General features: G+C 43.5%; 1 long non-coding RNA gene across 2 annotated transcripts; it reads right to left on the reverse strand.

Moving 5' to 3' along the window:
• Positions 1 to 19,055: 19,055 nt before the first annotated feature.
• LOC147914674 (uncharacterized) lies at positions 19,056 to 44,156 on the reverse strand. 2 transcript variants are annotated; one of them, XR_015554868.1, is made up of 4 exons: positions 43,937 to 44,156; positions 34,159 to 34,263; positions 31,874 to 32,072; positions 19,056 to 19,918 (listed from the first exon to the last, which is right to left on the reverse strand). It is a non-coding gene; the product is annotated as an uncharacterized LOC147914674 (long non-coding RNA). The 2 variants fall into 2 exon arrangements; XR_015554867.1 differs by lacking the exon at positions 19,056 to 19,918 and adding an exon at positions 29,713 to 30,423.
• Positions 44,157 to 72,089: the final 27,933 nt, after the last annotated feature.

A 72,089-nucleotide genomic window follows, 5' to 3' on the forward strand; every position in this document is an offset into this window, starting at 1 on the left:
GAAGCTTTTTATAAAATAGACTGCTAAGAGGGAAAACGGGGTGCAGAACAGTGTGCTCGATATAGGAAGGTGGTACAAGAGTGAGAGGGAGACTTTCCATCTATATTCTTTGTCCTTTAAAATTTTGATTTGCGTGACTATATTGCATATTGAAAAATAAATGAACATCTTTTCAAACACCACATCTGACCGGGCAAGAGAAACAATAGAAAAAATAAACAAATGGGACTACATCAAACTAAAAAGCTTCTGCACAGCAAAGGAAACCATCAACAAAACGAAAAGACAACCTAACAATTGGGAGAAGATATTTGCAAACCATACATCTGATAAGGGCTTAATCTCAAAAATATATAAAGAACTCATGCATCTCAACAACAAAAAAACTACCAACCCAATTAAAAAATGGGCAAAAGACCTGAACAGACATTTCTCCAAAGAAGATATACAGATGGCCAACAGACACATGAAAAGATGTTCAAAATCACTATCAGGGAAATGCAAATCAAAACTACAATGAGATATCACCTCACACCCGTCAGAATGGCTATAATTAACAAGACAGGAAACAACATGTGTTGGAGAGGATGTGGAGAGAAGGGAACTCTCATACACTGCTGGTAGGAGTGCAAACTGGTGCAGCCACTATGGAAAACAGTATGGAGATTCCTCAAAAAATCAACGATAGAACTACCATATGATCCAGCTATTCCACTGTTGGGTATTTATCCAAAGAACTTGAAAACACCAATTTGCAAAGGTACATGCACCCCTGTGTTCATTGCAGCGTTATTCACAATAGCCAAGACTTGGAAGCAACCTAAGTGCCCATCAAGGGACGAATGGATAAAGAAGCTGTGGTATATATACACAATGGAATACTACTCAGCCATAAGAAACGACGAAATCCAGCCATTTGTGACAACATGGATGGACATTGAGGGTATAATGCAAAGTGAAATAAGTCAGAGGGAGAAGGCCAAAGACCGTATGATTTACTTCATTAAGTAGTAGATAATAACAACAATAAACAAACACATAGGGACAGAGATTGGATTGGTGGTTACCAGAGGGGAAGGGGGGAGGGAGGAGGGTGAAAGGGATAATTCGGTACATGTGTGTGGTGATGGGTTGTAATTAGTATTTTGGTGGTGAACATGATGTAGTCCATGCAGAAATAGAAGTACAATGATGTACACCTGAAATTTTTGCAATGTTATAAACCAATGTTACTGCAATAAACAAAAAATTAAAAAATAAAAAAAATTTAAAAAAAAGAAAAATAAATGAGTTTTTAGACAATAACAATGGCTAATATTTAATGAGCATTTACTATTTGCCAAGCATTGTGCCAACCACACTGTGTATGTTACTGCAGTAACTTCCCTGCTTCCCCCATCCTGACTTCCAGCATCCACGCTCTAAGCCCTAACTCCTATTCGTCAACTCACCCCAGTACCCAAATCCTGCAATTCTTCAGGATCCTCCAAGCCTCCGGTCTCTTAGCCCCTAACATCAGTCCCCTGATGTCCTCCTGCTCCTCCACGCATATCATCGTAATGACTTCGTTACCAACATCCCAATTCCCTTCTCTCTATGTCACAATGCCTGGCAAAATCCCAGCCCAGTCAAACCCCACTCTTTCCCACACTCTCTAGTACTGTTTCTACAACCCACCCGCACTTAAACACAAACCCCCTGCCTGGCCTCCAGTCACTAACGATGAAGTGCTCCTAGCTGGGGCCAGCACGTCTCCGTCACTTCTGATCCTCTCCTGCATTTGTGCCCTCTTGTCTCTGCCTCCACCGCATCCCTCTGGTAGGAGAGGTGGGCTCTAACCTCTCCCTTTCCTCTCCCCTCATTGCTCTCCGGCCAATTTCCTGCTTCCCTTCCCAGCAGACCAGAAGAGCTCCCTGTAGTACTTGAGCTAATCCTCCTTCCCGTGAGCGCAAGGACTCACTCCAGTCTAGCTTACAGCCCCACCATTCCGCGACGCAGGGTTTCCCAAGGTCCGACTCCACGCTGCTAAATCCAGGGGTCACTGCTCTGTCCCCATTCTCCTCCATCTTCCGGCAGAATTGGGCAGCCTACTCCTTCCTGAAACACTCAGCTCTTTGGCTTTCAAGATCGCACACACTTCTGATGTGTCTCTTGTTCACTGCCCACACCCTCAGCCTCATCTCTACATGTGGTAGCTCCCGGGGCTCAGTCCCAGGCCGTCTTCCCTGTCCATCTACGGTCTCTCCCTAGGGGCTTTTATATGCCATCTAATTGCTGATGCCTCACAAATTTATATCTCTGGATGTGACATTTCTCCTCATCTTCATCTTGTCTACCTAACAGCTGGCCACGTCGGCATCTCTGCTGGGACATCTAACGGGCATCTCAAAGGGTAGGGACCAAAGGGGAACTCTGGACTCCTCTCCCTCACTCTCCCAACTCTTCCTCCCAAGACTTCCCAACCTCAGTAAACGGAAACCCCAAATGACCACTCGATGTCCTGCAGGAAAACAGAAACCATATCATCTATCTGAATAGATAATTGTTAACTAGGGATAAAGTCGTTGCTGACTCAGAGGGTCAAAAGAGAATTCTCAGGAAGCAGCTATGGCCCCAAGGGCTGAGGGAACAGAGGGAAGAGACTGGGATGATTAACATTTAGAAATGTAAAGAAGGGGCCCCCCACAGAGCTGAAACTCTGTCCTCGGAGGAGGGGGCTCTGCTTGGCTGGCGCTGTGTCTCCCCACGGAGGGCTTGATGAAGTCAGTTCTGCAAGGGTTGGGAAAACCGAGACCCAGATTCGCTGCTGCTGCCAGTGGAGAGGCTTTGCTAGGATGACGTGCTCCGAGACAGAAAGCAGATGGAGGAGAAAATTCCTTCCTTCTCCTCAGGCTTTGCAACCCCCAGCACCTGCAAACAGCAGAGCCTAACGGAGAGCCAGCTGGCAAAGCAGAAAGCAGTTTCAGGGTTCCAGCCCTGGCATCACAGAGCAGAATGTGGAAGGGAGTTTGGAGCTGAAGACAATAAACAATCTAATAACTTCACAGCCATCTGCCTGGTTGATCAAGAAGCCAAAAGCCTGGAAGTAATCGTTCTTTCCTCTTTTTATTCCTAGTATCCAATCCATCACCACATCCTGAAAACTCTGCCTCCAAAATGTATTCTACACCTGCTCGCTTTCCATCCCGGACACCGCCACACCAGCCCCAACCACCATTGTCAGCAGTGGACGACTGCAATTGTCCCCACCTGGTATTCTGACTCATTGCTTCCCGAAACTATCTTCTCACGGCAACCTGAGTGGGCCTGTAAAAACATAAACACTCAAGTAGCTTCCCACTGCTGGTGGAGTAAACCCAGACTCCTCCCCACGGCCTGGATGGGCCTCTCTCACTTGGTCTCACAGCACGCTCCCGCGCCATTCTTGCTCCTTCTTTCCATTCTTGAGCACACCACACTCAGGCTTTTATCTTGCTCTTCTCTCTGCCTGAACCCTTCCCCCCACCCCACCCTCTTCACAGATGTGGCTCCTCATCATTCTCACCCCAGCTCAAATGTCACCTCAGAGGGCTCCCAGACCACCCCATCATGCCCTTTAGAGGCTGTTATAATGATCTCCTTCATTTATTTGTTACGATGAGAGCCTGAGAGAGCGGGAACATTGCTCTATTTATCACGTGGTATAAATGCCTGTCAAGTAGAATTTAATACATATTTTTTTGTGTGTGTGTGAGGAAGATTAGCCCTGAGCTAACATCCATGCTAATCCTCCTCTTTTTGCTGAGGAAGACCGGCCCTGAGCTAACGTCTATTGCCAATCCTCCTCCTTTTTTTTCCCCCACAAAGCCCCAGTAGATAGTTGTATGTCACAGTTGTACATCCTTCTAGTTGCTGTATGTGGGACGCGGCCTCAATATGGCCGGAGAAGCGGTGCGTCGGTGCGCGCCCGGGGTTCTGAACCCGGGCTGCCAGTAGCGGAGCGCATGCACTTAACCACTAAGCCACGGGCCGGCCCCCCTACATATTTGTTAAATTATGAGTCTCATTTAGTTCTTGGAACAATTTTCCCCATTATACAGATGAAGAAATAAGGATACAAATAGGATAAACAAAATCATCCAGTGGCAGGGGAAAAAAAAGATTTGAACCTACGTAGTTTACAGCCTAAACACTTAACTTTAATACCACATTTTGGCCTTTCATCTGTACATGTAACACCTGGATTGCATGCTCTCCAAAGAAACTGTAATTTAGATAGATTTTTCTCTTCATCTCCTGAGAAAAATGTCCATTAGCTTTTCATGGTCATCTGCTCTACGTGGAATCAGCCCTTTCACTCTAACTTCTAAAAGTCCTGGAGGAAGCTGACAGCCAGTTTTTTTGAATGAGCAGGGCGGATTATTTTAAGAAGATATAATTTTTCTAAGTGCTGCCATCCACAAATAGGTTTTAGGAAAATACACCATAGGTGACATAAATCTTCCTTTCTGAGAAAGAAAACAAAGTGCTGGATTCCATTAGTAAGTGGAACACAGTTGGTTCATCTGAGGTTTCATCTCGGATATGTCTGCTGGTCTGTATAGCTGCTCAAAGTCCAACTGATCCCCTTTCTCTGTCACGACTCTAGTTCACATGAAGAGGCAAGAAAAACATTCTCAGATCTTGTATCACTTAAAAAAATTCAAGTTATTACTCTGGGAGGTAGAATCGGCATTATCTCAAATTTCCCATGAGTAAGCCAGCCATAATGAAAGGTTGCTAAGAAAGACTTTATTTCCATCAAAGAACCACTTTGGAGAGATGGAGCCGTGGGTGTTTCCCATTGCCACAGGCTCTAAAACCTTTCTAAACAGGTTCATTTTAGTTCCCTGGGTATTAGCTAGAATCATACTGGAAAATCTCTACAAGATGAGATGGTAATATGTTTCTAAATTATGAGGTTGTTTTCTGTGCTTTAAGCATTTAAAGTATCTATGTGAATTATCCGTGAGCAAATATTTCAAGATATAGTCTACACTCATTATCTTGCCTCTTGTTAAGCTGACAAGCTTTCAGATTGCTAAGATTTCCCACCAACAGATACCTAATTTACACAGCTCCTCACCTTCCAGTAATTTCTTCCACTAGAAACTGGCTTAAGACCAAGAAGGAGAGAGCCAGGGAGCCTAGAATGCATTTAATGGGACACGTGAGAAAATAAATTCTGTTCATGTTAGGAAGAATATATAACATACTGCAAACATGTTGCACACATTCTGATTTCCGAATCCTATTTACAAGTCTCCTGGCCTCGTGCCTGGTGGAGGCTAGAAGGTAGAGGACGGTGAAACTGTCTGTGCTCTTGGTGCGTAGCTTCCCTTATCTTGACGGTCAGTCACCGCTTTGGTCCTAGTGCCAAATTTCTCATCACAACACGAAAAGCCAATAACTCTGGTATTCTCCTCATACCCACTGCCAGGATTATAACAGGGTAGGCATTTTTTACCTTGTTCTTAAGTCTTTAACTTCCCGGGATACACTACATTGCACCATGTCACCTTATCAGATTGGCACAGAATAAAAGCCCGACAGTACCGAGTGTTGACAAGGACGTAGAACAATGAAAACATTCATACAGTGCAATGGAAATATAAATTGGCAAATCCGCTTGGAAATCAACTTGTCAATACTTAGAATAGTTGAAGATATGCATAACCTTGGACCTCGCAATACTACTTGTAGGAATAAACTCTGAATATTTGCATAAGAAAACACTTATGAGAATGTTCATTACAGCCTTATTGGTGATGGCAAAAATTGGAAACAGGACAAATTTCCATCAAAAGTAGAATAAATTGTGTTGTGTTTAAAACAATAGAATACTGTTTAGCAATTAAACAGAGCTGCATGTTTCAACATGGATACATCTTTTAAATATAATGTTAAGCAAAATTTTAAAAAGCAAGTTGCAGAAGGATGTGTACAGTATGAAACTATTACATTATGTTTAAAAACATGCAAAACAATCATCTGGGGGGCTGGCACGGTGGTGCAAGTGGTTAAGTGTGCATGCTCTGCTTCGGTGGCCTGGGGTTCATGGGTTCGGATCCTGGGCGCGCACCAACAACCGCTTGTCAAGCCATGCTGTGGTGGTGTCCCATATAAAGTAGAGGAAGATGGGCACGGATCTTAGCCCAGGGCCAGTCTTCCTCAGCAAAAAGAGGAGGATCAGCATCAGATGTTAGCTCAGGGCTGATCTCTCTCACAAAAAAAAAAAAAAAAAATCATCTGCACTGTTTACAGGTACAATCTTATATACAAAGGGCATAAAAACATGAATGGAAGTGGCAAACACCAAATTCAGGGTATACAGAAAAATTGGGCAGAGAATACAGGAGCTTGAAATAAATCTGTGGTTCATTTCCTAAAACAAATACAAGATCTGAAGCAAATACAGAAAAATGTCAAAATTTTACGAAGTTAGGCTCCAGACACATTGATATTCTCTACACTTTCTTATTTTTGAAATGTTAGGGGAAAAGACCACTACTCCTATGGGTAGTTTTTTGGGTTTTTTTGTTTTTTTCTGGGAAAGATTCCCCCCGAGCTAACATCTGCTGCCAATCTTCCTCTCTTTTTTTCCTCCCCAAAGGCCCAGTACATAGTTGTATATTCTAGTTGTAAGTCCTTCTAGTTCTTCTATGTGAGCCGCTGCCTCAGCATGGCTACTGACAGATGAGTGCATGGTCCCATGCCCAGGAACCAAACCCGGGCTGCCGAAGTAGAACATACCAAACTTTAACCATTAGGCCATCAGGGCTGGCTCTGTGGGTAGTTCATGTTCACTCAAGAAACATGGGCCAAGCATCTTCTATGAGTCAGGCGTTAGGCTAGGTGCTAGGAGTCAGAGTCCCTGTCCTCAGAGGACTTAGAATCCAGTGGGGGCTGATCCTGAAACCACCCCCTCAGGCCCCATGGCAATGAATTTGTGCCCCTGTCATCACCTTCTGCTTTACATTATGGTTTCAGGTTTCCTAACATCTTTCCTCCTACAGCAGCGCTATCCAATAGAACTTTCTGCAACAATCAAAATATTCTATATCTGTTGTCCAGTATGGTAGCCGCTAGTCACCATGTAACTGTCAAACACTTGAAACATAGCTATTGTGACTGAGGAAATGAATTTTTAGTTAGTTTTAATTTAAATAACCACTCGTGGCTGGCAGCGACCACACTGGACAGCACGGTTGTAGAGTGTATGCTTTTTGAGGGCACAGACTTTGTCTTTCTCGTCTTTGGAGCCCCCACCTCAAGTCCCACTTTCACCCCCAGAGCACCTACAAGGGACTCTATCTCATGGAAAACATCTGGTAAATATCCGTTGAATTGAATCCTGGAACCGAGTCCTTGTGGTGCCATTAACTAGCCGAGCTCCAGGGAAATTCGTCAACCCCTGTATATTCACCTGTCTCTCTATGAAGCGTGTCTGCACATCAGTGCTCCGACCTGAGAGGATGTAAAAATCAATAAAACCCACTCCCGGTCCTTGCTGGGTTCATGGCATCGTCTGGGCAATGGTTCTTTCAGAAGTAAAATGAGAGGATTAATCCTGAAGATTTCTAACATCTCTTCCGCCCTAACATCCTGTAAATACGTTCACTGAATTGTTTTGTGCCTATGATCACTCTGGGAGTCTATGCAAGTGGATGATAAATCAATAAAATGAAGACATTTGAAATGTCCAGAGCCCCTTGGTCTCCATCATTCATTGATTTAACAAATGTTTACTGAACGCCCTCTGGACGTTTTGATGGCCACCTTTACCCCGCCGGTGAGGGAGGGATTGTCACCCCAGGGTTACGGGGGCGGCCGAACCTGCGATCCCCGACACTGGACAGAGGAGGTCAGAGCATGTTACTAGTCACATAGTCACAGCCCGGGGAGGAGGACACCCCGCGCCACGCGGGGCCGCACGGGGATGCCCTCGGGGACAGCCACAGCCAGGTGCCGTGGACAGGCTGTGTGGCGTCGGGGGTGGGGGGACGATCCCATGGGCTGGGGGGCCCCCCACTCGGGGGCGAGCAGGGGCCGTGCCTGGTCCGTTTGGTGAGGGCAGTCGGGGGCCTTGGGCGAGGGCGGAACGGGGCGGGGGCCGGCAGCCAGGCCTTGGAGGCCCTCCGGGTGTAGCCAGGCGTGGGGGCGGCGTCCACACCAGCCTTCACTCTGGGCCCCGGCACGGCGGGCCAGGCTCTGAACCAGACGCCGCCTGGGCGGGACGAGAAGAAGCGGGTCCCGCCCTCATGGGTCTCACGGCCTAAGTTTCGGGGCAGAGCGCTGGAACCAGCGCGCAGTGACGCGGTTTATACCGTAGAGACGCGTCTGCCCGTCCCCGACTCCGCGGGTCCAGGCCCCGCAGAACGCAGAGCGGGAGCGGCTTCTCCGGCCACCAGAGGGCGCCGCCCGCTCTCCGCACCGGCCCCGGCCGCCCGGGGGCAGGGACGGCCGTGGGTCAGCGCACCGACTGGGTCTTACCTTGGGTACCACCAGAACCACCTGGGAAATTTATAAACAGAGGTCTACCCAAAGATTCGATTCAGGGAATAGGGTTGATTGGGCGTCTGGAATCTGAACATTTCCTGAGCGATTTTGATAGGTAAGCAGAGATGAACAACCAATTTAGTGAGACAGACGGCTTTCGGGGGTTCCCATTTTATTTTATTTTCCAGCTTTATTGAGATATAATTGACATACAACATTGTGTAAGTTTACGTGTACACCGTATTGATTGGATACATTTATGTATTGCAAAATGATTACCACCACAGCGTTAGCTAAGACCTCCGTCACTTCACATAAGCACATTTCTTTCTTGTGGTGAGAACATCTACGATCTACTCTCTTAGCGACTTTTAAGCATATAATACAGTATTATTAACTATAATCACCATGCTGTACATTGCATCCCCAGAACTTATCCATCTAATAATTAGAAGTTTGTAACCTGTGACGAACATCTTCCCAATTCCTCCCCCCCCAGCCCCTGGTAACCACCACTCTACTCTGTTTCTATAGTTTAGCTTTTTTAGGTTCCACATATAAGTGAGATCACAGAGTATTTGTCTTCCTCTGTCTGACTTCTTTCACTTAGCGTAATGCCTTTTTTTTTTTTTTTAGGATTTTTTTTCTTTTTTTTCCAAGGAAGATTTGCCCTGAGCTAACATCTGTGCCAATATTCCTCTATTTTATATGTGGGTTGCTACCACAGCATGGCCAAAGAGGAGTGGTGTAGGTTGGTGCCCAGGAATCGAAACCAGCCCACTGAAGCAGAGCACACCGAACTCAACCACTAGGCCACCGGGCTGGCCCCAGCATAACGCCTTCTTAATGCGTATAGACGCTTCTTAAGCACTCAGCAGAAGGCTGCCCTGAGTCTGGGTGAAAAGCTGCCCTGAGTTTTGAAGCAAAGTGGAGGTAAGAAGGCTGACTCTGTCCCCACCCGTGCTGTGCTTGTCGTCTGGGTTTCTTGAGCCCCACGCTTGGAAACCACATCCTTTGGTTTCTGGCTGTAGACCAGGCCTTCTGGCCAGTGGAACCTGTGTGCATGTTGGATGGGGAGATAGAAGGATATCATACCTTCCCCTCTATATTCCTCATCTACCGTCCCCCACTGTCTCCCCAGCCAGACACAAAATTCTTCTCTCCTCCTTCTGCTCAAAGAAGAAATGCTCCCAAGCATTCGCTTCTGCAAGTAGATACCTGAAGGAGTCAGCAGCCCACAAACAGCTAAGTCTGTACTGAGTCTAGGCTCACCTGCCGCAGACAGACAGATACAGGTTATCCTCCTCATCTCCTGACTTGTTCCCATCTCATCTGGCTCTGAGAAACAGGAAGTGATGGGCCCTAAGAATTGGAAACAACCTGATTTCCCATCACTTTCCCGCTGAGTCACCCAGTCTTTCATTGTCCTCTTTCTGTTAAGGTTTTATGGTGGTGATGTTTGTTGTTACTGTTGCTGTTTTGTTTTGTGAGTGAAATGGGCTCCTCCTAAAATCTTAAGTGAGTTCTTGAGTGATATTTTTACAGTTGCTTGTTTTTTGTTTTTCGTGGGTTTTTTTTAAATTTTATTTATTTTTTCCCCCAAAGCCCAGGTAGATAGTTGTATGTCATAGCTGCACGTTCTTCTAGTTGCTGTATGTGGGACGCGGCCTCAGCATGGCCGGAGAAGCAGTGCGTCGGTGCGCGCCCGAGATCCGAACCCGGGCCACCAGCAGCGGAGCGTGCGCACCTAACTGCTAAGCCATGGGGCCGGCCCTACAGTTGCTTGTTTTAAAATTAGTGTAATTACTTTGATTATAAATATTTCTTGAAAAAAGTTGAAAGGAAGACTCCAGGCAGAGAGAGCCACAGAGTTACGTAGGGATTATAGACTTCCTTTCAAAGCAGTTATGCTAAGTTATGAAAGATGTACTCCCTGGAAGATAATGCTAGTTCATCTAGAAAAGGTAAGTGTTCCACTTTTACATAACTGAGAATTCATTCTGCCCTCCGGTGACTAAAAAAAAAACACAAAGCACTATTCTATTTATTAATTGTCTGGAAAATTTTTTGAAGTTCCCAGGGCTAAATTATAAATGTCCCCTTCCAACCAAGATGATTACGTAAAGGAAGCCAGTATATCTGGCCCTGGGGCAGGGAGAGGGCATCAGAGCAGCTGACCGAGCACTCTGGGACCTTATCTGGCCTAAGAACTACTCAACAACTCCTTTTTTTTTCTTTTTAAACCCAGCCTAGGAGGCTCATTTCTGTGCCTATGCAAATTAGACATTCCTCAGTGCTTGCTCCCAAATTACTCACCTGTATCACTTGCTCTACCACACAGGAGTAGAACAAGAATTCACCGAATAATAACATGAATGAGGTTGTCTGTCCCAACACCTGACAAAACTGGAACTATTCTCCAGAGGCATAGGTGTGTCAGGGTGTGGGCTTAGAAGTTATCCTCTCTTGAACTGAACACATAATTAGAAATTCCTTATCAGATATGCCTACTTCAGATGGTGCAACCAGAAAGAATAACATATTTATATTAAAATAATAATAAATCTATTATGAATCTCGCCTCCCTTCTTCATAATTGTCCTCCATTTACAACATACATTTCTAGGCAAATCAAGCTTCTCAAGAGAGTATGAAAAAAATGTAGGTTTTTCTTTTTCTATGAAGCCAAGCCACAACTTTAACAGCTAACAATAACAGCTCCCATATTATTGAATGCCTGTGTACCACAGGACAGACTCTGTGCCAGGCGGATTACAAGCTGTATCTCATTTATCCTCCCAACCACCTTTGAGGTAGGTACTATTATTTCACCTGTTTTATAGATGGGGAAACCGAGACTCAGAAAGCCTAAGCAATTTGTTCAAGCCACCCAAGAGTAAAGGATGGATAGGGCACCCACATACAGTTGAGCAAGTCATTCACCACATGCAAAGGCCCCCGGCCCGGGGGATACAGTGGCTGAAGTCCAGCCTGTGATGCACTTGCCAAGCCACACACCAGCAGGGCAGCACCTGCCCGGAGGGACGCCCGTTCCTTCTATGGACAAAGACACTACGTGGGCTAGCTACACCCCAAGAATGGGGTCACACCCACTGAGCCCATTCCAGATCCCACGGGCTCCACACTACACTTCCAGCCAAGCACGTTGTCCTACCTCAAAGGGTCCCCTAAAGGTCACACTATTCCATCCTTCCACGGGCTGGGCTGAGGGGTGGGCACGAGGGGAAGGATGAGTCCCTCCCTGGAAGGAGGTGGAGAGATGCCCTGTCATCCTGGAGCGGTGGTCTTCTGGTTTGATGGGAGGGGTGATTGGGAGCAGCAGCAAAGCGGCCTGAGCCCTTGGGGGTTTTCTTGGCCTCCTCTGTGGAGGTCACTCAGTGTTGGGGTCGGGTGGCTCCAGATGAATGGCTGTGATGCCCTGATGAGGGACGTCGATTCAGGGCAACGAGCCAGCAGACGGATTCTTGGGCTGGCTCCGCCACAGGCTGGCGTCGTGACCTTTGCCTGGTCACTTAACCTCACAGATGTCCACTTCCCATCTGAAGAGCAGACAGTGACAGCAGGTGCCCCTAGAGCCCCCCCGGGAACGAGGCTCAGATGCAACACTAGGAAATGTTCCAGAGCAGGCAGAATCTGTCATCTGTGCAATTCTTTCCTCTTCTTCCCTTTCCGGGAAGCATCCCTGCTATCCCAGCCTTCTCAGCAGGAGCGGAAAAGTGAGCTGATAAAAACGAACGAGCATTTTACATGTTAGGGATTAAAAATATCGACTTTCTGAAAGCCACCTTTATCCCAAAGCAAAGACAAGGGAGGCTTTGCACTGAGGATCGAGTCACCGTGGCGTGACTTTTAGAGCAGAGGAAGGTTTCCGGTCTTCCCGGAGCCTGTAGACCACAGAGGGAGCGGTGACTCAAGATTAGGCTGCGCTGGGAAAGTGTTGTAAAGTATGCAAAAACAATCACGCGTGTGTGTGTGTGTGTGTGTGTGTGTGTATACATCTATCTGGTGGAACGTTACACAGTTGTTACAAATGGTCGTTGGTGAAGACTGTGAGGCAACATCAGGGGAAACTTCAGATGTAATGTGATAGGTAAACAGCAGGACCCCAAAACATAGCTGTGGGACACAGCTACGTAAAAATGATGTACAGAGAGCCCGGACAGTAACAGAGAGGAATAAATAGCTGGTTGCTGTGGTGGATAATGAGTGATTTTTAGCGAACATTATTACAACGTTGTGAAGTATATTTAGAAACATTAAAAAAGACAAAATGTCCTCATTTTTAAAACATCTGTAGAAAATTGACCACATAGGTAATTGAGTTTCTCATGTAATTTCCATTAATTTCTTTTAGTTGGTACAAGGTGTTTTTAAGACTTAACATTTCTGTAAAGCCCTTAAATATTGTTTTTACTAATATAAACACACTGTATCGTCAACCAAATGCATGAGGATCTTTACACTGATGTTATGTTTATTCAAGAAGAATTTGGCAAAGCCATTTGAAAAAGAGAAACTGCTTAAATAATATATAATAACTATGAAGACTCTGAGGACAGAGAACAACATGGGCACCTTCACACCTCAGAATTTCCCTTAGAACAAGTCAGAGGCACGTGCTTCATAATGTTCACCGAGCGGACGATTAGTCCTTTCATAGCAATGTCCAGACGAATCTAAAGTCTCCTTCCTCTGATCACCACCTTCTCTGGGGGGTCTGAATGAACGCTCACAGGTGCCTGCTAGATAGGGAGCTGATACTGACATGGCATTCCCACCTCCCAGAAAAGAGAAAGATTCTTCCTATAAATGTAACCTGTGCTCTAACCTAAAGGAAAACTTACAATAGAAATTTCAGATACTGCAATTAGCTTTCGGTTTGATTGGCTTAAAATTTTTTTCACATAAACGACTGGGAGCCTCTGATCTTCTCAAGGTCTCCCATAACCAGCCTCCTATTCTTCACCCTTAAAAAAACTTGTTGAAACACATGGATAAGGAGAACAGATTGGTGGTCACCAGAGGGGAAGGGGGTGGGGGGAGGGAGAAAGGGATAAAGGGGCACATGTGTGTGGTGACGGATAAAAACTGGACTGTTGGTGGTGAACACAATGCAGTCTATACAGTAACTGATATATGATAATGTACACCTGAAATTTACACAGTGTTGTAACGAATATGACCTCAATAATTAAAAAAAAAAAAACGTTGAATCGGAGACTGCCAAAGCTGAAGGAACTTTATGAATCATTTGGTTCAGCTGGCTCATTTTACAAATGAGAAAGCTGTGGCTCCAAAGGTGAATTGAAAGAAGTCAAGAGAAGGTCACAGAATAGGTTAGAAGCAAATTCACGGCCTTTCTTTTCTTGGGGCAATTATCTCGCTCTGAGATCTTCCAGCCCAGGGCATAAATGTAAATTAATGGGTTCCCTCACCATTACAAAAGTAATATATGCTTGCTATATGAAATAGGAAAAATATAAAAATACAGCAAATGTTTAAAGAAGAATGGAGGAATTGCTCATCATTCCACCGCCCAGAGATAACCTCCACTAACATATTGTGTAAGTATTTCTGGTCCTTCAGGCACGACTTCAGACGGACAGGAGGGTGGGGCAACGAATGTGCAGGGGGTGGGAGACATCGTGCCTGGTGAGCTCCGGTCAAGGGTAGGATGCTGCAAGACCCTGCTTCTCTCTCCCGTGGGGCAACCTTGGCACGCAGACCACCTAAAGTCCAGGGTGGTCTATGAGGGGGACTTACATCCTGTCCTTCTCCAGCCATATCTGTCCTGGGAGAGAAGGCCTGAAATATGGAGCATCCAGCTCAGGACCAGAGCTGTCCCTTCCCTGTCCACTCCACTACGCCTAATAAATAGCCTTATTTGCTTTTCAGTGTAAAAGTGTCCTTTCTATAGGCTAAAATGCACGGGTCAAGGAGGGGTGAGTTACCCTTGATTGCTCTACCCATCACTGAGGCTTTCGGCAAAGTTTACTTGCCGATAAATTGTGAACATTTTCCCAGGTCAGTAAATTTTTTTTTAATTCAGGTATAATTAACATACATTGGGGCGGCCCCGTGGCTTAGCCGTTAAGTGCGTGCGCTCCACTGCTGGCGGCCGGGGTTCGGATCCTGGCTGCGCACCAACGCACTGCTTCTCCGGCCATGCTGAGGCCGCCTCCCACATACAGCAACTAGAAGGATGTGCAACTATGACATGCAACTATCTACTGGGGCTTTGGGGAAATAATAAATAAATAAATAAATAAAAATAATAATTAACATAAATTATATTAGTTTCAGGTGTACAATGTAATGATTCGATATTTGAACATATTGTGAAATGATCACCACAGTAAGTCTGTCACCACACATAGAATTTTTTTCTTGTGATGAGAACTTTTTAAGATTTACTCTCTTGGAAACTTTCAAATATGCAATACAGTATTATTAACTATAGTTGCCATGCTGTACATCACATCCCCAGGACTTATTTTATAACTGGAAGTTTGTACCTTTTGACCTCCTTCACCTGTTTGGCCCACCCTGCACCCCCTTCCCCCACCTCTGGCAACCACTGATCTCTGTATCTATGAACTTGGTTTCTTTTTGCTTTGTTTTGTTTTAAAATTCCACATGTAAGTGAGATCATACAGTATTTGTCTTTCTCTGTCTGACTTATTTCACTTAGCATAATGCCCTCAAGGTCCTTCCATGTTCTTGCAAATGGCAAGATTTCATTCTTTTTTACGGCTGAATAATATTCCATTGTATGTATATACCGTATTTTCTTTATCCCTTCATCTATCAATGGACACTTGGGTTGTTTCCATATCTTGGCTACTGTAAATACAGCTGCAATGAACATGGGGGTGCAGATATCTTTTTGAGTTAATGTTTTTGTTTTCTTTGGATATATACCCAGAAGCAGAATTGCTGGATCATATGGTAGTTCTATATTTAATTTTTTGAGAAATCTCCATAATGGCTGCACTAATTTGCATTCCTACCAATAGTGCACAATGATTCCCTTTCCTCCACATCTTCACCAACACTAGTTTTTCTTGTCTTTTTGATAATAGCCATTCTAACACATGTGAGGTGATATCCCGTTGTGGTTTTGATTTGCATTTCCCTGGTGATTAGTGATGTTGAGCATCTTTTCATGTATCTGTTGGCGATTTGTATGTCTTCTTTAGAAAAATGTCTAAACAGATCCTCTGCCCATTTTTTAATTGGATTGTTTGTTCTGTGGTTGTTGAGGTATATGAGTTCTTTATATATTTTGGATATTAACTCCTTATTGGATACATGATTTGCAAATATTTTCTCCCCTTCGGTAGGTTGTGTTTTCATTTTGTCGATGGTTTCCTTTGATGTGCAGAAGCTTTTTAGTTTGATGTAGTCCAGCTTGGTTTGTTTTTTTTCTTTTGGTGAGGAAGATTGGCCCTGAGCTAACACCTGTGCCCATCTTCCTCTAATTTGTATCAGGGACGCTGCCACAGCATGGCTTGATGAGCGGTGCATAGATCCACACCCAGGATCCAAACCTGTGAACCCTGGGCCACCGAAGCAGAGCACACGAACTGAACCACTGCGCCACCCGGCGGGCACCCCAGGTTCTTTATTTTTGCTTTTCTTTCTTTTGCTTTTGGTGTCAAGTCCAAAAAATCATCACCAAGACCAATGTCAAGGAGCTTATTGCCTATGTTTTCCTCTAGATGTTTTATGGTTTCAGATCTATGTTCAAGTTTTAATCCATTTTGAGTTAATTTTTATGTGTGGTATAAGATATTGGCCCAGTTTCATTGTTTTGCACATGGCTGTACAGTTTTCCCAGGACCATTTATTGAAGAGACTGTCCTTTCCCCACAGTGTATTCTTGGCTCCTTTGGTGTAAACTGATTAACCATATTTGAGTGGGTGTATTCTGGGCTTTCCATTCTGTTCCATTGATCTATGTGTTTTTATGCCAATACCATAGTGTTTTGATTACTATAGCTTTGTAATATAGTTTGAAATCAGGGAGCATGATGACTCCAGCTTTGTTCTTCTTTCTCAAGATTGCTTTAGCTATTCAGGGTCTTTTGTGGCGCTGTACAAATTTTAGGATTGTTTGTTCTATTTCTGTGAAAAATGCCATTGGAATTTTGGTAGGGAATGCACTGAATCTGTAGATTGCTTTGGATAGTATGGACATTTTAACAATATTAATTCTTCCTATTTGTTAGCACAGAGTAAACATTCTTCTATAGCTTGATTTTTAGTCTCTCCACAAGAGCTCACCAATACATGAATCATAATTTATTTAATTAACCTCCTATTTGTGGACATGTAAGTTGGTTCCAAGTTTTTACAATTTAAAACAATACTGCCATGAACATCCTTGAATAGTACTTAAATATTTGCGCACATCTGCTGTTTCTTTAGGATCAATTCTTAGAAATAGAATTGCTGGATGAAAGAGTATAAATATTTTAAAGGAATTTGATACATATTGCCTAATTAACTCCAGAGAGGTGGTTGCAGTGTTCAGTTCTACCTGTCAGAGTTGGGCCCTGTTTTAGGTTTGCCAAAATTCGGAACTCACCCCGCTTTGAGCTGGGCCTCACCCCGACTCCTCCCATCACGAGGAGATGACAGGAGACTCGGACGGAGGAGCCGGAGTCCAGGCAAAGGGCTCTTTTCCTCGCCCCTCTGTTTCCTGCTCAAGACGGAGCTGAGCGTCACCCAGACGCTCCCCTGCTCTCCGCCCAGGTGACAGGGCTTTGGCTGTCTGAGCACAGACTGCTCAGTTCACTTGGACAAAGAGAAGGACAGAAGGATTTCGCCCACACGTCGGAGCCCAGCTCAGCGGGTGATCCGAGCCCTCTCGTTACTCGCCTGGGTCAGAACTAGACCCAGTGGACACCCCGATGCAGCCCCTGCTCTTCTAAGGTGGGCTCAGGACCAACTTTCTTCCACGCTTGAGACGCTGTTCTCTAATAAAAACGGCAAACCAGCAAACCTTCTGCACAAGAAGGGACTTCTCACAGGAGTTTTGCAAACATGACATGTTTTATTCCTTCTGCTCTTGTTCCAAACATTTAAATATTTTATCTACCTTCACGGAACAGGATTCACAGATCCTAGAGTAAACTGCTCACTTCTCTCCTCTTCTGAAGGAAAGGGAGTAATAACGGCGGACACATACGTAGCACCTACCACATGCTAGCGTGTAGTAAGTGCTTTACGCATGCTCGTTCACTTTATCCTCATAGTAGCCTGCTGTTATCATCATCATCGTCTTCTCCGTTATCCGGACGAAGACAGCGAGGCACAGAGAAGTTAGGGAAGTTCTGACCAGTGCACAGCAGAGCTGAAAGCACAGAGACACCGTAGAGACCACAGGTTCCTGCCTCCTCTTGCAGTCCTGGCTGAGATCTCCCACAACAGGCCCCTTATGTTTCATACGGCCAAACACACCTCATGGAAAGAGTCGTCCTTCATGATTGCGGCGGCTCCTGGATTATCTTTATACCTTCGTGCAAATCTTTCCTCCTACTCCCTCCTCTCTTTTCTTGTTTATCCAGTTTCATCTATTTAAGCCTCTTGCTCGTCTGCCCTTGTCTGGATGTGGTTTTAGGTTCTCTCACCTCTGTCTGGAAACCTGGGCAATCAAGGGGGCTCAGAGTGGCTCAGTCTCTTTCGCCGCCTCTCGGCCCAGTTTTTGTTACCTCACCAGGTCCATTTTTGCCCGCCTCCCAGAAAGCCAATCACCAAGATTACAAGATTGCAGAGAGAGAGGGTTTAATCACAAGGCAGCCAAGTGAGGAAAATGGGAGAACAAGTCTCAAATCCGCCTCCCCAAAAATAGGGACTCAGGGGTATTTATGGGGAAGGGGGCAAGGTGGTCCGAAATGATTGGAGGTGAGGAGAGCTGAGGGAATTGATGATCTGTGCAAACGTAGTCAGACTTCATGTCTCTTCATAGGACACATGTTCACAGAATGGCGGCATTAGCATGCCCTGAGGGTGGAGTTCCAACCTCTTGCCGTCAAAAGGGCCCAGTTGATGCATTGGTGGTCTCAGTCCGGCCTGAAGTAGACAAGGGGTTCAGTTCCTGAAAAAAATAGCTCAAACACCCATTACCATGGTGACCCTGGCTCCAGGGAGATGTCATCTATAGGAACCTAGTGGGAGTCAGATAGCCTATTGCCCATACAGCACAGTTAACAATGGGTAAGTTTATCATGCAGATTTAAGTCCTCGCCTTCCATTCTGATAAGTTTTTAGGTAAGGCCATCCCCCCTTCTTCCTGGTACAGGGAAGAAGATACCTTTACAAACGGAGATTTTCTTTACAAATGTAAATGTCTCTCATAAAGGGTAACCAGAATTAAGAATGGGCTTAGCAGTGACTCACCCAGACACTGGAGATGTCTATGGTGATGGCCTATTCTGGGATAGGCCTTCCATCCCAAACTCGTTGGGTCAGTTAGTGGGGGTGGGGGCCAAAATGTCATTCAGACAGAGACATATTTTGAGTTCTCAAATTCCAATCCCCCATAGTTACTAGCTGCTTAATCATCAATGGCTGTTTGCCGGTTACATTTTCAGGCTGACAATGTTAGTCTATGTTTTAATTGCAGTTATAATTAATTATGACTGTGACAGTGGTGAGTGTGACATTTAGGAGAAAATAAATAGAAATGATTTAATAAACATATTTCAACGCCCATGAAAGGTATTTCCATTACTCAAATGGACAAAAAAGACTCTTACTTGGAAGCCTAAGGGCACAGGGGACAGAACAATACATTGTGTAGTTGGCGTGCTTGTTTCAGATTCTGTATGAGGATTTTTCTTCTGTTTGCATGCCCTTCCTCCAAGGCACAAAGTGTGTTCTCGCTTTTGCAGGTGGGGTTAGTGAGACTTGGCGAGGTTAAGTGACCTGATTCAAGTGGGTGTGTGATGAGGCAGGGCCGGGTGCACACCAGTGCTCCTTGTGTTGGGTCAGCAGCTGCTCCACAGGCCTGTGCCGTCTGGTTCCTTTGCTTGGATGTCAGAAGATCTAATGAACCAGACAACCGAGACCTGAAGATTCACATTTTCCTATGGAAAGGAAACTTTCCTGGTTGCCAATAACCAGGCCAAGATATGGGTCATAAGTTTCTTTAAGAAACATCAGTCAGCTTGAAAAGCGAGATCATCCACCTCACCTGCATTTATCAGTGATATCTGACAGGAGTGTCAGGTGCCGAGGAAGTAAAGGATGGGCCTCAGCCACAGCCTACGCTGCGTCTCTTCCGTTGCCCAAATGTGCTGGTGGTTTCACACAAGGTATCCGATCTGCCTCTCAGTTTGTACCTCTTTTTCTTTTCCTGTAAAACATTCTCTCTCTAGATAGATAGATGGACAGATAGATAGTCATAGGATATAATGATATAATGATTTATGAATTGTCACAAGATATAATGATTTATATATGATATATAAACACACTGTACACACATATACGTATATTGTACATATAAATGCACACACACATATGCACAAATGTAATCATGTCTTTTTTCCTGTCTTTCTTCCCTTTTTTTCTTGGCCTGCCTGTCCTCCCCTCCTCCCCTCCTCGTTTCCTCTCCCTCTTCTCACATGGGCCATCCTCTGAAGGAAACCATGTCATGCCCATGTCCGTATCCTTCCATAATTTTATCACTGCTCATATAAGCCTATTTAAATAAATACATATATACACATGTTTATACACATACATTTTATATAGGTCATGTCATTTTTTTTTCTTCACAAGGATGAGATCATATTGATGCCTTTTCTGCATCATGCTTTCCTCACCCAGCATTTTCTAGTGGAAATCCCTTTAAATCAGTTTGTACAGCTGTGGTTCAGTCTTTTTAATAGCTTCATAATATTCCACAGGTGAGCAGTACCATAATTTACTTGGCCATTTCCCTACTTATGGACATTCACATTGTTTCCAGATTTTTGCTACCAAGAACAACACTGTAATAAATATCCTTATACTTATAATCTTATGCACTTTTGATTTTATTTGTGTAGCTAGATTCCCAGGAGAAAGATTATGCATCAAAGTATACAGACATTTTTAGTGGATGTTACCTGATTGCTCTCTACAGAATCTTTTTCTCATCAATTTCTCTACGGAATCTTTTTCTAGTCAATTTAACGTAGACCTTTGAATAAAATACTGCCGACGTTAATTTTTACAAAGTTTTTTTGAGATATAGAAGTTACCTATTAATTCTGTTCGTTACTTCTTTTATAATATGCGTTTTTAATTTGATATAAATATGTCTATATTTTCTATTATAGCTTCTTGATTTTCCTCTATACCGCCTTCTCTTACCTAATCCTTTTGACTAACACTCAACTTCCCAGAATCAGCTCAGACTCAGAAGTCACCTCGTGGATGTCCACCATCCCTCCTTCCGTCCACCCCAGGCAGAGGGAACTCTCTCCTGTACAGTCCTACTGAGCACATGGTATTTAACTTGTCTGCGTTAGTCAGCCCGGCCGGACTGCAGGCTTCTAGATGGCAAAATCAGCGTCCTGTTCATGTTTATTAAATCCAGCACCAAACACAGTGCTGGATTACGTAGGCAGGACTCAATATTTAGTCCGCAAATGACGTGTTTCAGTGTTTTTATGTAAATTCTTACTTTACACCTAGTTTAAATGACTTAGTGCTTCTAAAAAACTGAAAACAAAAGATTGGGTTAACTAAATATTTCTGAATGACATGACAACAATGCATAGTTGTGATGCTTAACAGATATTTTAGGGGGAACAAAGAGCATTTATTCATTTCACCACAGACTCTGAATTACTACGTGGAGGGAATAAGACCCAATGTGCGTTTTATAGACATTAAGTCCTTTTCCAAAAATGAAATGTCCTGCATGTGTGATGCACGTACTTTTGAGAATGTAAAATGAGATCTATACTGACACTCACGGTTCTTAGAAGACCACCACCCTTGAGGCTTTATAGAATTTTCATTTGCTACTTTCCTGCCAGAAAGCACCCTATTGGGTAAAATTCCTGTAGAATATGTGTATCATGAAGAGATTGGTATGTTACAGTTCTTCTTACTTCATATTTTCGTAATTTGTCTACTTCAATGACTATTGAGGACAAAAATTAAAGAATCGAAATATTAAAAATGAAAGATGTGACTTTGCATAATTCTTTATTAAAAGTGTTTTTTCTTAACAGAAGCAGGCAACGTGACAACTATTAGAATAAAAACATAAAGAGGCAACTATCCTGAAACCTAGTGTTAGTTTATGCTTCTATAATATTTACTGTTTGGAAGGCAAGAGTAAACTCAAATTTATGTTAAAGCTGAATTTGTCTTAAATCAGCATGCAGGTCCTGGCAGTTAATAGGTCTCAATAAGTACTTGCTGGATCAAGGACCAATGAACTGTGGTAACAGACAACCTCATTTATAACTTTGTTATATTTAGAGTTGTTTTAAAATACTCGCGCCCAACATTCTCTAGCTGATGGCTTTTTTTAAAAAAGTTAATCCTCAAAGCGTGCATTTCACAGGCCCTAATATTGCTCAAGGACTTTAGCCAGAAACCTACACTTGGCGTGTCTCCCGTTCACAATTTAGGGCCCAAAGCAGCTTTTAGTGACAAGCTTAGGGTGGTGTTTTTTGAGCATTGGCTCATGCACGGTTTTTGTGGTTTTGGTGCCAAGTGTAAACAAACTGAAAACTAAATCTAAAACCAGACTTGTCTTCAAAATTTGACTCAGGAATGTGGGCCTTCCTCTATACACTATTGGGCAAACTATAAGCATATGAAGGAAGGTATGAAGTTTGATGTGGGCAGCAGTTCTGAAAAACACAAAGTGATGTAAATCTTGTGGCGCCATTCGAGGCACTTGGAAGAGAAATCAGAGAGTAGAATTCACTTATAGAATCTGTTAAACAATGTATCAATTCTTTAGCAATAACTTAAAATGTAAAATACTGCCCAATCTTCCCTTCAGCCAACATTCCTCTCTCCCAACATCTGGGAAAGCCGGCAGGGGAGGAAGTAGACTGCTTCTAATTACCCTGTGGCAGCCAAAGATTGCTTAGAGTTTCAAGGTGTGAGGTGGAGCCAGGGAGAATATTAAAAACAGTAAATAGTTTTCACAGATCTTTCACAGATCTTTATCTTGAAAAATAAATGAAAACAGACAGCTCTGCTTTTCTTCTTTTGCCTTTGGCATCACTTTCCAAATACTTGACCCTGATCAAAAATTGTTATTTTTTGACAACCCCCATCAGGGTCTGTGAATTCTCCTTGAGTGCTGGAGAAAGAAGCAGGTCCCACTGATCTACCCCCAACAAAGTGGCTGAATCACAAACATGGACACGGGGATGCAGAGAAGACGCTCTGGCTCTCAGAGACATCCAACTCAAGTGACATTTGATACAATTACTTCATAGTTACAAAGATAAATTGAAGGCAGAGACAACCTTCCTGAACTCTCTTCTCCTTCCAAAGTCTGGTCTCCATTTTCCTGGACCAGGTGCTTATCTCCATTAAAATAAGTCTGTAGACCAGCCTACCAACCAGTCTTGTGGTTTCCAGAGCAGTGAATTCAGACCATGCCAAATTTATTACTTTTTGAAGCTAGGAAACTCTAAGTCCGACTCACGAGCCTTCCGCAAGACTTCTGAGGTTTGAGGAAATTGTGCCTCCCTCAGGTCCTCAAGGAGGCTCTTCTCCTCACTGAGCTGGAAGAACAGGTGAAATCAGCGTAACAGTGAACTGGAGCAGCCAGTTTCCCTGGTATGGGACCATTGTGCCTGAAGCGGGGACAGCCTAAACTCCAGAATCCTTTCATCTATACTTAGTCATGAGAAGCGGAACCTGAAGTGACCACCCTCTGGAGACCTAGCTTCACAGTCACAGGGCTCCCATGTACGGTCAGGACATATTCATTGAGCACCTGCTTAGTGCCAGGCAGTGTGCCAGGCTCTGGGAATACAACCATGAGAAAAACATACACAGTTTTTGCCCTCAGAGGTCTCACCGTGTAAGGGAGAGAAGCAGGTACTTACAACAGCAATTGTGTAAGAGTGAAGTGCCATGGGGTCACATAAGAGGGAGCACCCAGGAGGAGCACTGCACCTTGAGTGTAGCCACCCCACCCCTTTCCCTGTTTCCTTATGATTGGGCAATGTTAGTATTCTGGCCTGTGAACACAGGAAGACGGCAATTAGGAAATGAGAGCCAATTATCTCCAACATTTTACACGTACACTTTGCTCCTTAAACACTGCCTTTGCTGTACGAACAGACTTTTCCACTTTGGGAAACTAAGAGTCAAATGTTACTCAATAAACCAGTGGTAGGTATTCTCCATGGTGGCAGGAAATCTCAAACGCCTTTCATATCTGAAGATTCAGACAATCAAGAAGCCAGGAGATGAGGCCAAATGTGATACCATATTAATGTCAGACTTGCAAAGGCTTTAGTCCTCACATGTACAGTTATATAGACCATGCATTTTGAACTCTGGATGCTTCTGATTGTGAGCCAAAAAGAGCCTCCTTGGAGAGCAAACTGTCCATAAACGAAAATTTCCTCTTGATTTTGGTCTTTGTGAGCAATGATTAAATCTTGCTTAGTCATCTGTCATCTTCCAAACAGCACAATCCTAGTCCAGGTTCCCCAGAAGCAGACTCTGAGATGAAGACTCACATGTAAGTGATGTACTGAGAGAGTGTCCCCCACGAGGAGGTCATGAAGGGGGTGGGAGAAGCAGGACAGGAAGAGGGGGAATCCAAGCAAAGACACAATTTCAGGTAAAGTCCCAGCTTCTACCTGATCCCTCAGGAGGGCAGCTCAGGAGTGTAAACTATCTCTCAGAGTGTGTCCAACCAGAGGTCAGGTAGTTGGTCTTTCATAAGCCCATATCAGTCACTCACTGGCCACCCAGGGAGACATAAACTCTCAGGCACTTAGGCAGTTTTCTGTGTGAGTAAACAACTCTAGTATGCAAGGGTGGGACTCAAAGTGAGTTACAGGTGCAAGCGATTTAGAAGTAAAGACACAGAAGCTCAACAAGAGGTACATAGTACCCATAAAAGGGATACAAAGGGATCTGGGTAGAGCATTGACAGGCTTGCTAAAAGCACCAGCTGCTACAGAAGATACATAAAAGATGAAGAGAAGGGAATCAAAGCATACTACTGCAGAAAGTCATCCATTCACAAAGGAAAACAGCAAGAGAGGAGGAAAGGAAGAAGGGAACTATAAAACAGCCAGAAAAAAATTAATAAGATGGCATTAGTAAATCCTTACCTATCAATAATTACTCCATATATAAATGGATTAAATTATCCAATCAAACGGCATAGAGTCGATGGATGGATAAAACACAGGACCCAACTATATGCTGCCTACAAGAGACTCACTTTTTAACTTTGAGAACACACATAGGCTCAAAGTGAAGGGATGGAAAAAGATATTCCATGCAAGTAGAAACCAAAAGAAAGCAGGAGTAGCTGTACTTATGTCAGACAAAATAGATGTTAGCTCAAAATCTATAACAAGAGACAAAGAAAGTCATTATATGGTGATAAAGACGTCAATTCATCAAGAAGATAGAGCAATCATAAATATATATACACTCCACATCAGAGCACCTAAATATGCTAAGCAAATACTAACAGATCTGAGGGAGAAATAGACAGCAATACAATAATAGTGAGACTTTAATACTCCAGTTTCAACAGTGGATTGATCATCCAGACAGAAAATTGATAAGGAAATGTTGGACTTGAACTATACATTAGACCCAATGGACCTAACAGACATATACACAACATTCCATCCAACAGCAGCAGAATACACATTCTTCTCAAGTCTTAGCAAATTTAAGAGGATTGAAATCATACCAATTATCTTTTCTCACCACAATGGTATAAAACTAGAAATCAGTAACAGGAGGAAAACTGGAAAATTCATAAATATGTGGAAATTTACAAAACACACTCCTGAACAACCAACGAGTCAAAGAAGAAATCAAAAACGTATCTTGAAGCAAATGAAAATGGAAACACAATACACCAAAACTTATGGGATGCAGCAAAAGCAGTTCTAAGAGGGACATTTATAGCAATAAATGCTTACATTAAGAAAAAAGAAAGATCTAAAATAAACAACTTAACTTTATTCCTCAAGGAACTAGAAAAAGAAGAACTAAGCCCAAAGTTAGCAGAAGAAAGAAAATAACAAAGATCAGAGCAGAAAGAAATGAAACAGAGACAAGAAAAACGATAAAAACATCAATAAAACTAAGAGCTGGTTTTTTGAAAAGATAAACAAAATTGACAAACTGTCACCTAGACTAGGAAAAAAAGAAGACAAATAAATGAAATCAGAAATAAAAGAGGAGACATTACAATGATATCACAGAAATACAAAGGATCATAAGAGATTACTATGAATAATTATATGCCAACAAATTGGATAAGCTAGAAGAAAGGGACAAATTCCTAGAAACATACAACCTACCCAGACTGAATCATTCAGAAATAGAAACTCTGAACAGACCAATTGCTGGTAAGGAGATTGAATCAGTAATCCAAAACCTCCCAACAAAGAAAAGCCTAGGTCCAGATGGTTTCCCTGGTAAGTTCTACAAAACATTTAAAGAAGAATTAATGCCAATCCTTCTCAAACTCTTCCAAAAAACTGAAGAGGAGGGAACACTCTCAAACTCATTTTATGTGTTTAGCATTACCCTGATACCAAGGCCAGATATGGACACTATAAGAAAAGAAAACTACAGGCCAAGATCCTTGATGAGCATAGATACAGAAATTCTCAAAAAATGTTAGCAAACCGAATTCAACAGCATATTAAAAGGATCATACACCATGATCAAGTGGGATTTATCCTTGGGGTGCAAGGATGGTAAAACATAGGCAAATCAATAAATGTGATACATCACACTAATAGAATGAAAGATAAATATTATACAATCATCTCAATAAATGCAGAAAAAGCATTTGACAAAATACAACATCCTTTCATGATAAAAACTCTCAGCCAATTGGGCAGAGAAGAAAACTACCTCAACATAATAAAGGCCATACATGACCAGCCCACAGCTAAAATCATACTCAGCAGTGAAAGGTTGAAAGCTTTTCCTCTAAGATCAGGAACAAGAAAAGTGTACCCATTCATACCACTCCCATTCAACATAGTAGTGGAAGTCCTAGCCAGAGCAATTAGGCAAGAAAAAGAAAGAAAAGGCATCCAAATTGGAAAAGAAGTAAAACTGTCCCTGTTTGCAGATGATATGATCTTATATATAGAAGATCCACCAAAAAACTGTTAGAACTAATCAACAAATTCAGTAAAGTTGCAGAATACAAAATAAACATACAGAAATCAGTTCTGTTTCTATACACTAACAATGAAATATCTGAAAAAGAAATAAAGAAAAAAATCCCATTCACAATAGCACCAAAAACAATAAAATACTCAGAAATAAATGTAACCAAAGAGGCAAAAGATCTGTACACTGAAAAATATAACACATTGATGAAAGAAATTGAAGACACAAATAAATGGGAAGATATCCCATGTTTGTGGATCAGAAGAATTAATATTGTTAAAATGTCCATACTCCCCAAAGCAACTTATAGATTCAAAGCATTCTCTAACAAAATTCCAATGGCATTTTTCATAAAAATAGAAACAACAATCCTAAAATTTGAATTGAACTATAAAGACCCCAAATAGCCAAAGCAATCTTGAGAAAGAAAAATAAAGCTGGAGGGATCATGCTTCCTGATTTCAAATTATACTACAAAGCTTAATAATCAAAACAGTAAGGTACTGGCATAAAAATAGACACAGAGACCAATGAAACAGAATCAAAAGCCCAGAAATAAACCCTCCCATATATAATCAACTAATATTTGACACAGGAGCCAAGAATACTGATGGGGAAAGAATGGTCTCTTCAATTAATGGTGTTGGGAAAACCAGATAACCACATGAAGAAGAATGAAATTGGACCCCTGTCTCACACCAATCACAAAAATTAACTTGAAATGGATTAAAGACTTAAACATAAGGCCTGAAACCATAAAACTCTTAGAAGAGAACACGGGGAAAAGCTCCTTGACATTGGTCTTGGTAACGATTTTTTGGATGTGACACCAAAAGCACATATAAATGAGTGGGCCTACATCAAACTAAGTCTTCTGCACAGCAAAGGAAGCCAGCAACAAAATGAAAAGGCAACCTATGGAATGGGAGAAAATATTTGCAAACCATATATCTGACAAGGGGTTAATACTGAAAATGTATAAGAAATTCATGCAACTCAATAGTAAAAACAAAGAATTCAAATTAAACAATGGGCAGAGGAACTGAACAGACATTTTTCCAAAGACATACAAATGGCTTACAGGTACATGAAAAGTTGCTCAACATCACTAATCACCAGGGGAATGCAAATCAAAACCAAATTAAGATAGCACCTCATGCCTGTTAGAAGGGCTTTTATCAAAAAGACAGCAAGTAACAAGTGTTGGTGAGGATGTGGAGAAAAGGAAACACTTGTGCACTGTTGGTGGGAATGTAAATTGGTGCAGCCACCGTGGAAAACAGTATGGAGAGTCCTCAAAAAGTTAAAAATAGAACTACCACATAATCCCGCAATTCCACTTCTGCATATATGTCCAAAGGAAATGAAAACAGGATATCAAAGAGGTATCTACACCCCCATGTTCATTGCAACACTATTCACAACAGCCAAGACATGGAAATAACCTGTGTCCATCAACAGATGAATGGATAAAGAAGATGTGGTACACACACACACACACACACACACACACACACACACACACACAGTGGAATATTATTCAGCCATGGGAAAGAAGGAAATCCTGCCATTTGTGACAACATGGACAGACCTTAAGGGCATTATGCTAAGTGAAATTAGTTAGGGAATACTAAGACAAATACTGTATAATATCAATTATATGTGGGATCTAAAAAAGCTGAACTCATAGAAACAGAGAGTAGAATGGTGGTTGCCAAGGGCTGGGTGATGGGGGAAATAGGGAGATGTTGGTCAAAAGGTACAAACTTTGAGTTATAAGATGAATAATTTCTGTGGATCTAAAGTACAGCATGGTAACTAGTTAACAATACTGTATTATATAATTGAAAGTCACTAAGAGAGAAGATCTTAAATGTGCTCACCATAAAAAAATGGTAATTATGTGAGGTGATGGAGGTGTTAACTAACACTACTGTGGTAATCATTTCACAATATAAATGCATCAAATTGTCATATTGTACACCTTAAACTTACACAATGTTATCTGTCAATTATACCACAATAAAGCTGGGGAAAAAATCTAGAAAAGAAGTTTGGAGTCTGATTTTTGGGTCTTGAATATCCAGTTGGGGTGTTTACATTTAATTTTTTAGATATTGGCTTATCACTGCAAGTTTTTGAGAAGGGAATGATATGGTCATAGTCACTTAATCCTAGGACATAATAGAGTGCCTGACACATACAAGGCTGTCTATAAATATTTGTTTAAAAGAATTGGGAATCTTTTCCAATGCCTTACATGTAATTTCCTTACATGTAAAAAATGAAGGTAGTTAACTAGGAATGCTCTTAAATTAGGATTTTGTGAATTATCGTGAGGTATTTGAAGGTTCTTTTCAATAAGAAAAACTCACAACTGTTCTGAATCTAAAGATGTTAGATTCTGTCTGAATCTATAGATGCCCAATAGAATGGAAACAGCTAAAACAAAAGGAGATATGTTGGTAATTCAAAAGAATTCAACCATCAAGCAATAAAATATAGGATTGCGTTCTAAGGGTAACTAATGAGAATTAGAACAAAATTGTGGCCTTCCTGTAAAGAATTTTCCATGGCAAATCAAAGATGAAGTTCCATGCAGAACTCATAAAGAGTTCTGCAGCAGAAAAGATCCAGGAAATAGTGTGGAAAAGAGATAAGAGCCAGCCTCCAGCCCTGAGTGCACCAGAGCAGAAGATTTTTGGAAATGTGTGGCCAGGAAATTTGAAGGCCTCTGCCGTTACAATCTTTTTTGCAGGACCTTATAAAAAGAAAGGGGAGAGAGGAACAAGGACTCTCAAAGAAAAAGATTCTGGTGTACAATGACTTGTACATAGTTGATGCTCAATAAATATTTATTGATAAAAGTCAGTGCACAGAAATGGTGGCACACAAAATAGCATTAAAAACAAGCAGGAAAGTGGCTGACAGAATAACTGATTTGCCATCCAGCTGTTGTTTGTGGAGTTTGGTGAAAGGGGAAGTTTGGTGGAGAGCTCCATCAGCCAGCCCATGACGCCTGCTGTGCCCACAGACCTCATCTCATGAAGCACAAGCAGCTCTTTCTTCATATACTTGCCTGTGCCCCAGAATTCTCACTCTAGTCCCAAATGATAGGAGCGGGCATTAGTTCTTGAGCAAGGGAAGGTTAGGTCAGGTGCCCAGGAAATGGCAGGACAGGAAACTGCCCAGTGGGTGCTCCACATTGAACGGTGACAAACTGAGCCTATCAGATGCAAGATGCCCACAGACAAGAGAGTGAGGAGTGACAGACAGTCAGTCCTAGAGTGAGACCAGATGCCTGGGACAACTGGACCCACCGTTGTGTCCCGAACAATTAGAAGCCACTGCTTCCGATTCCCTTGAGTCTATTCTACACTCTAATGTTGGCGTTCTAGAGGACTACCTGTGCCTGCTCAGACAGCTCCCCGAGCTTCCTCAATTCCGTGCGTATTGTTCCATAGGTCCACACCCACACAACACGGATATCTCAGCAGGGCTCCCCCTTGCCACCTAAAAGAGACAAACTCTTAGAGACTTGGGTTGTAAATCCATATTATATATGTAACCGTTGGGTTAAAAAAAGAGGACTTGTCCACTTTAAGAAATCAACTTTTAAAAGCATTATTACTGCCCCTGCAAACCTGCTCTGTGGGTCAGCTCTTCCCTACCCCTTGGATAAAATCTAGGACGGGATGCATAACTTTTCTGGTTATTCTTAGGTAATAGAAGTCTTCCATCATTTCTACCAAAAACAGTCTCTGTTTGGTAATTGAATATTTCCAGGTCAGTGTGCTTAAAACAAGTCAACAGACAAGCCCTCCAAATGTCAGTGGAAGTGGAGGGCTCTCCTGTCCCCCAGCTGGGCCTGCAGCAGGCAGGAAGCGTGCCGCAGACAGGGGGCAGCCCAGTGTCTTCTCCTCACCCTCCAACTCCACCCTGCTCTTAGTCACTGCAGCTCCCGACCCCTCCAGAGAGGGAGCAGGGGTGGGGTCGGGGAAGGTTTCGCTTGATTGGCGCCCACACTATGCCGGTTTTCTGCAGCCTTGAACAATATTTAAGGCTGGCTCTCTCGTGGGCACTTTCATGGGTTCTCCAGAGACCCACCTCCACCCCCAATCACCAGGCATCTCTCACCTGTGGTTTCTAGATACGGGCACTGTACTTGCCAGCTGGCCACATAGGACTCCTGGCTCAGCCTGTGGCCGTGGGGCTGTATACCTTCGGCATCTCTCTGCTAAGGTTTCCTCATGTGGCCTCCTTAGGCAGAATCTAAGATAGCAGCTCCCTGACTCTCCCTCCTGGTGCACTAGGACCCTCTGTCCTGGGAATACACCACAGTCCTTATTCTACTTCCAGGTGCTACCTGGATGAGCCTACTGCCCTCATATTCACCAGGTGTCAATCAGACCCTGGTCTGTTATGCACCCCAAACATCAGTCTCTCCCTGAAGCCCCTCCCTCTAGCCTTGAAGTGACAGAAAACCACTCTCAAAACCTGCCTGTGAGGGGAGGGGGGATACTGTGGGCCTCACACTTAGATCCTCTCAGTGAAAGAATCCTCCTTCTAATCTCCAGGTTTCTAGCCAGTTCAACACTTTTATACCAATTCTAGGACAGCTCGCTCCTTTGCAAGTCCTGCATAGGCAGTCGGGAGTCTCACTTCAAAATGCAGGAGCATTTGGAACCCATTACCTTGGGGCCTCAGCCAAAAATGAGTTTGAGATAGTTCCATTTTAACAGCCTGTTGCATGTGTAAAGACCTTTCTATCATTCAGGAGACTTGCAGATTTTTTGGTCATTATTTCATCTTTCAAAAAATTGGCGACAATCTATCCATTAGGAACCTTACTTTTTAAACCTACAAAGCAGAGTCTAACATAGAACTGAATGAGACAGCCAGTGAAAAGTCCTTAGCATAGCACTTGGCACAGACTAAGTGCTAAACAAATGCTAGCACTTACTTTTATTATAATTAGATATCCTTCCACCAAATGAAGAAAAAGACGTGGATCCGAGCACCTCAGTTGGTTCGGTAAATATCTGAGATCCATTCAGCCCCTTTGGTCTCCGTTGAGTTGATGAAAGTACAGCAGGTAATCACCCAAGCATGAATTCTCTTCACTGATTACCATTGAAAGCTGTTTCACTCCTCCGGGCCCCCTAGTGGGGAAAATCCACTGATTAGTCTAAGGGGTGAAGGGTAATAGATAAGAATATACATCCCTTAGAGAACAGAACCATCAGTACAGCTGCCTGAATTTGAACTGTTCAGCATCTTAGAAAGGGTCCGTTCTCACCCCTGCTCAAGACCCCCACCCTCAGGAACGTGGAGTTTCATAATCTGTGCTCCAATAACCTCATCCCCTTTCATTTGAACCCTACAATGTTTCTCATGGTTTGTTTCTAAGTATCTTAGTGGTTTTTTTTAACTGAGGTCTAATTGACCTATGGCATTATATTAGTTTCAGGTGTACAACATAATGATTCCGTATTTGTATGTATTGTGAAATGATCACCACAATAAGTCTAGTTAACATTCGTCACCTCACATAGTTACAAAAGTTTTTTCTCTTGTGATGAGGACTTTCAAGATTTGTTCTTAACAACTTTCAAATATGCAATAAGTATTATTAATTATAGTCACCATGCTGTACATTACATCCTCATGACTTATGTTTTGTGTGTGTGTGTGTGTGTGTGTGTGTGTGTGAGGAAGATCAGCCCTGAGCTAATATCCAATGCCAATCCTCCTCTTTTTGCTGAGGAAGATTGGCTCTGAGCTAGCATCCGTGCCCATCTTCCTCTACTTTATATGGGACGCCGCCACAGCATGGCTTGATAAGTGGTGCATCAGTGCACTCCCGGGATCCGAACCTGCGAACCCTGGGCCACCAAAGCGGAGCGTGCACACGTAACCGCTTGCACCACCAGGACAGTCCCATGACTTATGTATTTTATAAGTAAATATTTTATAACTGGAAGTTTGTACCTTTTGACCCCTTTTACCCGTTTCTTCCACCCCCCACTCCCACCTCTGGCAACCACTGATCTCTTCTCTGTATCTATGAGCTTTTTTTTTTTTTTTAATTCCACATATAAGTGAGATCATACAGTATTTTTCTTTCTCTGTCTGACTTATTTCACTTAGCATAATGCCCTCAAAGTCCATCCATGTTGAGCAAATAGCAGGATTCATCCCTTTTTGTGGCTGAGTAGTATTCCACTGTATATTGATGAACATTCAGGTGTTTCCATGTTGTGGCTATTGTAAATAATGCTGCAATGAACATGGGGGTGCATGTATCTTTTCAAATTGGTGTTTTTGTTTTCTTCCGATAAATACCCATAAGTGGAATTGCTGGATCATATGATAGTTCTGTTTTAATTTTTGGAGGAACCTCCATGCTTCTTTCCATAGTGGCTGCACCAGTTTACATTCCCACCAACAGAGCACAAGGGTTCCTTTTCTCTACATCCACGCCAACACTTGCTATTTTTTGTCTTTTTGATAATAGCCGTTATAACAGGTGTGAGGTGATCTCTCATTGTGGTTTTGATTTGCATTTCCCTGATGATTACTGATGTTGAGCATCTTTTCATGTACCTCTTGGCCATCTTATGTCTTCTTTGGAAAAATATGTATTCAGATCTTCTGCCCATTTTTTAAATAGGATTGGTTTTTGCTTTTGAGTTGTTTGAGTTCTTTATGTGCTTTGGATATTAGCCCCTTATCAGATATATGATTTGCAATTATTTTCTCCCATTCAGTAGGTTGCCTTTTCATTTTGTTGATTTCCTTTGCTGTGCAGAAGCTTTTTAGTTTGATGTAGTCCCACTTGTTGATTTTTGCTTTTCTTGCCTTTGCTTCTGGTGTCAGATCCAAAAAATCATCACCACAACCAATGTCCAGCAGCTTACTGCCTATGTTTTCTTCCAGGAGTTTAATGGTTTCAGGTCTTACATTCAAGTCTTTGATGCATTTTGAGTTAATTTTTGTGTGTGGTGTAAGGTAGTGGTCCAGTTTCATTCTTTTGCATGTGGCTATCCAGTTTTCCCAACACCATTTTAAGTTTGTTAGTTTGTATCATAACCAATGCATCTTGCTGGCACCATCAGAGTGCAAGAGCGTGTTCTTTTACGTTCAAATTAATAATTCAAAGCCTCAGCTGTTACAAGAATGATTTCTATCCTTGCAGAGTTTTTCCTTTATAGGCCCAAAGCCCCAGGAGGTTACTCAATCTAATACCTCTTGTCGCCTCGTGGAAAATCTGCTTGGTGCACTGAATTTCAGCATTCTCTGTGGCTGTTGCTGAGGTTTCCACGAAAAGAGTTGTCCAACGTGATGGATGTTCTGTAATGCGTGTAGAGAGGTGTTTAAGAACACATGTAATAAAGATGCTATTAAGAGTGATAGTAAATAAATAAATAACACACCCTCCCCCCGAAAAAGAGGTGGTCCAGCATTCTGCCCAGCACCTCTGCTTTGATGACAGAGATATAAGCAGCAGTTTCTTTAAAAGGGGCAGGAGATGGATGCAAAATGAAGTGGGCCTGACCCCCATCTTATAGCTCTTTAGTTACACAGCTCTTTCGGCTTATGCACACGCTCGGTCATTTCCCCAAGGCCACCAACAGTGACAAAGTGTCTGGGAGAGAAGGATCTCCAACCTCAGCCATGTTGAACCACCTCCCATGACAATCAGGCTCTGGAGAGAAACTGAACCACTAGTCCACATTGCCCTTTCCAGGGGTAAGCTTCTCAGGGTCGAGTGCTCTCCTGCTCAGTGGCCTGGAACTAGGATCAGTATAATCCATTTAGAGATGTTTTATTAAGGAAGGGGGTTGGTGCCCCATCCCTCTCCTTCAAATCTCCTTGACTCTTGTACCAGTTTGCCCATTTTTTCCCAGCAACATCTGGGCTCCCTTACCAGAAGGGGCCAGGCAGGTAGAGCTTCTCCAGACAAAGAAGATCTGTGCAAGGCAACTGATTGGGGCCCCAGCTAGAAAGAGAAACAATGCTCATCAAAGTAGTGCCTGTTGTTTATGTTTGCGTGGAGTTTCATTTAAAGGAGGTGGGGAAGGAAAGTTAATGTTCTCCCACATGGGGCGTCTTGCTACACATGTGGTTGAACCACTTAAAAACTTCAAAATGTGTGGTGACTCGTCAATATTGGGAAGATCTAAACTCCAAGATGGACTTACAGCCACTAACCAGGAGTAGACATCTAAGAAGCCAGCAGGAGAACAAGTCCTCAAGGCTGTCAGTGCTGAATGAGCTGGAAAAAATCAAGGAAGCTGCATCATTTTGAGGGCTGACCAATCTCAAAACAGATCTGTGATTGCATCACACAGCACACACCACATGCGATGATGTTGGCAGGTCGTGGGCAGCAACTATTGTGGCAGCAACACGTCTGCCATCAGTTGAGAGAAATTTATGACCCAGATGCCAAACATACTGAGTCACCTGGAATCCTCTGCCACCCATACCTCCCACTGCTGGCTGCACAGATATGTACGTGTGGTGTCAGGAGGTGATTTTAAAAAAATCCATCAACACACATAAAGCTGGCCATTTAACTCTTCTGTCTGGAACAGAAAGGATTTTGTCTGTTGACCTATTCTTTACTTGGTAGTGAAGGATATGACGGAGAAACTGGCTAAACTATAATCTATTGGCCTTTTGGATTATTTTTGATGGATAATCTTGTCTTAACTGGATGGAACATGGCAGCAATGTAAAATTTTAAACTTTTCAGAAAATACAAAGTCAGAAACACAAGAGAAAGTCTGGGTCCAACAGAGGTTTGCAAACTATCAAAGATGACAAAGCTCCAGGCCACAGGACAAATTTTGGCTTCCCTGATTAAAAACAGCTAAAATAGCATTCACGTCTTGCCACATTTTCTACCCTTTTGCATCCTTCACTATTTTCTAAGGGTAAAACTCCAAACTCCTTAGCCTGAAACACAAAGACCTTGACAATCCAGCCCAAATCCTTTTCTAGCTTTATGTCCTCCCCGCTAAAACCTGCACCCCACTCTTATAGGGCACCCAGCGTTCCCGTTCCCCGGATGTGACGTATAGTATCACATAGTCTGTACTGTTCATAGGCTGGTTCTTCCATCCAAGAGGCTCATGCTACCTTCTCGACCTCAAACTTGGCTCAAAGGTCACCTAAGAAAGGCTTTATAACTGGTCACTCCCTCCTCTGTGCTCCAATAACACTTAGCACTTAATTAGATTATACTATTTTATCACACAGTATGGGGATGATTTGTTTACTCATATGTCTCTTCTATTAGACTTGAGCTCCTTCAGGGCAAAGACGATATCTCATTCTCTACACCGCCCTGGGCCCAAGAATGCCTGGCACAAAGTAGCTACTCAACAAACATATGTTCATGCGTGTTGGCAATTGAGGATCAACAACGTGCTGAACAACACCCCTTTTTCTGACCCAGAAGCCAAGCACCCAGCACCAGGCTTAGCCTGGATAGGTTCTGAGACCAATCACGTAGTTACCCAGGAGGATATGAAGATCATCTGACTCAGGTGACCCAGAATCAAATGGATGTTGATGCTCAATCTGCTCTGAATTTATGCCCCAGTTATAGAAGCTGGGCTTTGGCCTTGGTCTTGGGAACGTACTCTCAACTCATCACTAGATCCACACTTTGCTCTTGTGTGTCCAAGTTTCTGTTTTGACAACATGCTGTCCCAAGGACTACCAAAAGTGAAGTTCCTCCCTCTCTCAATGCAATGGAAATTGCAAGACATCGAGAAGCTAGCCAAAAAATTTCACCTTTAATTCTCCATTAAGCACGATGCCAGGAGCACCCATACCTGTGTTGCTTCTAGTCCTTGATTTCAAGGTGAAATTCTCCAAGTGTCTAAACCATTATAGTCATGGCTCATTTAGCAATGGGGGCTTTTCCTAGAGACACAGGTAAAAGGCAGCATTGTATGGGTTCTAAATCATTGCTGCAAATGTTTTGACATTACTCTCATCTAGGAACAGCATCTAGGTCCCCACTCCTTGGATCTGGGTGGGCATGTGACCACTTTGACCAATAAAGTATGGCGGAAGTGTTGCTGTGTGACTTCTGAGGCAAGATCATAAAAGGCCATGCAGCTTCCTCCTTGTTCCCTAGAGGACAGCTCTTGGAGCCCTGAGCTACTATGTAAGAATTACGACTACTCCGAGGCCACCATGTTGCAGAGGCCAAGTATAGGTGCTCCAGTAGACAGCCCAGCCTTCCAGCCATCCCTGCTATGTGCCATTTTTGACCCTGTAGACCCAGCTGAATATTACCAAGTGACCTTCATCAGTGTTATTTAGAAGAAAAATCACCATGCTGAGCCCTGTCCAAATTTATGACCAATATACATAATCATAACATGTCATAAAATGATTGTTATTTTAAGTCACAAAGTTTGGGGGTAATTTGTCATGCAGCTATCGATAGCAGAAACAGAGGCAGACAGTGAAATGCCCCGGTTCCCTCTTGTTGTTTCCCTCAGGGAAGACACTAAATTTCTATAACATTGAGGATACTGATAAACACATGTTTCTTTAACTTTTTAATAGAAACTTAAAAAGCAAGCAAGTATAATTTCTAAAATTAAAAGGGACTGTTGCAAGGGGATTTGCAAATGTAGTATTTCTCTTTGCTCTTTATAGACTTGCAGCCCACCTCTGGGAATGGATACACAGACTTGTGTGCTCACTTCAATAGGACAGTCGTCTCAGTGTCTGTTAATCCCATCTGCTTCCCTGGAAAAGGGAAACTCACGACATGAGACTGTCAAGAGGTCTCAGGCTCCGTGAAGGGGATGCTTCTCTGTGTCTCCCATAACATGACCCCAATATCAAGCTCCTCCAAGATTTGCCTGGTACCTAATCTATACGTCTGGTGGTGCTTACCCCTTTCTATCTTGCATTTTAGATATTTGCATTTATTTCTATAGTAGTCAAAGGTTAACTGCAGAGACAGAATGTAGTTAAACAGGAAGAAATGTTTTGCAGGATATTAAATGACTTGCCAAATTGTTGGGAGGACAAAAGAAGCAGAATCTATGTTGAACCACACAGCAGAGCCAAGACTCTAAGTTCGCTGCTGCACCCTCTGTGATCATATAGCCACTGGGTCCTGAATTATATCCCCACTGCCACAACTGGGAAGCAGCACCATCAGGAAGTCACCGAGATCTGGTGCCTGTCTCAGCCCCAGAACCTCAGCATCTCGGCTGCAATCTGCTCCAGCAGAATAGAGGCCCCGGACTCATCTCTGAACTCCCACAACCAACAACTCAGTGACCATGGCGTGAGCAGAGACAGCAGAAGGAGAAGACATTATGGCCTCCTGTTTGCTTCTGTTTTCTTAATTTCCCTCAAGGGCATATGCGCGGTTGAACCTAAATCACGTCCAGAACCTAACAGCAAAGAATCTGGGAAACGCAGTTTCTGCTTTTGTTTTTATGTTTTAGCTTTCCAGGCTTTGTAGTATAAAAAGGGATCCCACTCAAAGGAAAGTGGGATAGATGCTGAGTGTCAATCTACAGTGTCATCATAATGTAGTGTTTCTTCTACTAGACTACAAGAATTTGGATCTACCTTTATGTCCCATCTCCCAAAGCATCTAGCAATTTCCAGGTAGTCACTTGTTTGAGATAAGGAAGAGGATGTAGGGAGGAAAAACAAAGAGAGAAGAATCTTGAAGTCCTAGTGCCTCTTGGAAGTCCCCACCAGGAAATGGAGTCCTCAAGGGTAGGATAATGTGATCTTAGTCTTAAAGCTGCCGCCGTCTTAGATATTCTCCATTTTCCCTGCCTGCTCCCAGGCCCACTCCTCACTTCCCTCCACCCTGCTTTGTGCCCTGGGAGGCTGACCTCTACAGATGGCTTCACCTGGGTTCCTGTGCCCTCTGACTTCAGGTTGGGCTTAACCAATGGGAGGCACCAGTGAAAGATCAGATGGCAAGGAGAGAGAGGTCAGGTTATTTATTCCCTTGGTGCCGTCTGTACCGGGCTGTGGTTCAGCTGTAGCTACTTTTCTCTACCTAATGTCGGTGCCCAAGTCAGAGCACCTGTCGCGTGGCCCTACCCACCAGCCACAGCTCTCAGTGGGGTCTGCTAACTGCTCCTTCTCTTGCCCCTTCAGGGCCAGTTGCATTAATGGCTTCCCACTGACGTCACTACCATCAGTCAGAGTGCATTACCATCCTTAACCTTTGCAAGGATACTGGTTAACGAGTGGCCGTTTGCTAGCACCCAGGACACAGGCTTCAGTGTGATTGTTAGTTCCAGAGACCATCACCCTGCACGCTCTATGACCTCTTCACAGCACCAGACCTTCCACATCCCATGCTCCGCCTCTCTGGTCAGACTTCCTTCCTTCGGCTGAAGCTGGGTCTGCCTCCTCAGGACCGGTGCCCATGGCACATGAGGCAGGGTGGCTCCACATGAAGTGTCCTGAGATCAAGGGAGCTGGGTCTGAGAGGACAGTGACTGCCATTGGCTGGATTCAACTGCTCAACTTCAGTTCCTCACCTGTAAGGAGCAGACTAGCAACCACCTGTCAGGATTGGTGCAAGGATTAAATCAGATTATGTATATAAAAAGGCTGAGTCAACTGTAGATGGTTTTACAAACATTAGCCATTACATAAGTATTTCCGAAGGCTGGCAGTCACTCCTCTCATCTTTACTCTTACATTTTCCCTTCTGCTAATTAAGTTCCTTATCAGTAGCAAATTGATATCTGAACTAGGACTGTGATCCCGGTGGTTTAAATCTTTGTTCCAGGAGAGAGGAATGAGGAAGTGAAAAGTCAAGGCAGAGGCGGCATATAAAAAGTCATTTTCACTTCTAAATAGAGAACTACCCAAGGGCCCTGAAATTTCTCACTTATTAACTCAGGATGGAGAATTGGCAGAAAAAGTCATGGCTGTGGTTTGTGTCTGTGGACAGCCAACAGAGACTCTGGCCTTGGGCTGGGATAGACAGTTTAGAGTAATTGTGACAGAATGAGACCAGAGTCAAGTGTGGCCAATCTGCTGATTTCCACGGCATTTTGCGTCTCAGTTGTTCCAGATCTCAGACAGCTTTTAGGATTTTAGCTAAAAGAATGGCCAGGACAGCTGGACAGCCTGGCAGAGTTTTAATAGGTTTCGAATCTTGACTTTCCGCTTTACCAGACAAAGAAGCTTTTAAAATATTTAGTGGGTTCTAATTACAAGCAATAATGAAGGGCCTCTGGCAAGCTTCATATAATTATAAAAGATTGGAGTCTTTAAAGAATTTACAAGTTTAGAGAGAATGATTCAATTGTGTTGGAAAGATGAAAATTTGGTTATAAGATCCAGGTAAAATTCACCAAAATTTTCCAGGAGACTATTTGAAAAAAGATCTACTTGATAAACTATCCTAATAGAATCAAATGTCCCAAATCTAAACGAGTCCTATTTAAGTCCCCAAACAAGTCATATCTGCACAAAGATTATAACATTATTCCATTATGATAAGAATTTATACCTCAGTGCCTACACGTAAACAGTTTTAAGAGAACAATGAAAAAGGTATCTGTCCCCTGACACAGCTGTTTAGGATACACACTACCGCACATACTCAATCCCCAGTGTAACACGAGCACCAGCCACGTAGAGCAGACCCCATCACTGTCTGCCTCGCGGCTGAACTGGTGGGTCCCACCCGTCTACCGGCTCCACCTCATCCCATGCACCAGCCCTTGTTGATCTCCTGCCGCGGCTCCTCGGCCTGCAGCAAACAGTCCACCATTCAGAGCATTCCACATGTTCCAAGATGAAACCCAAATTCTTTAGGAATGTTTTATTCGTCGCTGTCTACCTTCTCCATTCCACTACCAAAGGCAACCTGCAACTCCTTGGCAACTTGCAAGAAGGTGGTCCCCTAAGCAAGCCGAGCACAGCCCCACATAGGGATGTTGTCTGGAAGGAGGCAGCTGGCCTCCCTGAGTCATCGCTCCCATCTCTTGTTGTGTGTGGCTGTTCCCCTTTGAGAGGGTGACGGCGGGTGTGGACAGCTGAGCAGGATCAAGCCTGTTGAGACATCACTCGCCACCACAAGCCTGGTCTCAGTGCCCTCCATCCTGGTCAGCCCAATAAAAAATCAAAAAACAAAGGTTTCCAGTTACTGAGGAGTCAGGCCAGCTTAGCAGCAAGTAGTTTTTTGGTTTTTATTTTAAACTGAGTAGCTCTTCCTTTAAGCCCCCTGTGCAGGCTTTCATAGCCCCCTGCATTTGACTTCATTTGCAGTTGCCAGACTGGGTTGAAGTCATCTCCTTACATGTCTGTCTCCACTACTCTGTCTCTTTAAGGGCGGGAGACTTACTTTGTTCATCTCTTGTCCCCAACACCTATCCAGTGCCAGGCACACCTGCCATGTGCTCAGAAAGGGCGTGTTGACCTGAGCAGAATTGGTCTTAGCATGAAGGGAAGAAAAAAATTACACTCTATTGAAACAACAATCTCTCTGGATCCACTTTCTGGCTAATACAATGTAAGAAAATGATTATTAAGTCATTAGATTATATTTGATGTTTTACAGTTATATATCTCCATTCTAAGAATTTTAGTGGCTAGCGAGAATGGATTTGACATCCACAGACTGAAGCTCTCAAAGCATGCCTGTGGTATTATATAGAAGCATGAATCAAAATTAAACCAAGATAGAGGAAATATCCTTTAAATTGCTTAGCATTCTCTTTTTAGAAACTATCCATAAAATCACTTTTTTAAAAACAGCAAAATAATCAGTTTAGCGAATCTTTTGTTAATGATCCTGGATTTCCACGAATGAAAGTTATAACTATGATTATTGTTTTAAACAGAGACGTGAATTATAGGAAACAAGTAATGTTCACTTTACTAAAAAAGAAATTTTATTGATTTCTTTTTTATTTTAAAAGGAATACATATTCATTAATGAAACTTGGAAAAATATGGAAAAGGATTAAGAAAAAAATCATAATGTACAGTCTGTAAATAATCAGTGAAGTAGTCTGATTATGTCTTTTTAGTCTTACTTCCACACACACACGTACTTTTTACACGGTGGAGATCGTATGGTTTATATGGTTTCACATCAGGCTCTTTTCTACTTGACGTCACAGCTTAAACCTCATTGAAAAAGTAAAACGGCGACACCGCTGTGCTCTCGGTCAGGAACCCCTCCGGCCCCATGCTGCCCAGTGGCAGGCTGAGCGTTTCCTCCCTGTGAGCAGTGCCCTGCCTGTCTCTGGCTTTATGCACAGCTGGGTCTTATTTTTATCAATCCGGTTTTCTTTCAAAACCCCTAACCAAATCGTGGACTTGCCAAGAGGCAAGAGGAGAACCCAGAGGAAACCAACACACGAGATTAAAGGGACATGTGATGCAAGAAGAACTGGGGTTCCTTCCCTGAACACAGAGGCCAGCAGGGACCACGAGCTCCCAGGGGACCAGAGATCAGGTTTAATTTGCCTTCAGTGTGTGCTGGGTGCCCCCTCTCGCCCTCCTCCATCTGCTCTGTTCCCCGGGAGGCTGGCCGGTGCATGGCTTCCCTCTGACTTCCAGCTGGTTTGGGCACTGGGGACCCTGATGGGAGATGGAGGAATGGAGGAGAGTGACCCTGGAGGATCCACTCCCCAGCTCCCTCCTCGTGGAGTCACTGCAGGCTGGTGCATCCTCCCACTGAAGGCCACAGCACCTGTCCCCCACTGAAGGCCACGGCGCCTGACCCCCACTGAAGGCCCCGGTGCCTGTCTCCCACTGAAGGCCACAGCGCCTGTCCCCAACTGAAGGCCACAGCTCCTGTGCTCCCCTGAAGGCCACAGTGCCTGTCCCCCACTGAAGGCCACAGCTCCTGTGCTCCCCTGAAGGCCACAGCGCCTGTCCCCCACTGAAGGCCACAGCGCCTGTCCCCCACTGAAGGCCACAGCGCCTGTCCCCCACTGAAGGCCACGGCGCCTGACCCCCACTGAAGGCCCCGGTGCCTGTCTTCCACTGAAGGCCACAGCGCCTGTCCCCAACTGAAGGCCACAGTGCCTGTGCTCCCCTGAAGGCCACAGTGCCTGTCCCCCACTGAAGGCCACAGCACCTGTCCCCCACTGAAGGCCACAGCTCCTGTGCTCCCCTGAAGGCCACAGCGCCTGTCCCCCACTGAAGGCCACAGCGCCTGTCCCCCACTGAAGGCCACAGCGCCTGTCCCCCAGTGAAGGCCACAGCGCCTATCCCACCACTGAAGGCCACAGCTCCTAGCCCCCACTGAGGGCCATGGCGCCTGTCCCCCCACTGAAGGCCACGGCGCCTGTCCCCGCACTGAGGGCCACGGCGCCTGTCCCCCCACTGAGGGCCATGGCGCCTGTCCCCCCACTGAGGGCCATGGCTCCTGTCCCCCACGGAAGTCCACAGCTCCTGGCAAGCACCCGTCTCCATGGGGTACTCCTGACCCCAGCTTCTGGTAAGCAGACCCTCATCCCTTCAGGCCTGGGCTGAGGCGGGTGAGGGTGCTCCATTGTTAGAGATTCGAGGCCCTGCACCCCCCTTGTGTTTCCCCACACTAAGCCCATCTTTTAAGTAGTCCTCTTATCCAACTCCCTCAAATTACCCCACTTGAGGAGGCCTTCTATTTCCAGCCAAGACTCTGACTAATAGAAATAGTTAAACCTTGTGTCCTTTTTCTAAGCCTGGAGTACTTCGTTCAATCTTCAGAATTAAACTATTACCTGAGTTTCCTTCTCAGGGTCATTTGAGGACAACAAATGTATAAATAACCTGCCTCCGGTTCCAGCAAGCGGCTGTTTATAGTGGCCGTGGGGCCACTGCTGTGACGATGACGATGAACGCAGCAACAATAGCTGTTTTCACGCTCCTATGTGATGCCTGGGCTGGATCAGGAAGGTGGCTGTTGTTCCCATTTCAGAATCGGGGAAATCCGGTGTCTAGACACGCAGGTAACTTTTACCTAACATCGCACGGCTGACGCACGCGTCCCCTGCCTCACCTTCAAGTCTTCACTCCGAGGCCGCGCTCCCAGTGAGGTCTCTCCGGCTGGCCAGGTTCGGCGTTTCCACCCCTCCGCGCTTCGTCGGCGCCCTCAGCATCTACCGCCAGCTGACATGCTGTATCTTTCCTCGTTTATCTGGTTGAACGTCTGTCTCCTCCTGCTTGCGCGTAGGCTCCATGAGCATGGCGCGGATCTTGGCCTCATCCACTGCTTTCTCCCAGCCCTTAAAATAATTCCTGGCACATAGCAGGGCCTGAGCAAGTATTTTTGAATGAGTGAATGACAAAGCTGGAATTCAGAGCTAGGGCTGCCTGACTTGAAGGTCATTGTTTCTCTACAACACCCTCCTTAGCAAGTTTCAATCCAGGTAAATAGATAATAGCCTCAAAGAGAAAAGATAATAGCTTTATTTTGTAACTCCATGCAACTGTTATGCAGCCTGCTGTGACTGCAACATGACAGCTAACGAAAGAAAACAAAGGATGCTCACAAATTCATTTTCAAAAATACATTCACTGTCAAGACGCTCAGACACAGGTAAGGCCGCGGGCTGTGACAGAAATGAGGTGCCCTTCAAAATGCCAGGGAGAAGGGGATGGAGCGATGGGTTTTGGCGCAGACAGCGGCCCCCACTGCCGGCCTGGTGCGGGTGAATGGAGGCTTTCTTCAGGGCCGGGGGAGCTGAGCCAGCACGGGGAAGTGTGGGTCCGGGAGGGGCAGCCGTTTCTCGGGGAGGCCACCAGGAGAGGCCTCACTGAGAGAGCGGCCTCAGAGCCAAGACTTGAAGGTGAGGCGGGGACGCGTGCGTCAGTCGTGCGTGTTAGGCAGAAGTTACCTGCGTGTCTAGACGCTGGACTTACTGGACTCTGCAATGGGAACACGAGCCACCTTCCTGATCCGTCCTGCAGGACCCGGCCCAGGCAGTGCATCCTGAGTATGTCCTTTTGCTTGCTCTTCAGACACTTATGCTCCATCTCCCGTGACCGTTACATAAGAAAGGGGGGAGGAAATAATAGTTCCTGAGCAGATTGATGGTAAGAAGTAGGTGCAGCAGAAAGCCCCTGCTCTCCGACTACGCAGACACCAGGAGGGTTATCACCAGGCGGTCTGAGCACGCCCTGGCCTCAGGCGTCCTCGGCCTCCCTGCCTGCTCTACCTCTCCCTTTGACCTGGGGCAAGTTCAACACCTTTCTAAGCCATTTTCCTCGGTTATATAATTGGGTGATGATGGTACTTATTTCATCTTTGTAAGGATTATAGGAGATAGTCTTTGTACCTGGCACATAAGAAATGTCCACTAAACTAGTGCTCGAAGTCACAGGTATACTGTCCTAATAACTGGATTCTAACGGAGTGCTCTACTGGCCGGAGGAGGGTCTCATTTTCTCCGGTACCAGGTCCCTTATCACAACAGGGAGGGGATATTTTGATAGAGGACCTCAGGAAATTCCCCCACACAGGCTGGGACATCTGACATCACCTGGTGACACTTTTCCTTCTCGCAGGTGGCAGGTAGACTTAAGACACTGGACTATTGGTTCTGGTCCTTAAGCAAAGTGTTAGCTTCTCTGGCTGCCCCTTCCCAGAGACAGGCTCCATTTTGTTCAAGATCTTCTTTGTTAGAGACTGTGCCTGTTTTCTTTTTACGTTTCTATTAGGAATATGTTGAAACTTATCCTTCAGTATCCCAAATGAGATAGGAAAATTATGAGTGACTGCCACCAAGGGTCTATAACATTCTCTGAAAGAGAGTAATAAAATGTGTCAAAACACCTCCCCTTTGGGAGCTGTGGCCCAGCAGGCCCACGGGGCTCATTGCAATGCCTGAGTGCTCCTGTCTGGTCCACACTCAGTAGTCTAGACATTAGCTACTAGCTGCACAAGGCTACTTCCATTTAAATTAGTTATACAAAATTAGAAATTCAGTTCCTCGGTTGTATTAGCTACATTTCTAGTGCTCAGTGTCCATGTGTCTAGTGGTTACCATATTGGATAGTGCAAATATGGAAAGTTTCCATCATTACAGAAACTTCTCTTGGAGTACGCAGCTCTAGAAGGTAGTGCCAGCTCGAGGCCCAGATCCATTCAGCCAAGAAAAGTCCCATTTCAGGCCAGAGATGCAAGCAATGGGGGTCAGATCTGAATATTGCTTAGCCTTGAATTTCAAGGGAAAATAAGAGACCATAAAATCCTTTCAGCTGGACTCTGAGTGTCCCTGAACTTCCCTGTCATTGTGATTTTTAAGAAATGAAGTATAATCTAGCCCAGAGAGAAGAACTATGACTTCATTTTGCCAGATCTTAGGATAATGGTTCAAATCTCCCCCAAAATGCCATTTTACTGTTAAGCAATAAGTCAAGCACATACTTAGAATCCTGAAGAATGTTCGCTGAGTTCCTTGCTGAAGGGTCAAACCTTATGTTACAACTGAAGGGGAGGAGATTCTGGACACTCTCAGCCACAAGAACAAGCCATGGTCCTGGAGGCCTGGGTCCACCCCATGGCTCAGATCATCAACTAGTGCCTTTGATCCTCTCTCCTGTCTTCTCGCCCCCCAGCACATTGCCTTAGTCGTCTTTAACCCCTTCTATTCCACTCCTTGTCTTGCCCCCTTTTATATCCACCCTCTGGCTTGAGCTGTTGGTCATTCTCAGCCATTTCAGGCTCCACTGGTGGACAAGGGACGGGGTGGGATGGGGTGGGAAGGCCCTGAATACCTTGAGGGTGGAGCAAGATGTTATCAGAGACCACCACCGTAGTCTGACTGCAGGGCCACAGAATGAAGCATCTAAAACGAATCAGAATTTTTTACTGTAAAAAAAACACAAACAAAACCAAAATCTCCTGCTAGCATGTTGCCAGTGTCTTATTATGCTAAGAGTTTCTGTCTCCTTCCCAGTCTTTTGTGTGTGTGTGTGAGGAAGATCAGCCATGCCAATCCTCCTCTCTTTTTTGCTGAGGAAGACTGGCCCTGGGCTAACATCTGTGCCCATCTTCCTCCACTTTACATGGGACGCCGCCACAGCATGGCCTGACAAGCAGTGCATCGGTGCGCGCCCGGGATCTGAACCCCAGGCCACCAGCAGCGGAGCTCGCGCCCTTAACCGCTACACCACGGGGGACTGCCCCTCCTTCCCAGTCTTGAGTTAAATTTTAAAAGCCCCGTTTTGTTATTTTCACCTCAGTAGGTAGTGGAGCCCTAGGAAAGAAGGCATAGAAGACTTGCTCTGCCACATTAGCACCTTGACTAACCCACAGGTTCACAGTGTAGGCTGCATCCTCGGTGCCGAATAAAGCGAGAGAGGTTTCTGAAGATTCTCATGGGGGAGTCTTAAATTATCCAAGCAAACAAGAATGATCCATTTCCAAACAAAGGGAGTTAAAAGGAAGGTTGTTGATCCATAGTTTAGTTCAAGGGCTAGTAAACTCCCAAGTCAGTGTTTGCGAAGTTCTTTACTTTTTAGAAAAACAGACCAGTGGTCCTTCAACCATCTCTTTGTGCAATTGATATCTTTTCCACTGGGACTTGCCATATTTAGGATAATGTGTGCTCACTCACACATTGCTGCCACTGCTTCTGGAAAAACCTGCAAAGCTGTGGAATCACATTTCCAATCTGACCAGAATTCCAGTGAAGCTGCTTAGGTGGAGAGGGGAGCCCAGCCTGGCCCCCGGAGTCTCCAAGGAAACTTGAGGGCTTGCAGAGCACTTCGCTATCCAGCTGCACTCATTGGAAACCTCACATGAGACATTTCAATGTCAAGGATGCTCGGTTTAGGGAAGGTTATCATCTGTCACTTGCAAAAGAAGTTTATGAAGAATATCAGAGACCATTATCTCAAGGACAAAGCAAGCTCATGGATCCCAAGATTAAACAGAATCATTCATCCACATGTTTATTGTTCTTCTGCCCTACTTCTCTAGAAGAGTGAATTCTGTGCAGCTTTAGTGTTATTTTCATGGGTCATTGCTACACCTCTCCCTTTGTGGTACGAGAGAGCAGCTTCTGTATGTGTATAGACAGATGTCCATTAGGCTGTAAATGACCACACAAAAGATTTAGAAAAAAGTAAATATCTTATTTTCAATTTACAAAACATTTTAGAAATTATTACTTAAAGATTATCATCTTCGCATTTTATTTAAGAAGGCACAGTATTTTGGTTCTAGGAGAAGAAAAAGAAGACATTGGTGCCAAGGGCAGCTACAGGACAACAGAAAAAAGAGAGGGAAGGAAAATGATGATGGGAGATTTATGGTGTTCTTAGAGGTAACTCTCGTGCCCTCAAAAGATTGCTCAAGGCCTTTTCCATTTTTCTTATATTTTAAATTACAATTTAAAAATCTTTGTTCTTTGTTAAGATTTCAACTTATAAATCATATTACTGCATTTACAAGTCTAGAAGAATTCAACTATCCCTTTAAATAGAGTTTTTACAACTTAAATAATCTTTTAAGCATTTAAAATTGCATTTATAATTTTAATATATTTAATTCTTTGTGCTTTAATTGTCTGGTTATCAAATAAACTATCATATATTTACATAATTCTTATACATCTTCTAAATTAAATTTATAAAAATGGTTAAAATTAAGCTCTTTTAATTATCCAATTATTGCTTATAATCCAAGTAAAATTATGTAATTTTTCTGAGGTCTAAATCAATTAACTCAATTAACTCTCTCTGAATTGGAATCACAACTTGCCAGATACCTTAATGTATCAAATTCTTTTTTTTTTGCTGAGAAAGATTTGCCCTGAACTAACATCTCTTGCCAATCTTCCTGTCTCTTCTTTTTTCCTCCCCAAAGCCCCAGTACATAGTTGTATATTCTAGTCGTAAGTCCTTCTAGTTCTTCTGTGTGAGCCGCTGCCACAGCATGGCAACTGACAGACGGGAGGTGTGGTTCTGCGTCCAGGAACCAAAGGGGAGCATGCCTAACTTTAACTACTAGACCATCACGGCTGGCCCAACATACCAAATTCTTAAATACTCCTAGTACTTAAAATATCAAATATACACAGATCATTCTGAACTTAACATGAAAGTGCAAATAATTTGGATTTTATTTACTTCATCATTTCTATGTTTAATTATAACAGCCCAAACTGTTATAATTGTTATATATAAACATCATTGTATTTCATTCTCCTTGCCTTGAGGGCTGGTCTGACTGGTCTCAAATAAAATCATGCTAATAACAAAAAGCAAAGAAAAGTTTTAGAGGACTGAAAATCACGAAACTTAAAGCCGTATCTGTGAGGCTGTGGAATTAAACACAATTATGGAAATATCCTGAGAACAAATAATTTTAGGGGCATGTCATAGTCACAGATGAAATAAATAGCTAAAATGCCAGTTAATGGGTACTATTTAAGACCATTCAGACCAGGGCATGTCATCTTGCAGAATTGTAAACACGGAATTAAAGGGAGGAAAAAACAATGTTTAAATCTGGATCAATGACCAGAAACTTAGTTGTGTCAACACTGCTAAATATTTAGCCACATAAATTTGTAGCTCTGTTACCTGAGCCCAGTTAAATCCAAACAGGAAAGTCCTCTGGGTTGTTATTAGAAAAATCCAGGTCACTATTTAAAGTACAGAACATTCTGTTTTTTCACCACAGACTGATTGCATTAGAAAGTGCACACTTTCCACAGCTAATATCATACTCAGCAGTGAAAGATTGCAAGCTTTTCCTCTAAGATCAGAAACAAGACAAGGGTGCTCACTCTCACCTCTGCTATTCAACATAGTACTGGAAGTCCTAGCCAGAGTAATCAGGCAAGAAAAAAAAAAAAAAGAAAGGTATCAGAATTGGAAAGGAAGAAATAAAATTGTTTCTATTTGTAGTTGACATGATTTTATATATAGAAAATCCTAAAAACTCAAACAAAGATCCATTAATTCTAATCAATGAATTCAGTAAAGTTGCAGGATATAAATTAACATGCAAAAATCAGTAGCAGTTCTATAAACTAAGAACGAATTTTCTGAAAAAGAAATAAAGAAATCAATCCCATTTACAATAGCATCAAAAACAACAAAATACTTGGGAATAAATTTAACTAAGGAGGTGAAAGATTTCTACTCTGAAAACTACAAGAGAATGATGAAAGAAATCAAAAAAGACACAAATAAATGGAAAGGTATCCTATGTTCATGTACTGGAAGAATTAATATTGTTTAAATAATAAATAATTGTTTAAATAATAAATAAACTGTCAGTATGACCAAAAACCATCTATAGATTCAGTGCAATTCCTATCAAGATTCCAATGGCATTTTCTACAGAAGTAGAAAAATCACTCCTTAAATTTACATGGAGCCACAAAAGACCCCAACTAGCCAAAGAAATCCTGAGAAAGAAGAACAAAGCAAGAGGCATCACACTTCCTGATTTTAAGCTAATCTATAAAGCTATAGTCATCAAAACAGTGTGGTACTGGCATAAAAACAGACAGATAGACTCATGGAACAGAATCAAGAGCCCAGAGACAACCCCAAGTATACACAGTCAACTAGTATTTGACAAAGAAGCCAAGAATATTCAGTGGAGAAAAGACAGTCTCTTCAATAAATGGTGCTGGGAAAACTGGATATTCACATGCAAAAGAATGAAACTTGACCCTATCTTACAGCACTCACAAAAATTAACTCAAAATGGATTAAAGACTTTAAGACCTGAAACCATGAAACTCCTAGAAGAAAACATACGGAAAAAGATCCTTGACATGGGTCTTGTAATAATTTTTTGGATAGGACACCTAAAGCATAAGCAACAAAGGCAAAAATCAACAAGTGGGACCACATCAAACTAAAAAGCTTCTGTACAGTGAAAGAAACCATCAATAAAGTGAAAAGACAACCTCCTGAATGGAAAAAAATATTTGCAAACCATATATCTGATAAGGGGTTATACCCAAAATATATAAAGAACTCCTACAACTCAATAGCAAAATAAAATGAACAATCTGATTAAAAAATGAGCAGAAGATCTGAATAGATATTTTTCCAAAGAAGACATACACATGGCCAACAGGTACATGAAAAGATGCTCAACATTACTAGTCATTGAGGAAATGCAAATTAAAACCACAATGAGTTATCACCTCAAGCATATTAGAACGGCTATTATCAAAATGATAAGAGAACAAACGCTGGCGAGGATGTGGAGAAAAGGGAACCCTTGTGTAAATTGGTATGGCCACTGTGGAAAACAGTATCGAGGATCCTCAAAAAATTAACAACAGAACTACCATATGACACATCAATTCCATTTCTGGGAATATATCCAAAGGAAATGAAAACACTAACTCGAAAAGATAGCTACACCTCCATGTTTATAGCAGCATTATTTACAAGAGCCAAAACACGGAAACAACCTAACTGTCCATTGATAGACGAATGGATAAAGAAGTTGTGGACATTATTGAGCCATAAAAAACACGGAGATCCTGCCATTTGCAACAACATGGATGGATCTTGAAGGCATTATGCTAAGTGAAATAAGTCAGACAAAGAAAAATAGTGTATGATCTCACTCACATGTGGAATCTAAACAAACAAACAAACTCATAGAAAAAGAGATCAGACTGTGGTTACCAGAGGTGGGAGGTTTTGGGCTTGGGGGGAATTGGGTGAAGGGGGTCAAAAGGTACAAACTTACAGTTATAAGATAAATAAGTCCTGGGGATGTAATGTACAACACGATGACTGTAGCTGACACTGCTGTACGATATACAGGAAAGTTGTTAAGAGAGTAAATCCTGACTTCTCATCACAGGGAGGAATTTGTTTTCTTTTTTTCTTTCTTTCTATTGTATCTATATGAGAAGATGGATGTTACCTGAGCCTATTGTGGTCATCATTTCACGATATATGTAAATCAAATCATCATGCTGTACACCTTAAACTTATACAGTGATGTATGTCAATTATTTCTCAATAAAACTGGGAAAAAAAAGAAAGTGGACATTTTATGTAGTATTTAGTATACCCACTCATTTTATTCATCTACTTATTTATGGATATTAGTTACTACTCTTACCCAAAACCATCAGTGGCTTAATACAATATAATTTTAATTCGTGGTCATGTCACAGAATAGTGGGGAGGGGTTGGCTTCTCCTCCACACTGTCATTCAAGGACCCAAGTTTCTGACATCCAGAGTCCTCTATTGAATCCTCTGCCTTCTGGCCAGCAGATGGGGCCAAGAAGAAAACAAGGGGAACTCTGGGAAAGGTTTGTGGCCTGCGCCCAGATGGGGGCTTTCTGACTTCTACCTGCTTCCTATCCGCCAGAAGTTAGCCACACAGCCTCACCTCCCTGAAAGAGCATCTACTGGACCCAGGAGGAAAATAGAAACAGCATGGTGAACAGCTAACCAGTCTCTGCTACATTGTATCATAGCTGTAGTTTAATATCTAATGTTTCATTCAGCAATAGTTAAACAGACAACGTTATAATCAGAATACAAATTGATGTGGCGGAAACAAAGCTGGTATAATTTTATCGTGCATGATGGTCACACTACAGCAAGAAAAGTAATGATGTTCATACTTCTGTATCACTTAATTTCTTATGCACCACATTTTTACTACTTTTTACAAGTCAAGACTATGTACAACATTGAAATAGATGCTTGTCAAAGTGAACTGTTGTTGTTTTTTTTAAAGAGAGTTATGGTCAAATTTTCAAACAGAAAATGCTACCAGATCACAGTGAATACTTGATAAGAGCTCATCTTTATGTAATGCTCCACTGTATGAAATATGGATTCACGAAGAAGAGGGAGAATTTCCCATGGCTCATATTTTAGGAATAAAACAATTTTAGCTGTGTGAAGCATAGGGAGAGAGGAGACTAAAGACTTGGAGTCTCGGGCTGGCCCAGTGGCTTAGCCGTTAAGCCACTGGCGGCCGCTACTGGCGGCCCGGGTTCGGATCCCGGGTGTGCACCGACGCACCGCTTCTCCGGCCATGCTGAGGCCGCGTCCCACATACAGCAACTAGAAGGATGTGCAACTATGACATACAACTATCTACTGGGGCTTTAGGGGAAAAAAAAAGGAGGAGGATTGGCAATAGATGTTAGCTCAGAGCCGGTCTTCCTCAGCAAAAAGAGGAGGATTGGCACGGATGTTAGCTCAGGGCTGATCTCCCTCATAAAAAAAAAAAAAAAAAGACTTGGAGTCTACTGCAGCAGTCCAGACGGGCGACTCTGCAGGTCTGACTTGGCATGGGTTTGGCCAGTAAGACCTGGTTTTGCATCCCTGATGCACCTCTTGCTAGCTCTGAGACCTTGGACATATTAGTTAAGCTCTATAAGTTTCAATTTCCTTATCTGTAAAATGGAGATATTAAGACCTTTCAAAGAGATATAAGAATTAAACATCTCCTTCCCTCACCAGAATTTAGGGTTTGTGAGGCCAGAAACCTCTTTCTTACTCAGTGTCATATTCCTGGTACATGCTAAGTTCCCAATACTACGTAGTTTTAATGAAAGTTTAATAATAATTTACTTTATCTTTATCCATATAAATATACCCAGCAGGGAACTAAAAATTAAAGTTCATAATTCAGGAGCAGTGAACCCCTTAGACCCAGGTAAGAAGGGGCCCCTGCCCCAGGCCTGGGTTTCAGGGCAATGCTGTTCATGAAGGGGCCCAGCGACCAGTCAGTCCGCAAATCGCTAAAGTAAGGAAGTAAACTTTATATCATTTATTTTTTAACTCTAGTTTACTGATTAGGAAACAAGTTTTAAAAGACTTCTTTTTCAAGAAAAGACACATTTCCAAATGTTAGCAGTAGTAAACCCAGTGGTAACAATGGATGTGATTCTGACAACGTTCGTACCAGCTTTCCTCAGAAGCATGATCCCTCGTGTACTGAGTTCAATCTGTAGCCATAACTGGTGATGAAGTGCCAAAACTACACTCTATTACCTCCAGAAATGTCCCGACTGATGAAGGAACACAACCATCAAAACAAGCGGCTTTTGCATATCAAATGTAAGAAGTAAGTGAGGAAAGAATTATTTGAAAGAAAGAGCATTGAATTAAAAAACTGACTGAAGCAGATGTTAACTATTTCACATATAAACAGTTTTGCAGGCTTCTTATAAAGTGGTACTTGGGGCTGCTAAGACCAAGCATATACACAGCTGCCAAGACACCATACAAGACTGTAAGAAAGATGCTGGCTTAGAGATGTCGGTGGTGCTGCGGCAAAGGAGGTCTCTCAAATGCCATTTTCCAGTGAAACTAGAGTTCAACGCCTTTGGGAACTGACTAATGATATGGAAGGCTAATTCATAGAAAAAATGAAACTAGCATGGTGTTTTTCATTGAAACTAAATGAATGTACACATAATACTGTTAATATGCCCATCCTTTTAGTATATGTATGATTTAAACAGGACCGTGATAGGAAGAAATAGTTCTTTTATTTTCTCAGCTTCACGGCCAATAAACACAACTGTGAACTGTAGAAAACTATAAAGGATTACATTGTCCAGAAATGTGTCTGGGGTTAGGATTTTGTGTAGGGTTATATTCTGATGGCACAGCTGCAGTGACTGGAAAACATTCTGGATTAGTTTCCCAGTTTAAGGAACTTGTGCCAGAATGTAAATCAACAGACCGCTTCCTTCCTCAAGAAAGTTTTGCTACATCAAGAAAGTCAGCTGAACTAAGCAGAGGGTTTTTGTGGATCTGAAATCCCTTTCTTTCATAGAAAGATAATTTAAATTTAATTATGATTTCAGAGGAAAAGTCATTGGAACTGACTACTGATAAAGGATTGAAGATGAATTTTGCTCTATTTTATATAAAAATGTTAGATGAATTACCTAAGCTTGATCTGTAACAGAAATGAAAAAAAGAGGAAAGATCCTTCACACAGACTGAGCAATGCCACTTTAGAGAGCCAGTCTGGTGCCAGGGGTCCGTGGGACCAAGGGAACGTGCTTACCCAGAGCGCACAGTCCTGGTACCCAAAGAATCCCAGCCCAAAGGCCCTGAGCCTGTGTCCGGGACCCATGCCAGCTTCTCCTGGGAGCACACTGCCGAGGGGATGCTTCCAGCGTGCAAAGCCCTAACCCCGAGCGTTTGTCGGGGTGTGGGCAGAGCTGGGAGATGCAGGCCGTGCGCACAAGGCCCCTGACAGTGTGAGGTGGAGAAGAGGCAGGTGGGGGCTCAGACCAGCTCGTTCAGTGCCACCGTTCTTTCGTCCGGGCCCACAAACATGAGCCAAGGACTTACCCAGGACCTACCTCAAAACAGGAGCCCTACGTCTGGCAGCCAGCACGGCGGAGAGAATCGAAGCTGGCGGAGAGGCAGGGAAGTGTAAAGAGGGCACATCCTACGCGCAGACTGCCCACTTTCAATCCTTATCAGCACCTACTAGCTGTGGAACTTGGACTATATTTCTGTACTTCAATTTTCTCATTGGTAAAATGGGGATGTTAACACTTCACGGGACGGTTTCGAGGGACAAGTGAGCTCATCCACGTAAAGCACTTAGAGCAGGCTGGGCACAGAGTAAGCTCTCAGTACCCAGGGGGTAGCTAGATTACCTGAGGAAGGAATAGAGCCAGAACTGAAGTCTCAGGCGGACCTTGGAAAGAAGGTCTAGAGACACAGGGAGGGTGGAGGGTGCGTCCCGGCACCCAGCACGCAGCCGGACGGGTGGTAAGCTCAGGAAATGTGGATGGATTTGAAAAGGATCCTGGAGAGGAGGCTGAGAAGCAGCACTTCCCACGTGGAAGGCGGCAGAGGTCAGGTGGTAGAAAGCCTGTTGGACTCACACGCAGGAAATACCTTCAAAGGAAGTTTCAATCCAGAGGAAGTCAGACTGCGGTAAATTGAAGAATGAGTGGGCGGATATTCCTCTTCCTAGTCGAGCTTAGTGACTCTAGTGGAAACTACTCTTTGTAGAAATCAGACTGTTTAGAGAACGAATGATAAAATAGTAGCTTGAGGTGCTTGCGAAGTTGAAACAAAGTTCTTTGCTGTTGGAGGAAACGTGGGCAGACTTGTTGCTAAGAGAAAGAAAGCAGTGGAGAGGAAGAGATGATTAATGGAGCAAGAATTTAGGAGGGTGGGAGGAGATGAAATCAAGAGAAAAAGACACAGGGGTCAGTCTTACAAAAGAACCTTCTGCCTGAGGTGATAATCGATAAGAATATAGAGAAATTTTGAGGGATGATAAGTTGAAGAAGGTCTTGAAGTTTGTGCAGGGGAACTTTAATTTCCAGGAGAGCAAATAAATGTAGCCGACTGGGGAGCATATTCCTCTACCGTCGTGGCAGCCGTGGTAGATTGGCGCTCTCCTTCGGGCCCCTGGCCGGCTCATCCTCCTGTACTGCCGAGCAGCGGGTGGCAAGCTACATGCAGCCCATGTGCCCAGTTCAGCCCTGTGGCCTGTGAGCTAGAAATGGCTTTCACATTTTTTTTTATTGTGGTAAAATATATATAACATAAAATTTACCATTTTAACCATTTTTAAGTATACATTTCAGTGGCATTAAGTACATTCACAAAGTTGTGCAACTGTCACCACTATCCATTTCTAGGATTTTTTCATCATCCCAAACAGAAATTCTGTACCCAGTGAACAATAACTCCCCAGATCCCTCTCGTCCCCGCCCCTGGCAACATCGATTCTGCTTTGTCTGTGAATTTGCCTGTTCTAGGTGCCTCATGTAAGTGGAATCATACAATAGTTGTCCTTTTGTGTCTGGCTTATTTCACTCAGCATCATGTTTTTGAGGTTCATCCATATTTAATAGCATGTATCAGAATTTCATTGCTTTTTATGGTAAATAATATTCCATTGTATGTGTATTTACCATATTTTGTTTATCCATTCATCTGTTGAAGAACGTTTGGGTTGTTTCCACCTTTTGGCTATAGTGAAAAAGGCTGCTCTGAACACTGGTGTACAAGTAACTGTCGGAGTCCCTGCTTCCAGTTCTTTTGGGTGTGCACCTAGGAGTGGAATTGCCAGACCATATGGTAATTCTATGTTTAACTTTTTGAGGAACCGCTAAACTGTTTTCCATACTTTGCACTATTTTGCTTTCCCAACAGTCACAAGGGTTCTAACTTCTCCATGTTCTCACCAGCACTTGTTATTTTCTGGGGTTTTGTTTTGGTTGGTTGTTTATAGTAGCCATCCTAATAGTGTCTCTTTGTGGTTTTGATTTGCATTTCCCCAATGGCTAGTGATGTTGAGCACCTTGTCATGTGCTTATTGGCTATTTGTACATTTCCTTTGGAGAAGTGTCTATTCAAGTCTTTTGTCCATTTTTGAATTGGGTTGTTTTTGTTGTTGTTGAATCTTAAGAATTCTTTATATATTCTAGATATTAAATATGTGATTTGCAAATATTTTCTCCTATCATTGCTTCTTTACGCTGTTCACAGTGTCCTTTTGCACAAAAGTTCTTAATTTTGACGAAGTCCAATTCATCTATTTTTTCTTTTGTTGCTTGTGCTTTTGGTGTCATAACCAAGAAATCATTACCAAATCCAATGTCTTGAAGACTTTTTCTAATGTTTTCTTCTAAAGTTTTATATTTTAGCTCTTACGTTTAAATTTCATCCATTTTGAGTTAGTTTTTGTATATGACATAAGGTAAGGGATCAACTTCCTTCTTTGGCATGTGGAGATCCTTTTTCCCGGCACCATTGGTTGAAAAGACTGTCCTTTCCCCATTGAATGGTCTTGATACTCTTACTGAAAATCAATTGATCATATATGTGAGGGTTTATTTCTGGACTCTTCACATTTTTAAATGGTTGAAAAAATCAAAAGAAATAAAATATTTTGTGACATGTGAAAATTTTATGAAATTCAAATTTCAGTGTCCATGAAAAATGTTTTATTGGAACACGTCCTCACTCATGTGGTTCTGTATCATCTATGGTTGCTTTTGCGTATAGCTACAGAGTTAAATAGTTGTGACAGAGATCATAGTCCTGCAAATCTCAAAATGTTTACTACCTGGGCCTCTAGAGAAAATGTTTGCCAACCTCTGCTATAGATATAGGATGAAAAGCTATAAAATGTATTTCCCAAACTCTCCCACAGCAAGGAGGCAGTCAAGGGACCCAGTTTCTACAAATCAGATTTACGCACACAGATTTGCACGAGGAAGTGACTCACAAGAGACATTCACATGCCGAGAGATCACATTTTCTGGTAAGTAAAGTGGTGGGGCATCCAGTCCTTCCAGGGAAGTGGCCATCTGATTCCTCTGTCACGAACGCTGAGTGGCTGAAGATGGCTGCGATGGTGTCCCACGAGAAAGGTGGTGCGTTGTGGTGTTTTTCTCACTGTGTATTTCTTGGCCTCATTGTTCCTAACTGCATAGCATCGAATCCTAGTTCTCTGTCCACTCTGGAGAATCTGTGAGCTATCTAATATTCCTTTAATAAATCTCTTCCTGCTTCAACAGCTAGTGGGACCTCTCTTGTCTGCAATCAAGGACCCTGACTGGTACATTCAGTAGACAATTATATTATGCTCGATAATATTGCCTCAAAAGATAGTGTTTTGTGAGAAACTCCTCTAATTATGACTTTTCTACCAACTTTTATTGCCCATAACCTTCCAATAGTTGTAAAACTAGTTTAATAGAATTTATAAATCACAAAGAGGATATAATGGAGATTATCAAAAGAACAGACACGGAAAAGTAGGACTCAGAGTGAGAAACCATAATCGAAATAGCACATTTGATTGTAGGAACTTCACTCCCCAGACACTTTGATTTCGTAACAACTGAAAGAAAAAGAGATACATTTCTGAGAAGGGAGCAAAGAGGATTCAGTGCCAGGACTCTGACTTTCTAGAGCAGCAATCCTAGGAGAATCTCCAAAGAAGGGGATGGTTATCATGGATGTGAACACGTCACGTAGGTGACGGGGAGGCGCAGGAGGGACAGAGGTGACGCTCCAGACCCAGAGGTGATCATTCAGAATTCTAGTCTCAGTTATTCTAGTTCATTCAGAGCTGCTCCCGTTTCTTCCAGCCAATGATTACACTCTTGAAAAAACAAAGTGCTCAAATTAGAGCACTTGTTTTATTGTTATTTATGCATGCTCTCTATTTTCCCACACAGCTGTGTGGGTAAGTAATAGTGACATCATCACAAAAACAAAACTCCTTAACGTGAACTCTACCACAGGAATGCACACGATTTTCAGACCCCTGCTTCCTTTCCCGTATGATTGATTTCTCTGTTTTTAGAGATTTGCACGTTCTCCTCCTAATTTGAACATACTAGTCCTATCAAGAGAATAATATTTCTCTCCCATGTTTACCTCTCCCATAAAAAGGAATAATTTCCAATCTTACTCCATGTGATAAAAATTGGGATAGAGAAACGAAGAAAGTAGTTTAAAACGGAATAAAGTAAAAAACACAAACACATCCTAAAAGCTGCCAAGATGATCTTGAAGAAATCAGAACAGATGAAGAAGAAAGACATAGAACGTAGGTAAGCCAGCACGAAGTAAGGGTTGACAGGGGAAAATAAAAGTTCTCCCCAGAGAAAGCACACTCTCGCAGAGGCCAGAGGGGGTTTACTCTTGAAGTCCAGGCCCAGTGGACTGTGTCACTGGACCCTCCTTTCACAGGCAAAGAACAGCCTGCACAGTCCCGTGTGCCACAACCAGCTAATGACAAGCAACATCAGACACCTGGGAAATGATTAACTGCTTGCCCTTCATTTTCAGTCTACAATTAGACAATTGTGGGTGCAATTATTTTGGGTGCAATTTTGTAACAACAAATAATTGTGGCTAAGGAACTACCTACATTGTGAAAGGGAGATATTATTGGGCCCCTTGTAACAAGTTAGTGTTTAAAATCTAAGCAAGTATCTAATTTGATTAGTGGAAAGACACTCATGACTTTGTTTAATTACGTTTTTATAATTTAACGAGAGCTTTCCCCAGCCCATTTGTGGGCCTCACTGCAGCGTCATTGGTGTAGTACAGTCGTAATCAAACTGTTAGTGAGAAACGCCGTGTCGACCCTGGGCCAGCCATGGATCCTGTCCAGGCCACACAGGCGCTCTACAGCCAACGCAGAGAGGCACAGGCGAAGGACCCAACTGGAGTCCAACAACGTGCATCCTGCTTGGAACATAACGAATCGTCCAGAGGCACTGCGCCCGGCAGTGCCAGCACGTGGAAGGAATTGACACCGTGTCAGAGGTCCCCTCCCTCCGCCCCACAGTCACAACAGGCCCCTGCTGCAGCCCTCACGCCTCGTGGTGTGTTTGTCCCTCTCCCCGCACGCCTTATGGGCTGTTGGAGGAAAAGACCGTGTCACTTTCATCTTTTCTTCTCCTCAGCGTGTTTCTGGCTCTGGCAGCTGAAAACGAACTCAGATTACCTTAAAGCAAACAAAACAAAATGACCGCCAACAGAGGCAGGGCCTCTTTCTTTCCTCCCTCTCATGAGTGACGCGGCCTCCGCCCTCATGGCCCTCAGTACGGGCCCTTCCCCTCTCTTGCAGGCGGGTCTCCTGTGAGAGGCAGTGTCGCTGGTGGCTCTTCAGCCTGACTCCAAGGCCTGAGACGGCTCGGCCACCTGCCTAGAAAGTTCCTTAGCTGCTTTGAGCCTTAGTTTCCAAATCTGTATAATGGGGAAAATAATAATAATACTGTTAAAAAAAAAAAGAAATAACAGGCCCCAAATGGCCCCCACGACAGCAAACCAAAACTTAATTACAGTCTCAGCTGGTCCCAGGAATGTGACCTTTAAACTGTCATCTGAAATTTCCTGAGTTGCTCTAGTGGGGTCACCAGCATGACAAAACCCTCATGGTCCCTTCCCCCTCAAAAAGAAGATGCCCTGGCCTAAAAACAATCCTTTCTTTTCTTTTGCTAGTGACTTCCCTGCCCCACCCTCCTTCCTATGCAAACCTTCCATTTTGTACAATACCTCGGAGCCGAGCATCTTTCCACTTGCTGGATGTGATGCTGCCTGATTCATGCATCACTTAATGAGGCCAATTAGATCTTCAGATTTACTCGGTTGAATTTTTTAAATAATACCTACCTTATTAGGTTATTGTAAAGATTAAATGAGATAATATATGTAAGGAACTCACCACAGTGCCTGACACAGAATGTGCTCAGTAAGTGTAAGCTTTATTAACATTGCTCTTTTTTTGGAGGCAGCAGGGAGATAGACGGGTCTGACTACAGACAATTCTAGACTAATAACGTCCTAGCTTAGTGACCCCAAAAGAAAGAGGGGACATGTATATCCCAGCATCGATAATCATTTCCCAGGATAAACAAATTCAGGGAGGGACCTCGATGAGCTGAGACTTACCAAGGGTTCACTGTACGCCTGGCACCATAGTCAGTGCTTCCCATGCATCGTCGTAATGAATTTCACCGTAACTCTATGATGTAAGTGCCGTTTTTATCCTCATTTTACAGATGAGCAAAGCAAGGCTTAGAGAACTTTAGTACAGAGGGTGCAGAGATTGGCTGCGTCTTTCTGTAAAGAACTGGACAGTAAACATTTTAGGCTCTGCGGGTCATGTGGTCTCTGTCACAATGACTCAACTCCGTGTTGTGTGAAAACAGCAGACAAAATGTGAACAAATGAACATGGCTGTATTCTAATAAAGCTTTCTTCATGGGTACCAAAGTTTAAATTTTGTGTAGTTTTCATGTGTCACAAAATATTATTCTTCTTTGATTTTTTTTTATTCTAATGAGCTTTTGTTTTTCTCCCCAAAGCCCCAGTACATGGTTGTATACGCAAGTTGTAGGTCCTTCTAGTTCTTCTCTGTGAGCTGATGCCACAGCATGGCAACTGACAGACAAGGAGTGTGGTTCTGCAATCGGGACATGAACCCGGGCCACCGAAGCGATGAGCGCACTGAACTTGAACCGCTAGGCTGGCTCTCTTCTTTTGATTGTTTTCCAATCATCTTAAAAGGAAAGCCATTCTGAGCCCAAAGGCTGTATAAAAACAGGCAGCAGGCTGAATTGACCCTTGGGCTCTCATTTGCTGTTCCCTGATTTAGTCATTTTCCCACAGCCACACAGCTAAAAATGGTGGACCCAGCCTTAGGTCCAGGTGGCGTGACTCCGGAGTCTGGGAGTCTGCACGTTTAACCACAGCAGCCTCTCATTTTGTAAAATGTATCATTGTTGAAGAACTGAGTCAACAAGACTGTGAGGAAACATTTAAGACTTTGAAACAAGCAAAAAAGACTGCTGGACCTCCTTTCAATGGAATGCTGGTGCCTCCAAGGAAGTGACCAGGCTATTTTACAACTCTGTATATTGCAGCAAAGTGATAGCAATGCAAAAGTTCTTGACTGTAGACGTGCAAATAAATTCTCTCCAGTGGATGGACAATCCTCCCCCCACTGTGAAAAAGTCAGTTTTATATCAACTTGTAACTTCATTTCAGTATTCCTGATCTGTAAATATGTCTGTTCTGTGGATTCTCTTTTGAACATCTGCCTGGTTCCCTCAGTAAATAGTGAGTTAAATAAAGTCTTTAACACATATTCATTTTATATCTGGTTGAGTCAGGGTTTCCCCTTTTTTGAAAATTACCCTCCAGCGGTTTTGGAGGTCTCCCATAAGATGCCCAATGGATTCACCTGACAGAGCCGGGTAAACTCCATCCACAGGAATGGTCCACCTCATGTGCAGCTGAAGTCCAGACACACCTTCCCTTGATTTCTAGAGGTGAATTTAAAGAAGCAACAGAACTCTGCTACTCTCCGTTTTCCTAATTTTAATTCTATCTCTGCTAATTTTGTGTTTTGGTTTGTTCATAGCCTTAAGTTTTTCCCCATTGGTGATAGCAATGGCTGGAAATTTAGTTTCATAAATGGTTTGACCATTTAGTGATTTCTGGAAAGGGATTATTGGATTATAGTGATATATTCTCTGTTAGGTGATTTTCTAGTCTTTTTACATTTGTTTGTATGTCTATTTGACTATTTTCTGCTAAATCAAAGGTGAGAGAGAGAGAGATTTGAAGATGCTAAGTTGCTGGCTTTGAAGATAGGGGAAGGGGCCACGAGCCAAGGAATGCAGGTGGCCTCTAGAAGATGGAAAAGGCAAGGAAATGCATTCTGTCCTAGAGCTTCCAGAAGGAATGCAGCCCTTTGATTTTAGCCCATAAGACCCTGTTCAGACTCCTGAACTTCAGAACCATAAGATAATAAATTTGTGTTATTTTAAGCCACAAAGTGTGTGGTAATTTATCACAGCAGCCGTGGGAAACTGACAAAGATGCTTGAGGAAGACGTCCTTTCATGGGGATGTAGCTGGAAAAGTCTGTTATGCAGCCAAGGCCTGCAAAGTCATTTCTGAGAATGATGTTCATTTGATCAGGTGTTGCAAGCATTGTTAAGGTAGTGAGAGTGACTCTATGGGGCCAATGATTACAAAGCCCTTCCAGAAAAGCTGTCCTGGTCCTTGACTTACAGGTCCCAGGCTGACAGGTAAAGATGAATGTATCCAAATTTGTAGGGACTGCAGTTGAAATCTGGTGGAGAGAGTTTTTTGTGCTTAGACAGCAAAAAATATAGGCTTTTAAAAGTCCAGTCAGATTCCTTATGAAAACTTCCGGCAAAGCAACCCTAACGTGGCTGATATGGTAAATTAACAGTCTTGCTGCACCTATATAAATAATCAGGCCAAACCTAAAGACACTCATCTTATTTTGTAACCAAGAATAACCTATCTTTGAGATTATTTTCATCAAAAGGGAGAGACTGTAAGGAAAAATTTAAGACTTCAAAACAAGCCAAAGAGACCACTGGATATTCTTTCAACAGAATGCTGGAGCTTCCAGAAACTGTCTTTGGTCTGATTATTTACAGCGCTGTAAATTATAGAAAATTGAGAGCAATACAAATATTTTTTGTCTCTAGACAGGCAAAAAAATTCTATTCACAGGTGGAGGGACAGAAGCCTATTCTGCATATATTTTCAAATTCCTTTCAGTATTCCTGATCTAGAAATATGTCTAGTTTTTGAATTCTTCTTTGAACCATTTGTAACATCTGCCTGATTCCTTCAGTAAATGATGAGTTAAATAGATTTAAATAGAATCTTTAATATATGTTCATTTTATATCTGAAAAACAGTCATAATTTTATCTTTTTTGAAAATCATCCTTTTCTGAGACTTAGCTGGATAACATTATTAGTATTCTTACATGTGTTCATTTAGGGAAGCTCATTGTTTTGTGCAGTCCATTTTATGGCCAGACAGCTCTAATTGTTAAAAACATACTTCATCTATTAACTCAAAATTGACATGCCCATAATTTTACCTATTTGTCCTGTTTTTGCCCCAAGAGCTAAATAGAATAATCCTAAAGATCTGTCTTTTTCAAATGTTTGAAGACATGTGTCCATTTGGGCTCCTGGGCCCATTTCTCTGCCTCGGGCTTCCTCACCCCAGGGTCCTTCCTTCCCTGACCAACTCATTTAATCCATTTGCTTCTTTCTGGTTGCCACCCCTCTTGTTATTCAAAAAGTAATTTTTTTGCTAGAAAGACTGCGAATTAGGAAAATGTTTTCCATACCACCTGCTCCCAGCAACACATATGCATACACACATACACACTCACTCACACACTCTTTAAAGGGTTTTAGTTTTAGCCACTACAGGGACAATGATAAACAGGCAAAATTTGGGACATATCAGAAATACAAGTCTTGTGTCATGCTCATTCCTACCATTTCTGGTCTGTTGCACACTCTCCTAGTTTCCTAGTTCTTGCCTGACAGTGAGTCGATTAGTCCCACCTGGTGTACACGGATGAGCAGCTAGGCTGGGCCACTCAGAGTGTCAGCTGAGGGAGCCTGGGGCAGCACCGACCTAGGTCTGCTGAAATGCTTTGTTTTACTAGGATCTGCCTGCAGGTACAGGGCACCTCCAAGAGAGGAGGTTCTTATTTCTCAGCCCCCTGCCGCCAAATGCATTCTGTAGGTTTCAAGCCATCCTGAATAGTCACCTCTTTGGGCTTACGTAGAATTTTCTCTGATTCCTTTTCTAGCCTACAGCAGTGGTTTGCAAAGTGTGGTCCCTGGACCAGCAGCATTGGCATCACTTGGAAACTTTTGAGAAATGCAAATTCTCAAGCCCACCCTCAACCTGCTGAAACCAGAGGCCAGCGTGCTTTGACTATACTCAGTAAGCTGTCTGTTTGCAAAAGTAGTTAAATAATGCATTACTTTTTGTGTGTGTGTGTGAGGACGATCAGCCCTGAGTTACCATCCATGCTAATCCTCCACTTTATGTGGGATGCTGCTGCAGCATGGCCTGACAAGCGGTGTGTTGGTGCGCGCCCGGGATCCGAACTCAGGCCACCAGTAGCAGAGCACGTGCACTTAACCACTACACCACGGGGCCGGCCCCCAAATAATGCATTACTAAGCTAACATAGATAGCATCTCTGATGCTTGGGTCACCATGGTAATGGGTGGTGTGCTTAAGTTTTTCAGGAACTAGAGCTGACTCTGATAATGGCTCAACACAATGTTGACATGAGAGAAGCCATGGCAGAAAAGAAACCATATTGTAACTTTGAATGACCTCTGACTAACTAACCCAGCTGGATACGCACCCTCCAGGAGATCTAACTGCTCTGTAGATTTTACAACCCCTGATTCTGCATGTACCTCCCAGCTGTGATAAGATGATAACTTTGTTCTTTTGAGTTCCTTAGGAATGTGATGACCGCCAAACAGAGAGTCTATGCTGATAGCCATCACCAGTGAAAACTGAAAGATCTGGTGTGGTGACTACCAGTCTGTAACACCAGAGGGTCAACATTCCTAACCCTCCTCCCCAATAATCCAATGGCCTATATAACTGCTGTAAGATTTTGTGCCCTTTAAGGTGGTTCTTTCAGACATTAGTCAGCCATCTTCCCTCTTGCTAACAAGCTGTAATAAAAAGTCCTTTCTCTCCTACTACCTTGCATCTTGAAAATTGGCATGTCTTGTGGTGGGCAGACAACCCCCCCACCTTGGGCGGTAACAACTCCTTGTCCAGTTCAGGCAGGTTGAGACCACCAACTCATCCACTGACGTTTTGACATCAAGAAGCTGAAAACTCCACCCTGAGATCATGGTCGTGCCCCCACTTCGTGAACAGGCATCTGTAGGGGAGGAAGATGAATTCTCTACCCACTTTGGGTCCTTCTGGCTGGGCTATGAATTAAAATGACATGAGACAGAATAACAGGAGAAAACCAAACAAAGCTTTATAACATATATACATGAGAGAAACCGAGGAAACTGGGTAACTCAACAAAATGACAGAGGCTCTCATCTTAAATACCATCTTCAGCTAGAGACAAAGGAGGAGGTAGTGGTTGGGGGTAGTGGTTTGGGACTTCAGAGGGGAGGAAGGCAATTCACATGGAAATGGAAAAGCAAATGTTTGGTAAACAGAACTTTGATAAGAATGGGCTTAGCAAGGACTGTCTCAGTCTATCAATACCCAGAGTTATCTATGGTGATGGCCTGTCCTGGGGACAGGCCTTCTATCTTAAATTTCTTTTAGGCAGTCAGTGATGGGGGAGGTCAAAGTTTCTTTCAGAGTCTTTTGTTCTTAGAAATAATCACGGTCAAGAGACATATTTTGAGCCCCCACATGTCCTATGAAGAGCTGTGAAGCTTGACTATACTTGCTTGGATCATCAATTACCTTCCTTCTCCTTACCTCCAATCATCTATTCCCACTTCAGACCACCCATCCCATAAATATACCTAATCCCCATTCTTCAGGGAGGTGATTTGAGATTGGTTCTCCCACCTCCTCTCTTGGCTGTATTGTGATTAAATTCTTTCTCTTTGCAAACTCTTTGTCTTGGTGATTGGCATAATTGTATGGCGGGCAAAACATACCTGGCTCGGTAACACTGCCATCTGTGTTTTAACAATCCCTCCAGGTAATTCTAATGCAAGTTCCAGGTTGAGAACCACCAGCCTACAGCACCTTCACCAGTGGGTGTTGAGTTCTGAGTCCACTCCACGGTACAATCCCGAGCTGGTGTCTGGGCCTCTGGTCACAATGATGACCATGTGGCCACTTGGCAGAAGCTGCCATCTGAAGCCTGTCTGTCTCTCCTCTGCTTCTCTTCCTGGCCAACTTTTCCACGTTTTCTCCTTGTAAGCAGTGTGCTGACTGGACTGCTCATCAGGCTGCTCTTTCTGGTCTGAGGATGATGTCACCTCTGGCAGAGAGAGCAGAAGTGATGCACACCCCTCGAGCAGAAGGGTGTCCTTCCTGAACCTGCGCTCCAACACTCCAGCCCTATGTGCTGAAAGATATCCTCACTCAACCGTGTCCTTGTGATATTGTGAGATAATAAGAAATATTTTTGGTCTTCCTCCCCAGTTCCTGGCACAGAGCTCCTAACACCCTTGTAATTTCCTAAGAGATAAGTGGTGAAAAGAACATCTTTTGTTATAACATTTAGTTTTTGTCCCCAGTTCCTGAAATAGCTCTGGAGCGGAAAGGTAGAAGAAGCATCTTTTGTTATTTGTCACAAGCTCCTTTCCACCACACCTGTGTATGCTAATGAGGTGACTTTTGGACAGCACCTAAGGATGGGGCTGTTTGTCAAGGAACCAACCACGTGATTAGAGGGTTAGAACTTTCAGCCCCCCACGCCCATCTCCACTCCAGGGAGGGGAGAGGGGCTGGAGATTGAGTTAATCACTAATGGCCAATGGTTTAATCAATCCTGCCTGCCTAATAAAACCTCCATAAAAATCCTAACCAAAGGGGTTCGGACAGCTTCTAGGTTGGTGAACACGTCCATATGCTGGGAGGGTGGTACACCTTGACAGGGCTTGGAAGCTCCATGCCCCATCCTGCATGCCTTGCCCTGTGAATCTCTTCTATCTTTCTGTTCCTGAGTTGCATCCTTTATGATAAACTGGTAAATGTGTTTCCCTGAGTTCTGTAAGCCATTCTAGCAAATTACAGAAACTGAGGAGGAGGGGGTCATGGGAAACTCTGATTTGTAGCCAAGTAGGACAGACGTTGTGGGTAACTGGGGACTGCCTACTTGGGCTTGTCATCTGAAGTGGGGACAGTTTTGTGGGGCTGAGCCTTGAACCTGTGGAGTCTGACGCTATCTCCAGGCAGATAGTGTCAGAATTGACGCGAATTATAGTACACTCGGTTGGTGTCCACAGAGAATTGGAGAATAGTTTGGTGTGGAAAACCCATACATTTGGTGTCATGGGTTGTGGGTAGAGAGAAATGGAGTTTTCTCTTTTATTCTTGCTTCCCTCCCTCGGCCCTACAAAACAGGGGCAGGCCTCCAGAACTGTCCTTCAAACCCCCAGACCAAGCAGGAATACTCTTCTCATACACTTCTGTGTTTTCTGATTTCCATACTATCTACATAGATTTTTTTTTACAGTCGGGTAGAGAAAAGCTATTTTTCTTTAAAGACACAAAAACAAAAAAGTGACAAGACAATGACCCCAGTTTTGTAAAACAAAAAAAAAGCGTGTGTGTGTATAAGATGACAATGAATGGTTGCCATTGCCAGTAGGATTACAGGTGATTTTAATGGTTTATTTGCCTTTTCATCACTTTCCAATTTTTTACAAAATAAGTGAATAAAAACCAGGTAAATCATGCCTAACATCCTCATATTCTTTATTATTTCATGGTACCTCAATGATCCGCCAAATGGTAAGAAAATCACAAGTGACAAGCATTTGAGTCGGGCTGACTTGTCTGGGGTCCAGAAACATACCAAATAATCCTAAAAACACTTATCAGAGCTGCAGAAATGAAGGCCTAGGGAGCTGAGGGTCTGGACCCACGGCTGGACCATGCAGCTGTGTTCCCACCGCGCTGAGGGCACCTGACACAGACGGTGCTGCATGCATGACAAAGCGCTCTGGGCAGCTCTATCCCTCAGAAGCTTCTCTCATGTGCCATGTGTGGATTTGCTCTCTTTTTGGTCCAGGTTGGTGGGCCTCTCGAGAAAGAAACCTCTGTCCCACTTTGCTCTACCCTGCAGGACATGGCACACCAGAGGAAGCTCAAAAATTCTTCATTCTTGAAAAGAGTGGTAGAAATCGTATACACTTTATGGTCAGATAGACCTTGCCCCGAAGCTCAGCCTCCTCCTTTCAATATTTATGGGACACCTGCACACATCTGCATCCAAAAGCGCTAAGAACGCAGAGAAGAGAGAGACGGGTTTTCTTCTTCACAGGAGCTGGTCATCACCCAGCGGGCTGCCGGAGCATTAAACAAGACAGTGCGCAGGAGCACCTAGATGCTTGGCAAATAGTAGCTCTTCTATTATTATTGCTGTTAATTGGATTCAAAGATAAATGACTATCCTATAATGTTTTCTGAAATCTATTTTAAATCAACGAATGCTGTCTGAACCCCTATTACACACCAGGCACTGCACAGGTAGGGACTTTTAGGGCTAGGAAGCAGGTACAAATCTGTGTGTGTGCGCTTAGAAATCATCATCCATATCTTCACAAAGGTCATCATCTTCTCTGTGGCAATACCAGCCTGAGGATAAGAAGAGTCAAAGCTGCAGTCTCAGAGCTGTGTTTCTGGGGTTCTGGCCCCCCATTCAACTATAGAGACCCCTGCTCTTCTCGAATTCCTCCCGAGTTTGGTGGGTCACCTTTGCTGGCCTTCGCATCCTCTCAGCCTCAGCATGAAATTCCACCCTTCCGTTGGTGAAAGCAGACCTCCTGATGCCAGACAAAGCCTCCTTCCCCCATCTACTTCCTTTCTGGACTCCCTGTACCATCTGCCTCTGCTGGGGCTGGGTCCAGACCAGAGCCTGTGAATGCCTCTTGGGAGGGAAGAAAGTGAGCCGCTGCCTTTCTGCTGCCTTTCTCCATCTGCTTGGAGGAACCCCAGGAGGGTGGCCATTCTCTTCCAGTAGCTTATAGAGATGCTAATGAAACTGATTTTGTTTCCACCTTCTCCTCTCCCCAAGACTCTCTCAACACTCCCTGGTGAAAAGAGAACCTGGTGAGCAACACAGTCCCTGCTTCCCTCCAGCCTGATCCCCTGGTCCCTCTGCCTGACTTCATGTCCCCAGAGGCCTCCTTGGTCCTTCCTACTGAGCCTCTCTGGAGGGAATTCCCCACAACCTCCAGCTAGGCCCACACCTGACTCCCGAGTCCTTACCACTCTTGAGATGGGACCCCTGGTACACAGTAACTAAAATACAGCCAGAGCATAAGCCATGCTATATTTTTAATTATATCTCTTTAATTAAACCCTAAACCCTTTAACCGTACCCCAACTAATGTGATTTCAAGACCCTTCAGTTCTTGGTCATCCTTTTGGGACACTTTAGCGTGTGTCAGTTGTTCAAGAGAGCATTATTCTGACACTTGTTACGACGGTAAGGAAGACTTGTCAAGACCATTGCAATAGAGGTATTGCAGCAGGGAGAGAGATTCAACTCAATTCCAAATGCGACGAAGACAGCTGGGGGTTCATAGCTAACTGAGGTCATAGCCAACTGAGGTCAGTGGATGGAAAAACACTAAGGGCAGACATCAAGAGTGTGAGGATTTTCCCTAAACCGACTTGGCAGGATTCTTGCTACAACAGGGCTCGATGGGCCAAAGACAGGATGGGGCCAAGGTCAAGGCCTAGTTGAAAAGAGAGCTCAGAGGAGGCTGATTAAAGTTTGGTCAAGGAGAGAATCTTTGTCACAATGTTGCCTGTTCTAAAATGTGGCTCTTGGAGCTGAACAATCTAACACAGACGTGATCTGGCCAATGCAGGGTCTAGAAGGGTGACATCCTTTCTTGATGTGGAAGCTAAACTCCTCTAGCATTGAAGGTTGATGTTAGATTGCACAGAACCCCATGATATGTTTGGCTCATAATTAAGATTGTAGGCAGCTAAAACATTGCGTGTTTACTCACAGGAATGCTCCCTTTCCAAAGTATCCATCATCTTACTACCCAAATTATCTTCCCTAAATATAGACCTGAGCAACCTCCAATTGTCTACCAAATAAAATCCATCCACCTTAGCACATAAGCCCGTCACAATGAGGTTGATTAGTTTGAGTGAATTCCCCCAAATTTGAGAATCTCAGGGTCTAATCCAAACCATCTTCCCTGAAGTAGAGTCCTAGGGAGGTGTATTAGGATTCTCCAGACAAACAGAACCAAGAGTATATAGAGATATACATAAGAGGAGATTTATCATAGGACCTGGTTCATGAGGTGCTGGAGGCCGAGAAGTCCACGATCTGCTGTCTACAAGCTGGAGGACCAGGGAAGTTGATGGTGTAATTTAGTCTGAGTCCAAAAACCTGAGAATCATGGAGCTGATGGTGTGAGTCCTGATCCGAGTCCAAGAGCCCAGGAAAGAGGAGCACCAATGTTCTAAAGCGGAAGATCAATGTCCCAGCTCAAGCAGAGGAAGCGAATTCATCCTTCCTCTGCCTTTTTGTTCTATTCCGCCCCTCAACAGATTGGAGGATGCCCACCCACCTTGGGGAGGGCCGTCCGCTTTACTAAATTCACGCCTTCGAATGCTAATCTCTCCCGGAAACACCCTCACAGACACACCCAGAAATAATGTTTTACCAGTTCTCTGGGCGTCCCTTAGCCCAGTCAAGTTGACACATAAAATTAACCATCACAGGCAGGGTGGGGCCCGAGGTGGTGTGGGGGCAGTGGGCTCCTACCCAAGACCCCAGAGAAATCAGGGTGCAGATGCCAAGAGCCGAGTCGTGGAGGGCTGCTGAGATCAAGACCAGCAAGGGAGTCCTGGGTGATCAGGGGGCTGGGCGGCGAGGAGATGCTGAAACACTCGCTCCCAGACAAGGTTTCAGGGAACTGGGGAAGGCAAAGTGTCCCCCTGAGGCAGGCAGGAGTAGGTGAAGGTTCTGGGCAAATTCTGGAGATGGAGTCCAGCTCCTGCAAAGGTTTCCCCTCTGATTTAAGCGTCAGTCTGTGTGCACAGGACAGGTTTAATCACAGGGGCTAGAATCGTTCTGACAGAATGAGAAATTCGGGGGTTTTGAGACTGTAAGGCTGGGGGTTTGACTTAGAAGAGGGAGAGCGAGGTTTCATCTCCTGCATCAACTCTGACA

This window comes from Ceratotherium simum, chromosome 17 (assembly GCF_057802395.1).
Source record: "Ceratotherium simum simum isolate JZ-2026a chromosome 17, ASM5780239v1, whole genome shotgun sequence".
Lineage (NCBI taxonomy): Eukaryota > Metazoa > Chordata > Mammalia > Perissodactyla > Rhinocerotidae > Ceratotherium > Ceratotherium simum.